The following is a 71,358-nucleotide window of genomic DNA, read 5'->3' on the forward strand; positions in this document are numbered from 1 at the left end:
TTGTTGCAGCCGGGACGGCTGCGGGTTACACGGGAGGGGGTGATGTAGGGGTGCTATGGGGAATAAACACATGACACGGGAAGGTGTGGTTCACCCACACCTTGGTGGCTACAACAACGTCCGCTAAGGCTCCAGTGGGTATAAAGTGCGGGGAGCCAGGGAGCTCGGGGCAGAGTGTGGGGCCCGAGAGTGAAGCAACCAGTGAAGAAAGAAGGCCAGCTAGGTGAGACCCTGGAACTCCTGTGACCGCTGCCCTTTTCAGGGCCGGCACAGCAAGCCAGTGGTGCGGCCCCAGAGCCCCAGAGTCAGAGTCCTTCTAAGGGCCGGTCTGGTCGGCGGGGTGCCGAGATCTGTGCCTAACCAGGGCCGGATCTGATAGCCTCCCTTAGAGCCCTACCAGGAGGAACTGGGAGCCTAGAGCTTAGGCTAGAGAGCCTGGGGTGTGTTCCTGAGTTATACGGGTGGAGGGGCCGCTACCCCTTCTAGTGTAACCCTTGTTAAGGTTTAAATAAATAGTGCTGCTTCTATTCTGCCGTCTCCGTGTCCTGGAACCCACTACATCTGTGGGAGTTGTTACGTCGTGTTGGACGCCGCGACGGGTGACCCTGTCTAGACGAGATGGCCACCCAACACGTGGACACGACTGTGAGTTGGGTGTACAGACGCTGTCTCCACCCTTGCAGTATTGGGAGTTTGTTCGGGGCGCTGTTTTGTTTCCGGTTCCGTCTGTAACACGGTGGTGGTTGTTGTTGTTGGTTTTTTCCTCTAATTTATCTTCACTTCGTTATTGTTCCCTGTGCTCACGTTGTCGTTTTTGTTATTTTGGAGATTCCCCCCAGCCCCAGGTAACTCTCGCAAATGAGACTCCTGCTCTGGACTCTCGAGTTCTACTCCCGGTTACAGACGATACACTTGAACTCACTCACTCAATCATTTACAAACTCACCTACCCTCTCGCTCACTAACTTAACCACTGACCCACTCAGCCAATCACTCACCCACCATATCACTCACCCATGCACTCAATAGTTCACTCACTCATCTACTCACTCACGCACTCAATAATTGACCCACTCACTTACCCTCTTACCCTCTCACGAACTCAAACACTCCATCGATCCACTCACCCATGCACTCACTCACTCATCCACCAAGCATCTCCCCCGTCTACTCACCCACTCAATCACCCACCATCTCACCCAATCAACCATGCACTCACTCAATCATTCAATCACCCACCATCACTTATCTACTTGCTCACTCACCTAAGCACTCACTCCCCATTCCACTCACTCTTACAAATGAGACTCCTATACTGGTGTCTTGAGTTCTCGCCCAGGTTAAACACAATCAACAAATATAACAGCCCGAACTACAAAGACGTTACCATGGTGATGGTGGTAGTGTTGGTAATGGTGGTGATGATGGTGGTGTTGTTGATCCTGGTAATAATGATGGTAGTGATGGTGATGATGGTGGTGATGGTTGTGATGATTATATTAAGAATGGTGATGGTGATAATCGTGGTGGTGATGTAGGCGGTGATGATGCTGCTGCTGATGATGGTGGTGATCATGGTGGTGGTGATGATGACAGTGGTGGTGGTAATGATGGTGATGAGGGCGATGGTGCTAATGGTCGTAGTGAGGGTAATGGTGGGAATGATGGTGATGGTGGTTTTCACGGTGAGGATAGTGATGATGATGGTTGTGATGATGGTCGTGAAGGTGGATGTGATAATGGTGATGAGTATGGCAGTTTTTTGTGGTGTTTGATGTTCATGATGGTGATAATGGTGATGATTGTGACGGTGATGGTATGAATGGTGATGTGGGTGCTGATAGTGATGATGATAATGATGGTGGTGACCATGGTGGTGATAATGATGATGGTAGTGATGATAGTAGTGGTGTTAGTCGTGATATTGATGGTGATGAGCTTGATGGTGGTGGTGATGATTCTGATGGTAGTTTTGACGGTGGTGATGATGTTGATGGTGTTGATGATGGTTCTGGTGATGATGGTCATAATGATGTTGATGATAGTGGTGATGTTAAGTAATGATTATGATGATGGAGATGGACGTGACAATGGTGATGATTATTGTGGCGTTGATAGTGATGATGATGGTAATGATGGTGGTGATCGTGGTGATAATAGTTACGATGATGTTGGTGATGGTGATCATGATGGTGATGATGATGTTGGTGGTGCTGTTGGTAATCATGATGATGGCGATGATGGTGGTAGTGATGACTGGTGATTATGATAGTGGTGGTGTTGATGGTGGTGATAATGACAGTGGTGATGATGATGATGGAGTGATGGTGACAGTGATGATGATGGGGTAATGATGTTGGTGATGGTCATGATGGTGATGATGGTGAATCGCAGGGATGAGGAGGCGTGGTACACGCGAGCGCGCACTGCAGGTGAAGGAGCGGCCACACGAACCTGCGAATTGTACAGCACCGGCGACATCGTTCACGCAGGCCAACCTGAACCTCACCCTCCCCCCTCACCCTACCCCTCCACGCTCACCTCACCTCACCCTTTCCTCAATTTTCACCTCACCCTCCCAACACCTCACCCTCTCCTCACCCTCTCCTCACCCTCCACGCTCACCCGTAACCTTCCCCTCCATTCTGCCCTCATTCTCACCTTACCTCAGCCTCTGTTCCAACTACCCATCACCCTCACTTCACCATTTCCTCAATATCCACCCTCACCTCCGTTTATTGGGTTTCTGTCTTGGTTTCTTGAGTTTCTATCTCTCCTCATCCTCAGAATGCACGACTCAGATCCACGATCTTCAATCGATCATTACAATACAACACCCACATCCCAGGGTAGAGAGGCTGCGAGAATCTCTGCCGAACCTCGTGGATCACCTCCATGGAGTCGGCGCGGTAAAACGCCAGGAGCCCCCCCTCCCAGTGCAGGTGAAGCCCGATTCTGCGTGAGGAGGGGGCCCCCCTCACCGACAGTGCAGTCTTCACTCCACCATGAAACACTGAGAAGTTGTCACATTTCTCTAAACACCAGGACGCATCGTTCCCTCCCAGCAGCCGTGCAGCACCACGCCCTTTCCATGGGATCGTCCCGTACGAAACTCCAACCCGACACCACCGCGCGTCCCCCACATCAACCTCCCAGTAGTGGTGGCCCGACGAGAAGCTCTCACAGCACAGGGCTTGTGACCAGTAATCAAACCGGTGTGGGTGATCGGGGCGACCCTGGGAGGCAGGGACTGCTGTCATCGTCCTGAGATCCGAGGAGATCTGGAGTTGGTTATGAGCAGTGGTTGTGTCCAGAGTTGGTGAGCATCCGTCTGTGACAACAGCGATCGCAACATCACTACAGAACAACATCATCACCATTATCCACCATCATCAACATTACCATCACCAGTCATCATTTCACCATCGACAATAACATCACAAACATCATCACCAACCATTCTTGCCATCATTATCATCGATGACAACAACATAAATATCACCATCACCACCATCATCAACACTATGAACATCAACAACATGACTATCCCCATCACCACCATCTCTAATATCTTCATCACTATCACCAACATCACCAACACGATCAGCATCATAACTATCACAACGACCATCAAAACCATGATCACCACCATCACTACAATTATCACTGTAACCAATATCATCATCACTACTACCATGAGCGCCATCAGCAAAACCATCACAACCATCACCACCTATATTATCACCAATGTCACCATCATTACCATCACCACGACCGTAACTGCCATCACCACGACAAACACCATCATCAATGCCATCACCATAACCATCACTCACATTATCACAAACATCAGCATCATTACCACCATCCTCAGTAGGGTCCTGGAATGGGATGTGAACAAAGACAGAGATCTCCTGGGTATCCTTCGCAGACTATTGGGACAAGTGCTGTCCATGAGAGTCTATGAAGGCTGGCATGGCACACAAGGTGGGTGGCCAGCACCATGCCCGGCCACCTTTGTCTCCCTAGTGACGATTCTGTTTACCCAACGCATCAGGTTCCAGGATGTAAACAAAAAAATACCCCCCGTGTAGCCTTTACAGACTGTTGGGGCAAATCAGCACCGTTGAAGGCTGGCACGACACATGAGGGGGTGGGTGGCCAGCACTATCCCTGGCCGCCTTTGTCTCCCTAATGGTGATGTTTGTTAAACTCCAGGTAATTATTTGAGGGTGAGTCGATCTCGTGCACACACGGGGTTCATCTGTTGTCAAGATGGCCTCATCACTCATGATTCACACTGAATAACTCACACATGAACTTGACAGTAGTTGTCTCCAGGACTTTAAGTGAGGCAATCTCCTCTTGGCTGGGAGCTGAGGGTTGAGCCGTTCTAACCCTCCCTGTCCTGTGAAAACAGAGCAGATACGGCCACTTTCTCACAAAGATTAAACTGTGCAACACATTTGTATTTGTTTTTGTCCCTGGGTAGTAAGTGTTATTTCTTAATTGCTTATGCCTCAAAAGTACAGAAAATGGCTATTCCCACAAAGTTTGCTTTTGTGACCAGGATATTGTTATTTTGAAATTGACCTATTTTCCAAAACATTCCAGGTAGATTCAATGCAGGGTAAACTTGGAGTAACTTTTAGAACATTCTGGAACTTTACAGTAATATAAATAGTAGTATAAATACAGGGGCCTTATGCCCACCAGTTCAGTTTAGTTCCAGCTACCTAAGTAGATACATATCTGCATTTTTCTGAGATGACATCAAGAGGCTGCAAGCATCCGGTAGACGCATTTTTCTATGTCTGTGGCCAATTTATCAAGACAAGAACGAAAAAGTACTCTGTGGAAGCATCTGCTAAGATGTGTGAGGCCTGCAAGGCATATTTTAGCATGCCTGTCGGGGATCAAGACAAACCCTGGGCACCTCATTTCACCTGCGAACAATGCAAAAAAGTCTCTGGAAGGAAAGATGGACAATTGTTGCTCGGAAATTAATGTAATAAAATTTGTTAAGATTTTTTTTATTGTTAAAGTTTATTATTATTTTTACAATTTTCAATGTTATTGAAATTTTTTTTTTTTTAAAATATTGCGAGAATCTCTTACACATTAGTCATGGGTGAAATAAATGTATTTTGGCGGGAACCCACTGACCACTCAAGCAACTGTTACTTCTGCATGGTGGGTCCTTGCAAACGTCGGACTTGCAAGAATGTACCTGCTATCACGTATCCGAACCTTCCTTCATCCATCGCCCCGGTGCCACACTGCCATGAGCTCCCTGTACCTACTCCCCTGTAAAAAGAGCAGCCGTCTTTCGAAGAGAGTAGCAAGTCAGAGAGCGAGGAAGACGTTGTAGAACCAGATGACAATTTCAAAGGTGGAGCTGAGGAGAGAAACCCATACGACTCCAACTAAAAAGACCTCAACGACTTGATAAGAGATCTTGGTCTCACCAGGTCCAATGCCGAGCTTTTGACGTCTAGGCTCAAGCAGTGGAACTGCTTGGATGAAAGTGTGCAAGTCACAGTTCAGAGGAAGTGTCACCAACCTATTTGCAGCTTCTTCACCCGTCATGATGGGCTCTGCTTCTGCCACAATGTGACTAGTCTGTTCGAGGCAATCGGAATCGTCTGTAACCAGAATGAGTGGCGCCGCTTCATTGACATCTCATCCAGGAGCCTCAAAGCCGTGCTGCTCCATAATGGGAACAAGTACCCGTCTCTTCCCCTGGCTCATTCGGTGCACCTCAAAGAGGATTACAACAGCATCAATACCTTGCTCGACACCTTTAAGTATGATGAGTACGGCTGGAAGTTTATCGGAGACTTTAAAATGGTCGTATTCCTGATGGGTCTCCAAGGCGGTTTTACCAAGTTTTCCTGCTATCTTTGCCTTTGGGACAGCAGGGACACCAAGGCGCACTACCACAGGCGGGACTGGCCACAACGGACCGAGATTTCTGTGGGGAGGAACAACGTCAAGTGGGAGCCACTGATAGACCCCGGAAGATGCTGATGTCACCACTGCACATCAAATTGGGCCTTATGAAACAATTTGTCAGAGCTGTAGATAAGGAGTCGGCAGCCTTCAAGTACCTTCAAGAATTCTTCCATAAGCTGTCTGAGGCAAAGGTCAAAGCCGGTGTCTTCATCAGACCACAGATAAAGAAGATCCTACAGTGCAATTAATTCCCAAAGAAGCTCACTAGTAAGGTGAAAGCGGCTTGGAACAGCTTTGTCTCAGTGGTTCGGGGCTTCTGGGGCAATCACAAGATCGAAAACTACGTGGAGCTGGTTGAGACTGGTGAAGAACTACGGCACAATGGGCTATAGGATGTCCCTCAAAGTCCATAACCTTTATGCTCATCTTAATAAATTCAAGAAGAACATGGGAGCATACTCGGAGTAGCAAGGCGAGCGCTTCCACCAGGATATACTTGACTTTGAACGCCGCTACCAAGGACAGTATAACGAGAACATGATGGGAGACTACATTTGGGGGGTGATTCGTCAAAGTGATTTACAGTATAATCGTAAATCTCGAAAAAATGCTCACTTCTAAATCTTTTGTAGTATTTTTTTATTACTTTAGGATAAATATGTGTAAATTTTGATTCATATGTTTTTTTTTCTGAATTTATGTGAACGAAAAGACACAAATATGCCCGTTTTCTCTTTGAAAATATGCCAATTTCTAAATATCACTGCCCTGGTCACAAAAGCAAAGTTTGTGGGGAATAAAAGCCTTTTTCTACACTTTTTAGGCATTAGCAATTACTAAATAACACTTACTACTCAGGGACAAAAATTGTGTTACACAGGATCATCACAGCTCCATCACTTACAAACTCATCACACAAAGCATGAACACTCACATTTCACATCATCACCACATAGCATCATTATAATCAGTACCACCACTTACAGCTTCACCACAGACAGCATCATCACACACACACAGCATCCCCACAAACAGCCAGTGTCCCACTGCCTGCGCCTCGCACAAAGTCCCATGTTGTCCTGTGTCGAGTCGTGAGTGATCGTCGTCTGTACCTGCGCGCCTCCTCCAGGTGCCCCTGTGGGAGAGAGAGAGAGAGAGATGCGTTACTGTGACTGCCTCCATTCCCATGGGATCAGTGGATTTCCCACTGCAACACTGCGGGTATAATATAAACCACAAAGTCTTGGCTTACGACCTCATGAGCACCAACACTGACTTGCATTGCAAACATCGTCGTGATTGGGAACGACTGCACGCAAGGACCGGGCAGAAGGCCGTGCGTGACAAAGCGCAGTCGATGTGAAAACCTCATTCAGGAGCCTCAACTCTGACGCTGCCGAGGGCTCTGTGCCAATAGCGACACCGGAGACTCATCGCTCACCTGCAGGAACGCGAGCGAGTTCCTCTCCTGCGCTAGGCCCTCCAGACGAGTGGCTGCTGCCTGGAGATCGCCGATCTCGCGCTGGTAGTGAGCGATGTTCTTCTCGATCTGGGTCAGCAACTCGCGCTCCTTCTTGGACGCACGAGCCAGAGCCGCCTTGTCGTCCTCGTCCAGAGCTGCTCTCATGCGGGCGAACTCGCCATTGATTCGCTGCCTCACCTCGGTCATCGATTCCTGCCAGGGCGTGTGATTTGTTTTGATTAAATAATTAACGGAGGAGTTAATCTCGCAACGGTTGATCTATGTCTTATGGAGATGGAGTTTACACCTCTCTTTCCTCAATCATAAATGTATAAGTTACTGTGGCCATACAACACAAACTATGGGCAATAAAGTAAACTTGTAGAGACCCATAGATATACCTCGCGATCCATAGAGATACATAGAGACTCAGATATAGAGACCCAGAGAAACACAGAGACATGGAGACAAATAGAGACGCATTGAGATCCATTTGAGTCAATCTAGGACAGTGTGACTGTGGTCATATAACCCAAACTATGGACCATATTCTAAACACATGGAGACACTCAGAGATACATAGAGACCCATCGAGACCCATAGAGATGCATTAACGTCAATCCACAGTATTGCCACTGTGGCCATGCAACCCACACTATGGGAGACGTTTTGACCTGTAACCCAGGTGACCTGATGGAGGATGAACCCCTCCTGTGCATCACGGCCTCGGTAGCCAATAAACAATACAATTGTCACCTATCATAACCCTGAAAACTACACAGGACTCAATCCCAAATAGTAAATCACAAATCTGAGAAAAAGAAGCAATTTCAATTATAATTAAATATGAACGCCATCTATTCGTAGAGTTGCACAAGGTGTGTGTAATGCGAGCAGAGTGACAAATCAAAAGGTCATCATTGAAGGTGCCTGATCAGCAACGCTTCCAAGCTGTATTCCATCCACAAAACAAGCCCATCTGGAACTGGACACGAGAGCTGGGTTTCGTGACTGGGCAGTGATGAGATCGGTGCACCGATGAGAACTGGACATGCAACTTGGTGACCTTACCTCGAAGTGTCTCTGTGCTTTGTCGGATACTATTTTTAAATTCAAATGAACTTTAATGCTCACATTGCAAATTGCAATATACGGAATGGGAGTGTACTACGTGAATAGGTTATGTGAATATGCACATTATATGACGCACACTGCGTGCATTCAGTGTATTGCTTTGTGGTTTTACAGATATTACTCGCTACTGATGTTTGTCATCGCTGGGAGTTGATGTCAGGTGACTTGAGTTAATAGCACAATGTGATAGTTTTGTAAACATATTTATATAATGTGAACCCTGCCACCAATGTACTGGATAACAGGTATGTGCCACTTCTAGATTTAAAGCTTTCGTGACTGCAAGGATCCATACTCTTTGGTTCTATTCGGTAAAGTCACGTAGGTAAAAAATAAAATAACAAAAATCACGATGTTTCAGCCACAACACAAGCGGCCTTCATCAGGTGAAGGGATCAGGCTGTCTCGAGGACAGCGCTGGAGTGAAACACAACCACGCTCAGACCGCAGACCTTTAAGCTGTGTGTGAGCAAACAAGGTGCCTTGACAAAGGAATTAGCATAAAAATTAGCATTTGATTGGCTAACTTTAGAAAAGAGGTAGTGTACGTGCCGGTGGACTTGCCGTTTGTCGCGGGGGTGGGGGAGGGGGAGTTTACCTATTGATGGTGTGAAAAGGGAATTTATAAGAGCTGCGAAAGTTTGGGGTACCACTACTTGAAAAATATACTGTACCATTGAAATTAGTTTAATGTTTAGTTCGATTTAGGACATCTTTCCAATGGTTGCATCTTCTCGGTTGAAATTGTGTCTGTGTTTGTAGATCTGAATTGCCTCGTGAACAAATCTCTGATAAAAACCCGTGGGTTTGCAAAGAACCTTGGTATCGGAGAAAATTATATCGTGATCACCCACAGCGTTGTAACAGTGATCAGCCACGGCAGAAGAATTCGTTTTGCCGTGTTTCAAATCTGATTTGTGCTCGCGAATTCGGTCAGAGACATATCGCTTTGTCTCCCCGATATAGCAATCACCGCAGGTACAACACAATTTGTAAAACCCGGGGTACTGTAAGTCAGGAATGACATCCTTCACGGATGGGATCAGATCACAAATTTTGTGTACTGTATTGAACCGGACCTGTATCTTGTGTTTGTTTAGAATTTTGGAAATCTTTTTAGTAACGCCTGCTATATATGGTAGTGTGATGGTTTTGACCGGAGTATCAAGTGGTTGTTTCTGTATGGAGGGAGAAACAGCTTGGCGGATGGTACGGTCAGAGTATCCATTCCTTTTGAGGGCCAGGTGTACATGTTTTAATTCTCTGGTCAGGTGGTGTTGGTCCGAAATGCAATGAGCCCTATGGTATAAAGTTTTTGATGAGAGAATTCATTTGGGCGTGGTGGTGGTGGGAATCAGATTTCAAGAAGGTAATCTGTGTGGGTGGGTTTCCTGTAGACAGAATGCCCCAATGAGCTATCAGGTCTCCTTGCTCATTGGGGCATTCTGTCTACAGGAAACCCACCCACACAGATTCCTACTTGAAACCTGATTCCCACCACCACCCAGCCCAAAATAATTCTCTCATCAAAACTTTATACCATAGGGCTCATTGCATTTCGGACCAACACCACCTGACCAGTGAATTAAAACATGTACACCTGGCCCTCAAAAGGAATGTTTTATTTTTTACCTACGTGACTTTACCGAATAAAACCAAAGAGGATGTATGTGCCACCTCATCTGGCTAGAATAGACAGATATATAACAAGATGAAGTGGCAGTTCACATGGGGATATTGGTCCCCCATCCTAAGAATGTGGAATTTCCACCACTGATTCAGTTCCTCATTGGAGATGAGAACCACTTCTTTGCTTGTCCTGGGTATTAATGGGCATTGACCGTTGTGTCTTTAGTCCCACGATGTGTTCAAAGCCAATGGAAGTCCACGTGAATGAATGGAGTTGTCCTCCATCACAAACTCGACTCAGGGTGGAGTCACGGGGTCACAGGATCTGGCCCAGACGCGGTTACCTGCACGTCCCTGTGAGCGGCCTCCATCCGCTTTTTGGACTCCTCCGCCTTCCTCCTCTTCTTCTCCACTGCCCACGTCTCCTCTCCCACTTGTTTCTGTGAGAGACGTCACCAGGGGAGACTCCACTCACTCTCTGAGCGGCCCCTCTCACCCCCGCTGCACACGGACCCCTCCACAGTGGCGGTCCCTTCTCCAGGCTGCAGCAGCCCTTGTGCAGTGATGGAGGCTGGGGGAGCGAGCGCTGCAGGAAACCGCACCTCCGATAAGCACGGTTGGCTACATTTGGTGCGAAAGAAGTTCAGCATACAGAAAGCTGGGCTCACATAGCACGCGCAGGAGCCTTAGCCTGTGGACCCAAACACTCTCCACTGCTACCTGAGTCGAGGGCGGGGCTACCTGAGTAGTGAGTAGGGCTCTGAGTTGTGAGTGGAAAAGGCACCGCGATATGTTAATCTACGTTGCCTGGTAAACAGGAGGTCGTGGTTTCGATCCCACCCTGACACCTGAATATTCGGAGTTTTTTCTCCCCATGGTCGCATGGATTTTTGTCCGGGTCCTCCTGTTTTTCCCTCTACATTCAAAACGTGCGTTTAGAGTATTTGGCTTCTATGAATTTCGACTTCATAAGCCACTTCTTTGAGCTGTCATTTGTGGCCAGGTTTGCCTCTGAAAAAGAGCTACATAGCTCAGTGAGCTTCACTTAGTATAATAAAAAAAAGTTTTAGTTTAGTTTTAATCAACAGTGCTATGTCACTGTTGAGTGTCGGAGAAATTTAGTAGAGAGAATCTTGATGAAAATATAAGTAAGGTCACGAATTACTTCGTCTGTAGAGTGCGGCGCTAAACTGGGACAGAACGGCACGAGGCTAGCAAGCGGTGAGCACTGCGGCTCACGCAGTCCCAGTCGTTTTACATTGCGTTTACATTTTAGTGAATGCTCCTCTCTACCATCGACTGTTTTTGTATTCGAACCATGGTCTATGCACTCACGTCATTTTGAGAACACATTCTACGCATTAAAGTCCTTCAGTTTTATTAAAATATACGAAGAGCACATTAAATATTTGTCATATAACAGGATTGAAAATGTGGTTGTATTATTTCTGCACTATGATAACCTCAGCATACTTTATATTAAACCAACGTTGCTACATTTAAAAAAAAAACAATGGGCAGCTGAGAAAGGAATGATATAAATTTAGTTGGAAATTATTGTTCAGTTCATACTGGGATATTATTACTTCACGCAGGAGGGGCTCCCGCTCACACACGCAGACCATCTCACCTCCCGTGTCTTGTGCTCGTCCTCCAGCGTAGCCACATCGTGACCCTTGTGGTCTCCTACGATGATGCAGGTTGTGCAGACCAAGCTCTCGTCCTGTCGGCAGTAAAACTTGATCTTCTTTCTGTGCGTCTTGCACTTGTGGTCTTCAGGATTCGTGGCTAGAGCCACCAGAATGTGGTCCCTGAACTTCGGGTTCTCCTGATGAGGCTTTACATGAGTCACACAGTAGGACATATCACAACTGAGGCAGGTCTTCGAGGCAGCGGTCGTGCCATCGTTACAGAAGTCACACAAAACCACGGTGGCCATTTTCTCTGTAGCACTGCGCTGCTCCACCAGGTTGGCGAGCGTGAAGTTCTTGCTCAGCTTGGGCCTCTGAGGGAAGGTCACTCGGCACTGTGGGCAGGAGAAGGACTCTGCCGCATCCCAGGCGCCCTCCACGCACTTGAGGCAGAACGAGTGGCCGCAGCTGAGCGTACAGGGGCAGCAGAACTCGTCCAGACAGATGGGGCAGGTCAACTCCCCTGTAGCCTCGCAACCAGTGGGAGCCGCACTCGCCATGGTCCTGTGGCTCCACTCAGACGGGCGCTGGCTGAAGCTCAGGTAGTGTCTGGATGTTGCTCAGGCAGTTTTCTTGCTGTAGCACAGTCTCTGGATATAGCTCAGATAGTCACTGGCTGTAGCACAGAGTGTATCTGGCTGTAGCACAGTCACTGGCTGTATCTCAGGCAGTAGCTGGCTGTAGCTCAGGCAGTCTCTCGCTGTAGCTCAGACAGTCTCTGTCTGTATCTCAGGCAGTCTCTATCTGTATCGCTGGCAGTTTCTGGTTGTAGCTCAGACAGTCTCTGTATCTCAGGCAGTCTCTGGCTGCGTCTCAGACGCTAAACAAGGAACAAGCCACGTTAATAGGTGACAAGTAGGAAGTCTTTCAGTTTGATTTGCATGTCACGAGGCGTGCCCCAGAATGTGTTGACGTGTGAGCGAGTACAGACGTCTCCAATCCAGGGGTGGCTTAATAAGACTCGGATCGCCTCGTCTCAAATCATCATCCTCACACACCTTATCGTAACTCAACTCCCCTCACCTCAACTCACGTCACCTCACCTCAACTCACCTCAAATCACCTCATTGCAACTCACCTCATCTCACCTCAACTTATCTCAACTCACCTCACCGTTGAGAGTTGCTCATGTTTAACTCAGTCACGGGGCTGTGGCTCAAAGTCCGAGCTAGGCACTTTGCTGAACCCGGCACCATTACCTGCTCATGTGAGCAGGGGGCAGGCGCCCCAGCGGGACCGGCATCAGAGCATACCTTGAATCACTATCGCAGGCATGCAAATTATGAGGGTTGCTCATTTTTTGTTAATATGGGAGATAGAGGAGTTCGGATCCATTTTCTTTGTCGTGCAATTCCCTCAATTTTCGTTATCGGGCAGCAGCGCAGTTTTACAACGTTGATTTGACAGCGAAAGAAAGAAGGACAATAACTCTATCCAGAATATAGAAAAAGTTAAGACCATTTGGATTTAACCACGCCTAGACTCGTCATGCAATATTGAAACACGATGCTCAAGGACGCGAACATACTGTGGCGGATAATACTTTCTTGACAACCAAGTGCAACCAACTCTTCAAAAGTCTCGGCAACAGTGACAGCGCACATTTGCATGACCCCGTAAGTCCACCGGCTTAACACGGCGACCCCACAGCGCGTCGACGATCGCAGAACTCCGCGGCGACCGTTTGCACCACAACCCTGACGCACGCTCCGCTCCCGGGTGACGAGGCAACGCGGCAGAAGCCCACCAACTTGGTGCGCAACATTCACTCTCGAAGTCGCGTGCAGCCTCGGGGATCCCCCCCCCCCCCCAGGACCCAACGGTAGTGCAGCACTCCCAGGATTCAACGCAGCATCAACCTCAACCTTGGCTCGCACTCACAACGGCGCCCTTTAATGGATCCATGCAGCCGCAGTCTCGGGACTTGGTTGGTTGCCCTCAACAGCGCTCTGAGCACCTCCACCCAGCTGCCGTCTCTGTCACTGCCACGCCCGCACGGCAGCACCGCACGCAGCTGCTCCACGCACCAGCGGCAACGGGCCCCGGCTCGCCCGTTACAACGGCAGCAGCAGCAGCAGCAGCGCCAGCAACGACCCATCGCGACAACGGTCCCAGCCACCGACTCGCCCACGCCACAGCAGCCGCTCCCCTGCAGGAGCCCACCACCCCCCCCCTGCCGCCCGGCCAGGGTGAACGACGACCAACCCAGCCCCTCGTGTAGTAGAACCCCTCCTCTTAACGACGTTAATTGGTTCCATGATACCAGTCGTTAAGTGATTTGGTCGTTAAGTGAGTATATAAAATGCAAGTTAATGGTTTAGTGTAGTGTATAGTAGTGTCATATAGTGTATAATAGTTTAGTGTGTGTATAGTGTAGTGTATAGTAGTGCATAGTGGTGTCGTGTATAATATTGTATAGTAGTGTAGTGTATAGGAATGTAGTATATAGTAGTGAAGTGTATAGTAGTGTCTAGTGTAGTGTATAGTAGTGTAGTTTATAGCATAGTGTATAGTGTAGTGTATAGTGTAGTTCATGGTGTACTGTATGGTGTAGTGTATAGTAGTGCAGGGTCGTCGTATGTAGAACCCCTCTTAACGACGGTATTTGGAACCATGAAACCGGTCGTTAAGTTATTTGGTCGTTAAGCGAGTAAAGGAAATTCACGTTAAAGGCTAAACTCGTTCCAATAGCATCGGAAGTTACCATTTTTCACCCAAAAAGTACTTTATAGCAGGGGTCCCCAACCCCCCGGGCCGCGGACACCACTTATACACGACTGGTCCGTGGCCTGTTAGGAACCAGGCCGCACAGCAGGAGGTGAGAGCGGTGAGTCCGCTCGTGGCCCGCCCATTTTATTATTTACCACCTCTGTCCGCGCCCCTTTCCCACACTGCGCACTTGTCTCAGTCAGAGTTTTGGTAAGCCCACAAGCTGACCCCCAGTAGCCACAATGAGTTAGACAAAACGTCGCTGGAGAGCTTCTTTGAAAAGGGGGAAAGACCCAATGATGACCCCCCCCCTCCCCCCGGTCCGTGAAAAAATTGTCTTCCATAAAACCGGTCTCTGGTGCCAAAAAGGTTGGGGGCCGCTGCTTTATAGTAATTAAACAATGAATATTAATTCATGAAGATACTAACAACATTATAAACAAATACCCACAATAACCCGTCTTCAACAGGGGGGAATGGTCGATAAACGAACACATTGGGCTCTATGGAGACCCGTCGTTAAGCGATTAGTCATTAACAGAGATGATGGTTAAAGTGTTTTTTACACTACACTACTAAACAATACACTACAAAACACACTACTATACACTACCTATACACTACACTACCATAAACTACTATACACTACACTATTATACAATATACACTAGACTACTATACACTACTATACAATACACGATACACCACTTATACACTACACTACCATACACTACACTACCATACACTACACTACCATACACTACACTACCATACACTACTATATAATACACTATCTATACACTAGACTATTATACGCTACACGTTACACCACTTATACACGACACTACGATACACTACACTACTATACACGGGTATCGCTCACTTAAATATGCAAATTTGGTCCTGCTTGGCTCATACAGCGCCCCCCAATGGGACTCCCGGAACATCATCATAGGAGGCACTGACTTTTTGTTGACCTCACTCTCCACCAATCACGCACATCCCCGTCTACTCACCCTCTCACTCTCCACCAATCACGCACAGCCCCGTCTACGAACCCTCTCACCCCACACCAACCAGCTTGCCCTGAATGGCGAACTCGTGCCCTGCCCACGGTTAAGGCCAGACTGCGTGGTGCTGCCTTGGCTTCCGGAGATGGGGGGTTGGTGGATTTTACCCCCCCCCCTCTTAACCACTCACCCCCCCCCCCTTATCTCATGTAACCTCGGCCACCACACTGGCTCATCCCAGAGTGACAGCATTCGTCCACCCGTTACACTATACACTGTACTATTATACACTACGCTATATACTTAACAATACACTGCACTATTAACACTACGCTATACACTACACCACTGTACACTATTATACACTACACTATATTACACTACTATACACTATGCTATACGCTACACCACTATACCAATATCTGCCATTCACCAATAAGTGACGGTGACATCACCATGGCACCTGTGCCAGGCTGTGTGCATTTTGAGAGGACGTGAAGTTTCGAAGGTTAACTTACAGGAGGTCACAGGACAGACCCATGTAGCATGGGGTGGCTGACTGAAATGACTGGCAGATGCATAGCTGTAGACCGTACTGTGCAAACTTACTGGATTTTAGCGACTGGACGCTCCGCTCATTGTTGTAAGCGTCTCTTCTGTGCCATCAGTTGTTGTTGGAACGTGACCTCCAACTTCCCAGTAGTAGCGTCCTTCTTGAGCCTCCTCCATGGAGGTCGATCTTGATACTGCTGGTAACAGTCTTCAGTAAGTCCAATCAACTCCACATCCTCTTGTACCACATCCGTCCATCTCTTCTCCAGCCCATGTCGTGGCCGTTTAACCACCTATATGAGGCCAAACAGAAGCTGCTTGGCCATGCTGTGGCTACATGACCCATCCAACACATCCTTGCTTGCTGGAGGAGCTCACTGATGGGAATGTGTCCAGATCTTTGAAGGATTTGTGAGCTCCTCACACAATCCAGCCTGGTTAAACCCAGGAGGGAACATAGGCAGGCCAACCTGAATGTTTATAACAGGCACAGATGTTCCATTATTGGTGTCCACGTTTCACAAGCATAGAGAAGGGAGGGTATGACTGTGGCCAAGAAGACCTGCAGCTTTGCATGGAGCGGCAGACCAGGTAGCTTCCACACAGCATTACGCAGCTGATGAAAGAGTTAATGCCGCCTGACTGATTCGGAATGACACCTTTGCTGTCAAACTGGAGCTGGCCATAAGCACACTGCCCAGGTATGGGAAACTCTCCACTCTCTCCACAACTGCTCTATCACCAATGGGGAGCTGAGGAATGGAGTGTTTGATGGGACAAAAAACCCACGCAGGTGCTCAGTTTTTGTGGGGCTGATGGTAAGACCCCACCTCTTAGTGGCACACTCCAGATTCATCAGACGCACCTCTAACTCTTCCTCTGAGAGAGCAGCAAGCGCCAGATCAGCAGCAAATGTAACAATATTGACCAATAGGGTGCCACCCCTCAACCACGCCGGGGCATCGATCAGCTTCTCATTGTATCTGTACCAGATGGAAATTCCTCCATTACCGCCATGGAAAGCGTCAAGAAATGTGGTCAATGATGATTTTGAATAATGTCGGATCCAAAGGACATCCCTCTCGCACCCCAAGATGAACAGGGAATAACTCTGACTTCTGCCCACCATCAAGAAGGCCCTTAATGATTCTGAGCAGAGAATCAGGGACTCTGAAAGTGGTATCATAGGCCGTGACAAACTCAATAAAGCTGAGATGTTTATCTTGTGGGAATTCTCTAGACCTTTACTTTAGGACATGGACAGAGAATATAATCCATGCAGGATCACCGTCGTCTGAAACCACATTGGGGCTCCGCAAGCCTCGTTCCAGTGTGTCTGGTACGGCGGTTTGAATAATTCTTGTCAGGAACTTTCCCGGCACACTGAGAAGAGATATGGCACTGTAGTTGTTACAATCTCTGCGGACCCCCTTCTTGAAGAGGGGGGCCACCAGGGCATCCTTCCAATCCTGCAGTACCCATCCTGTGCTCCAGACAGTTGTGATGGTGTCATGTTGGGCAGTCTGCACACAGATGCCACCCTTCCTGAGCATTTCATTTGGGAGATCTTATCTGCCCGGCACTTTTCCTGGTTTCAGACTCCGGGTCTCCCCTCACACTTCCTCTATAGATGGCACCTCAGTCAACCACTCAGAAGGGGTGGCTTCTTCTGCAAATATTTGAGGCACTGCAGCCCTAGCAGGGTTATCCCTAACTTGCGCCATGATGTTGTCTGGGCTGAGAGAATTCCCCTCCTCCAAGACCTCACAGAAATGATCTGCAACCCCGCAGACCTATTCCTGAAGAGCTGAGATGAGATTACTGTTCTTTCCCCTATGGATGGTGGTAGGTGAGGCACTGCAAGTTACTTTTTTGATGGAGTTAAATAGTGATTTGTGTTTTGATTTAAAGCTTTCGTGACTGCAGGGATTCATATTCTTGGTTCTTTCGGTAAAGTCACGTAGAAGGGAAACAATAAAAAAATAAAAAAGATTATTTTATTGTTTCCCTTCTACGTGACTTTACCGAAAGAACCAAGAATATAGTGATTTGGAATCGCGGGCCATTGAGGCAGACTCCATCTCCTCAGCAACTTGCGACCACCTATCCTTGCAGCACCTCACAGCTCTTTGAACCTTCGAGCGAAGGCTGCGGTAAGCCTCCTCATGCTCTGACGTGGGATGCTGTAGACGATGAGAGTGGGCTGGTCGCTTTTTCTCAGCCATCCCGAACACCTCCTCTGTCACCCTCACTTCACCCTCTCCTCACCATCCCCCCTTTCATCAGTTTCTTGGGTTTCTATTTTTCCTCATCCTCAGGATGCACGACTCAGGTCCACGATCTTCAATGGTTCATTACAACACCCAACCCACATCCCAGGGTAGAGAGGCTGCAAGAATCTCTGCCGAACCTCGTGGATCACCTCCATGGAGTCGGCGCGGTAAAATTCCAGGAACCCCCCCTCCCAGTGCAGGTGAAGCCCGATTCTGCGTGGGGAGGGAGCCCCCATCACCGACAGTGCAGTCTCCACTCCACCATGAACCACTGAGAAGTTGTCGTCACGTTTCTCTAAACACCAGGACGCATCGTTACGTCCCAGCTGCAATGCAGCACCACTCCCTTTCCGTGGGATCGTCCCGTACGCGACTCCAACCCGACACCACCGCGCGTCCCCCACATCCACCTCCCAGTAGTGGTGGCCAGACGAGAAGCTCTCACAGCACAGGGCTTGTGACCAGCCATCAAACCGGTGTGGGTGATCGGGGCGACCCTGGGAAACACCGGTCCACTTTATTGTCCTGAGTTCCGAGGAGATCTGGAGTTGGTTATGAGCTGAGTTTTTGTCCAGAGTCGGTGAGCATCCGTCTGTGACAACAGCGATCACAACATAACTACAGGACACCATCACCATTATCATCCACAATCACCACATCAACACCACCATCATCAACCATCATCTTCACCATCAACAATCACAGCACAAAATTCACCAAAATCACCATCACCACCAACATCATCAATACGATTAACATCACCAACATCACTATGGCCATCAGCAACATCACAAACATAATCATCACCACTAGCACCATCACAAATAATCACCACCACCATCACTACTATTGCCTCGACCAACAACACCAACACGACCAGCATCATCACCATCACAACGACCATCAAAACCTTCAATACTACCATCACTACCATTATCACCATCAGCAAAACCATCACAACCATCACCAACTATATTATCACCAATGTCACCATTATTATCACCACGACCATCACTGCCATCACCACGACCAACACCATCACCAATGCTATCACCATTCCCATCACTCAAATTATCAGTAATATCAGCACCATTACCACCATCCTCATCACAACCACCATCACCATCATTATGACCATTACCAACTGCCTAGCAGAGGCCCAGGAATGGATCAGATATCACCTGCCACTGATGTTAGCAATGGCAGGTAATCAAACCCAGTAAACTGGGTTCGTAGTCCAGTGTGCTAACCACTATGCCATCGCTCACCCCACCTACAGATGCACAGAAACATTCACACGCACACACCGTATCTCAATATCGCAACTACCCATGACTGGTAATGCTTATTATTTACCAAAAAACACCACACTGGGTCTCATGGCTCTGATCACTAGGGTCCTGGATTAGGATATATACAAAGCCTAAAATCCCCTGTGTAGCCTTAACACACTGTCAGGGCAAGTCAGCACCGTTGATAGCTGGCACGGCCGACGAGGGGGTGGGTGGCCAGCACTAAGCCTGGCCACCTTTGTCTCCCTAGTGGTGATGTTCACACAAAACCCCAGGTACTCATTTGAGGCTGAGTCGACCTAGTGCACACACGGGGATAATTTTTTGTCAAGACCACCCAATCACCCATGATTCACACTGAAGAACTCACACAGGAGTTTGACTGCACTTGTCTCCAGGACTTTAAGCGAGGCAATGTCCTGTTGGCTGCGAGCTGAGGGTGGAGCTGAAGTCACCCTGCCTGCCCTGTGAACGCAGAGCAGACACGGCTACTGTCTCATGCAGAGCATCGCCACTCACAGGATCATCACAGCTCCATCACATAGACAATCATCACAGCATCATCACACGTGGAAGCATCAAAGCTCCATCTCATCTGCAATCATCACGCAAAGCATAACTCCTCACAACTACTTACAGCATCACCACACAGCATAACTACACGTAACGTCACCACACAGCATCATCACACAGCATCATCACGCAAAATATCTTCACACACAGCATCTTCACATGCAACAGCACTCCACACAGCATCATCACACACAGCATCACCACACGCAGTTTCACCACACAGCATCCCCACACAGACAATGTCTCACTGCCCACGCCCCACACTCAGTCCCATGTTTTCGTGTGTGTAGCCGTGAGTGAAAGTCGTCTTTTACCTGCGTGTCTCCTGCAGGTGCCCCTGTGGGAGAGAGAGATGGGTTACTGTGACTCTATCTCGATTCCCTTGCATTCAATGGAGTTCCCACTGCAACACTGTGGGTGGAATATGAACCCCAAAGTCTTGGCTCATGACCCCATGATCACCAACACTGACTTACGGTGCAAATATTTCAGAGTGAGACTGGTTGATATTGATCTGTGTTGAGTAATTTGGGACTTGAAATTTCTGGCGTTACCAATGCACATGGTGCAGGTCTTGTAGAAGTGATGTTCAAGACACAATATCATTAATAAGTGTATGAGACCTCGTATTTAGTTTAGCATCCATAATACGAACAAGAGGAGGTCCACAAAGTAAGAAGCAGAGATGAAATCAGCTCGTGAGCAGGCGCTGGTGGATTGTTACATCGCGGCATCATGAGATGTGGCAATGACTTGGGGAGGCCTTCATCCATCAGTGGATAGGTCATGGCTGATGATAATCATGAATACCGTGCACATTGTTGTTGTATGGTTTATTTAAAAAGTGCAATTCCAATACTATTAGATGATATTCACAATGAAACAAACTTAATGGAAATCTTCTCCTTTGGTTCTTTCGGTAAAGTCACGTAGAATGAGAATAAAATAACAAAATAAAATGAGACGATAAAATTCTTACGACGTTTCGGCCACAACACAAGTAGCCTTCTTCAGGTGAAAGAACAGAACTGTCGGACGACAGAGCTTGAATGTCGTCCGACAGTTCTGTTCTTTCACCTGAAGAAGGCTACTTGTGTTGTGGCCGAAACGTCGTGAGAATTTGATTGTCTTATTTTATTTTATTTTATTATTTTATTCTCATTCTACGTGACTTTACCGAAAGAACCAAAGAAGATGAATTCTTGCAGTCACGAAAGCTTTTAATCGAAATTTAATGTGAATCTGTTAAAGGACGAGAGAAATAATTAATTTAACTGAGAAAATATGAGATGGCCTTCCAAATGGCAGCAACTGGAGCTGCGATGCGAGTCCATGAGTGGAGCTGTGTTTTCAAGCCCAGTGGAACGAACTCTCATTCAGGAGCCTCCCTCTGCTGCTGCTGGTGAGAGGGCTCTGTGCCAATAGAGACACTGGAGACTCATCGCTCACCTGCAGGAACGCGAGCGAGTCCCTCTCCTGCGCTAGGGCCTGTAGGCGAGTGGCTACTGCCTGGAGCTCACTGATCTCGCGCTGGTAGTGAGCGATCTTCTTCTTGATCTGATTCAGCAGCTCGCGCCCTTTCTGCTCCGCTTGCTCTAAAGCCGCCTTCTCCTCCGCATCCAACGCTGCTCTCGCGCGGGCGAATCTGACCGAGATTGAGGCCTTTTCATCTGTCATGGATCCCTGCAAAGAGAAATAAATGCTACCTCTGTTCATTAAATGTCTGGTCCATTGTGAAATGGCATTCAGGTCGGTGTGACACGAGTGCAAATGTGAACGTGTGCAGACAGTGATACGAGTCTGCAGCACTGAGGCCTCCTTCTTCCTCTGATAACGCCGCTGTGCATTTTCAGTACAACACGATTCGGGGGCTGTGAGGCATTGACATCATCAAATCCCATCAGGAGTACATTCATGGTCCGTGCCATTCTCATTGCGTAAGATTCGCAGGACGATGCTTTGTTTACCTTCACATGAAGCGAAGGGAAATCTGTAATTTGCCGTCAACAAGTAGAGTCTTAATGAAATGGGAAATTAGGCCAATTCCTCTTTAAATGAATGTTTTTAATGTGAGAAAAAAACATATGTATGGATTAAGAGAGGGGATCATGAACCCACTTGCTATACTGCTACCAGGCCACCCTAAAGCTTGAGTGATTTCAGTAAGATGGTGTACAACAGTCTGTGTATGATCCACCAACTCTGCCACAAGAGTATTGGATAAGAGGTACGTACCACCTCATCTGACCAATAGATAACAGACCTTGAAGTGGTAAGTTGTTGGGAGATATGGGAATGTTGAATTTCCATCACTGATTGAGTTTCTCAGTGGAGATGAGATCCACCTTGTTGCTCGTCCTGATTATTGAGGTGCATTAACCGTTGTGTCTTTCGTCCAACAATGTGTTTAGAGCCAATGGAAGTCCACGTGAATGGATGGAGTTGTTCTACATTACAAACCCTACTCAGGGTGGAGTCACAGGGTCACAGAGTCACGATACCTGCCCGTCCCTGTGAGCGGCCTCCATCCGCCTCACGGACTCCTCCGCCTCCCTCCTCTTCTCCTCGACCACCCGCATCTCCTCTTCCACTTGTTTCTGTGAAAGACGTCACCAGGGGAGACTCCACTCACTCTCTGAGCGTCCCCTCCCAACCCCGCTCCGCACGAACCCCTCCACAGTGACGGGGGCAGTAGCCCCGGTGCAGCGATGGAGGCTGGGGGAGCAAGCGCTGCAGGGAACTGATTTCACGAGGAGCTCAAACGTGTGCAGGGCTGCTGGAGTAGTGGGTGGGGCTACCTGAGCAGTGGGTTGGACTACCTGCTTAATGCGTGTGGCTGCCTGAGTAGTGGGTGGTGCTGAGTAGTCCATGTCGTGGGAGGTGGTAACAGGTAAAGTACAGGATTGCCAGACAGGGCGAAGTATGGTGGGTGGTTCGACCACCTGGGCCGCTTCGGTAACCAAGAAAGTCTGTCTGGACTCACCTGGAAACGCGCTGGCTAACGGGCTCTGGTTAGCCACTTAGGCTAAGGGAGTAAACCCTAATAAAATCCCGAGTGGATACCAAGTGGCCAACGCCCCACCTTGGTGGGGCGGAAATAGCTACGGTCCAGATGGCCAACGGCATATGGCGGAGGAGCCACTGGATGTCTGGTGCTTCAGGACACTCCTTCTAATCGTCTTGGTTTTCTGCCTCGCCATTGGACCCAGGCTTGGTTCCTGGTTAATCCCCGTGCGGTAGCCTGGTGTGCAACAGATACCGCACATAAATGAATTCATGCACTGGCACCCTCCAGGGAAGATGTGCCATCGCACCACCACACGACACACCCAAAGCCTTGGGCGATTGGCAAGTGGCGAGCGGGGCAGGCCTATGCAGCTAGAAGCTCCTAGTCACAACCCAGCACCAAAGCGGCAGCTATTATAAGGTCGTCATACACTCGGATTAGGCAGAAGTGCATCCCGGCAGCTATAGCTGTGACTGAGAAGCCCACGAGGATCCACTCTGCTCACCCCAAATGGTGAGGGGGCTAGAAAACGTGCCCTAAACATAGCTGCCTAGCAACATCCTGTCTGGCTTACCACGACCAAAGCATCAATAATTGCAGTCGAAACAAAAATAAATATAACCTAAACATTTGATCCTGGAATGTCAGGACCCTTAAAAAAACCCAAACTCGCAACTTCCAGAGCGCCGAACAACTCTTGTGGCACGTGAGCTGAGACAATTTGATATCCACATTGCCACCCTCAGCGAAATAGGAGAAAACCCCTATTATGATATTTTAGTACTGGCAAAGGAGGTCTAATGATGTAGTTGCTCACCCCGAGCCCTCATTACTTTGACAATGCATTGTCTTTGAGCTGTACGCCTTTTGGTGTCCTCTGATCGAGCACCAATTGGGTCGAGGCTCAAAAGAAAGCCGTCCCTTGGTGTGGACCAATCAGTTTCAAGGACAATGCACATATTATCATAGTATCTTTTTGTTTGCTTTTTTACTGCAAGTATTGTGGTTAATGCAGACATGAATCCTTGTAATAAGGTTTCAGTTTTGTTGCCAGGAAAAAAGGGGAAAAACCCTATTATTATATTTTGGTACTGGCAAAGGAGGTCTAATGATGAAGTTTTCGTTTCGTTTTACATGGTACAAGGAGGCGCTGCCATGTCACTGTTGAGTGTCCGAGAAATTTGGTAGAGAGCATCGTGATGAAAATATAAATATGGTCACGAAATACTTGGTCTGTCAAAATCAAGCGACATTTCTGGAACGCCAAGTCCAGTAACCCGGGAGCTGTTGTAGAGTGCGGGGCTAAAGTGGCACAGACCGGCACGAGGCTACCTACCAAGAGGTGAGCACTGCGGCTCATGCAGTCCGAGACGTTTTACATTTCATTTACATTTTAGGAAATGCTCCCCTCTACCACAAACCACTTTTTCCATACGAACCACAATCTTGTCATTTTGAGAACACAGTGTATGCATTAAAGATATTCAATTGTATTAAATATACTAAGAGCACATTTATCAATTTGTCATATACCAGGATTGATAATAACATGTTGTTGTATTATTTTTGCACTTTGACAACCTCAGCATACTTTATATTAAATTTTGGTTGTTAAAATTGGAAGAAATAATAGGAAGCTGAGAGAGGAATGATATATTTATTTGGATATTATTGTTCAGCTTGTACTTGACTTCACGCAGGAGAGGCTCCCGCTCACACACGCAGACCGTCTCACCTCCCGTGTCTTGTGCTCATCCTCCAGCGTAGCCACATCGTGACCCTTGTGGTCTCCTGCGATGGTGCAGGTTGTGCAGACGAAGCTTTTGTCCTGTCGGCAGTAAAATTTGATCTTCTTTCTGTGCATCTTGCACTTGCGTACTTCAGGATTCGTGCCTGGATCCACCAGAACGTGGTCCCTGAACTTCGGGTTCTCCTGATGAGGCTTTACATGAGTCACACAGTAGGAGGTTTCACACCTGAGGCAGGTCTTCGAGGCAGCGGTCGTGCCATCGTTGCAGAAGTCACACAAGGCCACGGTGGCCATTTTCTCTGCGGCACTGCGCTGCTCCACCAGGTTGGCGAGCGTCACACTCTTGTTCAGCTGGGGCCTCCGAGGGAAGGTCACTCGGCACTGTGGGCAGGAGAAGGACTCGGCCACATCCCAGGTGCCCTACACGCACTCGAGGCAGAACGAGTGGCCGCAGCTGAGTGTGCAGGGGCAGTGGAAGGCGTCCAGGCAGATGGGACAGGTCAACTCCCCTGGGGCCTCGCTACCACTGGGAGCCGCACTCGCCATGGCCCTGTGGATCCACTCAGAGACGGGCGCTGGATGTAGCTCAGGCAGTCTCTGTAGCTCAGACAGTCTCTGTATGTAGCTCAGGCAGCCTCTGGCTGTAGCTCAGACAGTCTCTGGCTGTACCTCAGGCAGTCTCTATCCGTAGTTCAGGCAGTCTCTGTCTGTAGCTCAGGCAGTCTCTGTCTGTAGCTCAGGCAGTCGCTGGCTGTAGCTCAGGCAGTCTCTGTCTGTAGCTCAGGCATTCTCTGTCTGTAGCTCAGGCAGTCTCTGTCTGTAGCTCAGGCAGTCTCTGTAGCTCAGGCAGTCTCTGTCTGCAGCTCAGGCAGTCTCTGTAGCTCAGGAAGTCGCTGGCTGTAGCTCAGAAAGTCGCAGGCTGTAGCTCAGGCAGTCTCTGGCTGTAGCTCAGTCAGTCGCTGGATGTAGCTCAGTCAGTCGCTGGATGTAGCTCAGTCAGTCACTGGATGTAGCTCAGGCAGTCTCTGTCTGTAGCTCAGGCAGTCGCTGGCTGGAGCTCAGTCAGCCTCTGGCTGTAACTTCAGACAGTTGCTGGCTGTAGCTCAGGCAGTCTCTGTCTGTTTCTCAGGCAATCGCTGGCTGCGTCTGAGACGCTAAACAAGGAACAAGCCACGTAAATCGGTGACAAGGAAGCAGGAAGTCTTTCAGTTTGATTTGCGTGTCACGAGGCGTGCCCTGGAATGTGTTGACGTGTGAGCGAGTACAGACGTCTCCACTCCAGGGGTGGCTCACAAATGAAGACTCAGATCACCTCGTCTCAAATACTCATCCTCACTCACTTCATCGCAACTCACTTCAGGGGCCGTCCATAAATGACGTCACGCGATTTTGGACGATTTTTTACCCCCCTCTCCTCGTCATACGGCGTCACAAAAAGTCAGACCCCCCCCTTCAAATATGACGTCACAAAGCTCTGCCCCCCACCCCCCAAAACCATATTTCCATTTTGAAAATAAAACATGCTTCAAATCGCTTTAAACTATTGTCATTGTAGTGCGTATTTAATGTTGCGTTGCACTGATGTTGTAGGAGAAAACACGGATTAAAAAGGAGGCGTTGGAAGCTTTGATTGAGCATAACATTCACTTGAAAATATTCAACGTCTAACTAAAACTGCAGATGTTCAGAATATTATATTGAAATTATCATTTAATTATAAAATATATAAAAGTAATTATAACGATTAAAAAAATATTTGAAACTTCGTAGTAAAACGAAGTAAAATGGAGAGTACAATAAGAACAATCATATTTTCAATTCACAGAATGAAAAGCCCTGGTAGAATCATGAGAATCTAAATGTTTAATAATCATAATATATATTTTTTAATGTTTGATTCTCCATTTTCCCATGGAGAAGCAAAATGCTCCTTCATGGAATAAATAAAAGGTGACCTTATTAAATTTAAATAATCAAATAGTTAATAATAAAAATTAATCAAAATTGGTGGTGTTATAACAATTCTATATTTCTTTAAAGTTGCGCATTTTGATGTGACGTCACATTTCTCAAACCCCCCCTGCTGCCAACACACACAGAAATCACACTACACCGATATTCTGAACTATAGTTTATTAATGGTAACAATACGCATGACCCGGAGGAGGAATATTTTGCGAGGAGAGCCTAGCGTAACTCTGCCTATCAGCCCAGTTACACAAATGTTCTACCATGTACCTTGTAGCTGTACTCATGGCGTCGCATGGACACAGTGAGAGTCAGAGGGAGAAGGACGAGCGAAAACCTCGCCTATCACTGCCTCGTAGCAGCACTCGCTGGCATCACACAAATGCTGCGAGCGGCTCGAGGAGGCAGGATGGCAGGGAGTGGGTCTGGATCGCCCGGAGGTTGAAGACAACTGAACTCACCGTCCCAGGGCACCTGTCTTTATTCTCTAAACTTCAAAGGCCCAGGGTGATGTCATACCACGCAGCCAATCGGGCGCTTACCTGTGCTTCCTGTCATCGTCCGCCTACACCGTATCTACCGTGGCCCAATCCCCTCACTTCAAAGGCCCAGGGTGGCAATGTACCGTGCAGCCAATCGCGCGCTTACCTGCGCTGTCTACATGGAAGGTCACGGGGTCTGCTGCTGCTGCAGCCCCTCACCCATTGTCCTCCCGTGCTCATTAATTCTAACCCACTGGTCTGCCCTTCTGGCCGAATATTCCACCCTCCGCCTCTCCCAATGTCGTGAGTAACTCATTGCGGATGGCCCAGTGAACCTTTTCGTTCGGCACCCATACAAATCTTAAGCCAATTTAGGGGCATCGCAATGTAACCTGCCCTGTGAGGGTCGGTCAATCTCCTGGCACCGGGAAACCATGGGACTCTCCCTCTAGGGGCCCTTCGGATTGAAAACCGATGTGCAAGGCAACCACCCGTCAGGACACTACGTGGGTGCGCTGTGTGTGGGTCGTGTGTTTAGTGTGGTGGCCGGGAGGGGATTGCGGCATTTGCGGAGTTGCTCCATGGTCGTGGCACCACAGGAATGCTGCGAGTAAACTCGTTGCTTTCTGCCTCTCTACTCCATGAGATTGTTGTTATCTTCGTCTTTCAGATTTCTTTCAGCTTCTCTTTTTAATTTTAGTTTAACACTCTGAACTACTTCGTGAAAATAATTTGTTCCGGTCTCAAAGTCGCGTTCCAGTTGTCGAGCTGTGAGACACCGGTGGGAGTTGCCGTGTTTAACTCGGTCACATGGCTGGGGCTCAGGGTCCAGCTGGTGGAGCTGTGATACACCGGTGGGAGTTGTCGTGTTTAACTCGGTCACGTGGCTGTGGCTCAGGGTCCAGCTGGTGGAGCTGTGAGACACCGGTGGGAGTTGCCGTGTTTAACTCGGTCACGTGGCTGTGGCTCAGGGTCCAGTTTGCGGAGCCACAAACCACCTAGCGAGGCCCTTTGCTGAACCCGGCACAGTTTCCCGCTAATGTGGGCAGGCGGCAGGCGCCCCAGGGGGGTCCGGCCGTAACACATCAACATCAGCGCGTAAAAACTAAATAGTACCTTTTTTGCCGGTATCAAACTTTGAGATAATAATGATAGGTTTTACCATTTCTGGCAATAAAACAGCAGTTGTGTTAAGATGTTCAAACACCAAAAAGAAACCTTTGCAAGGAATAATGTCTGCATTAACCACACACAGTTCTTGTGGTGACTATACAAACAAACATACTCTGATAATTACATAGGCATTGTATTTGAAACTGATTGGCCTACACCAGAGACGGCAGTCTTCTTAATGCCTAGTCTCACCACCACTGTAGTAGACCAGAGAACAACATCAAAAAACGAATAGTACAAAGACAATGCACGGATCAGAGTATTAAGTAGTGAGATGCCCCTGTAGTTGTTACAGTCTGTGCGATCTTTTTTCTTAAAGATGGGGACCACCAGGGCATCCTTCCAGTCCTGCGGAACCCGTCCAGCGGTCCAGAGGTGTTATGATGTCATGTAGGGCAGTCTGTGCACAAACGCCACCCTCCCTCATCATTTTGCTTGGGAAATCATATTTGCCCAGTGCCTTTCCTTGTCTCAGACTCTGGATCGCCTTCAGTTCTTCCTCAACAGATGGCACTTCCGACAGCCACTCACAGGGGGTGACTTCCTCTTCCAATATTTGAGGCAACACAGCCTCAGCAGGGTCATCCCCACTTTGCCCCACGATGTTTTCCATGTGGAGGAATTTCCCCTCTCCCAGGAAATCACAGAAATGCTCAGAAAATATGCAAACCTGTTCCAGGGGGTCGGAAATTGGATCACCGTTTTTTCCCCCCGAATTATGGTAATAGGTGTGGCGCTGTAGGTTACTTTTTTATGGAATTAAATAGGGATTTGTGTTCGCGGGCCATTGAGGCAGACTTCATCTCCTCAGCAACCCGCGACCACCACCAATGCTTGCAGCGCCTCACGACATTGTCCGAACCTCCGAGCGAAGGCTCCGGTACGCCTCCTCATTCTCCGACGTGGGATGCTGTAGCCGATGAGAGTGGGCCTGTCGCTTTTTTCTCAGCCAGCTTGGACACCTCCTCTGTCAGCCAGGGTCTCTGTGGAGGTCTAGACCACGTACCCAAAGCAGACATTGCAGCTGCCTGAGTCACAGTCATTAACCTCACCCATTTACCCTCGACATCTGGAGGAGTGGGGGACGATGCCAACCCCAGCCACAAGCGATGATGAAATTCTCGCTCCCAACTTTCATCAGCTAGCTGAGACCATGCCGCCTTATGTTTGAATGGGGTCCTGGGTGTACACCCACCACCCAAGTGGAAGAATGGCAGGTGCATTTAACAGATGACTAGTTGATGGTCAGAGGGTAGATCTGCTCCACGGTAGGTCCTGTTGTCAAGGACATGGACCCGCATCCACTGTTGCGTCACTACGTAGTCCAGCAGATGTTCATGCTTGGACCCGGCATGCATCCATGATGTTGTATGGATGTGCCGATGCCGGAACAGCGTGTTGGTAATTACAAGCCCATGGCCTGCACAACAATCTAGCAGCCTCCTACCGTTGTTAATGAGCTGATCTGGCCCATGCTCTCCAATCCCTCCAGACTAGGTGCCAGCATCATGACCAACTCAGGCACTAAAGTCACCCATAAAGATGACTCTATCCCGAGGGGCCACTTTAGCTAGCGCCTGTGACAGGAGGTCACATAAGGCATCTGGCTCATCAGCCTTCCCTTCATCCCTCCACGGATGTTCGTCTTCGGTGGGGGCATAAGTAACCACGACCACCACTCCTCGCCTCCAGTTGATGTGAAGGCGAGCCCAAAGTAGCCTTGGGCTTACAGCTTTCCACACCTCACCGCCACGCTCCCACGCCCCCTTCATTCATTTGTTCAAAAGAAGAGCCACTCCCTGTTGTTTGGCAGTCTCCTGCCCCGAGTATAGGACTGTCTACCCCTCGTAGTCTCAGAAACCAGAGCCAGTCCACCGGACCTCCTGAATACTACAGATATACAGGCGGTACCGGTCCAGCTCCCGACAGAGAAATGGCAGCATCTCCTCCACAGTGAGCGTTCGAACATTCCACGTGGCCATCCGTAGTGGCTTTTTGATATTTCTGGAGGAGCTCCGAGGGTAAATATTCAATCTCCTGGCTCCGCCAAATGGGGTTTGACCAGGAGACGTCATAGACGCCTGTCCCCCCGGGGGCCTCCGGCACAAGCTTGTTAATTACATTTTTCAGTCGTAGTTTAGTTGTAGTTAATTGAAGGTGGAGGGGTTACCAGCCCCTCGCACCCCATTTAGCCGCTGTGGTCACAGATGCCATGGGGGGAAAGGCCAATCTGAATTGGCCCTGCCCCCCACAGCACTGTCCATGACAGCGTTGCCTGTCCGGCACCATAAGGAGGAAGGGGGTTGTTTTACCGTGTACACACACACATCGACACACACACAGATCCGTGTACACAGACACGTGTATGCAGACGTGTACATACACACTTGACACAAAGACACACACAGACACGTGTACACACACAGACACCTCTACACACAGACACGTGTACACACACAGACAGGTGTACACACACATACACGTGTACAAACAAGTATACACACAGACACGTGTACACACACAGACACGTGTACACCACCACCATTAACACTCCCTCTGGCCCTGCTCCAATTCCTCCGCTGTGCTCCACAGCACCAGCAACGCGTGCAGGGAAGCCGTCTCCAGCCCTGACCCACGGTGATCCCCGTGGAACGACATCAAAAATAACATTAACAACTACAGCAACAACATCAACAACATCAACAACTACAGCAGCAGTGGCGGCAGAACCGACTATGGTTCTCTGTGTGAGTGTATAGGTCTCTTTGAGTCTATGGGTCTCTGTAAGTCTATGGGTCTCTGTGCGAGGCTATGGGTCTCTGTCATTAGTCTATGGGTCTCTGTGTGAGTGTATAGGTCTCTTTGAGTCTATGGGTCTCTGTAAGTCTATGGGTCTCTGTGCGAGGCTATGGGTCTCTGTCATTAGTCTATGGGTCTCTGTGTGGTGAGTATATGGGTCTCAGTGTGACAGAGTCTGTGTCCCTCTGACTGAGTCTGTGTCTCTGAGTGAGTCTATGAGTCTGTGTGAGTGACTCTGTGTGTCTGTATGGTGAGTCTATGGGTCTGAGTGAATCTATCAAACTGCTAATGCATTAACTCTTTCAAGTTCACAGTGCAGCAGACTTGGCACATTTTGTTGATAGACAGAACGAGCACTTGTGGGGGCTACCGTCCCCCGCCATCACTGAATTGTCGGGGCCGTTGCCCACCGACTCCCCCGTTCCACTCATACCGCTACCCCCCGGCTGCTCTGTCAGGTCCAGACTACCGACCCCTAACGTCTCGCCCCCCTGTACCTCTGCCTGGGATGTCGACCGCGTTTGCATAGTTTAATTAGCGGCTCGTACGCTTTGCGCTTGCGATGCGCTACACTGTGCAACGGCGGGGTGGGGCTGTAAGCGCGCTCGCCAGTAAATCTCCGTACCGCCCGTAAACAAACAGGCGCGGCGCGTGTTTCCCTCCCACTTGCACTCCATGTGTGCCGACAATAACAAACACGCCCCTAGTCTCTGCCCGTAAACAAACCAATCGCACGCGAGGGGGTTGGAGCCGGGGGACAGACGGGCGGGCGGGGTTTCTGCCGTGCGTGCGCCGCTGATTGGGGACGCTCGCTTGGCTCTGAGTTAAAGGTCCCGCTCAAACAGTCGCGCGAATACGCGCGTGCTCGGCGCTTTAACTAGCTACCTCACGATTAGAAACTTGTGCGGGTGATTGACCGCGACACAGCCGCCCAGGTACGCGATCGCTAAGCACTATGGTGGGCAATCGTGCGGGCACTTAAACACCCCACGCTTCGTCTCGAGGTGCACAGCCGCGCATACACGTAGACACCCAGCGCACACTGCCCTCCACTTCACACTCCCAAAAGACCACGCAACACAGTTTGATCCCCCCACTAGCGAATTTTATTTACCTGTGATGGTATGGTCAGTGGACGCTAACCTATCCCTCGGAGGTCTACGAGTCGATTTCCCCTACCGCTCGCCCCGCTCTCTATCCTGGATGTAAAACGGCTGAACTTACGCCTCTCTCACTCGTACTTACTTCTCCCCGATGTACTGACCGCTGTAAGTGGAGGAGGCGGCGAGCCTGTCGATGCTGGAGTACGTCTCACGGACGTCTCGGATGGCTGACTCTCCTGCTCCCGGGACCGCGATGATCTTGAACCAGAAGAACCCCCTTGCTACCCCAATCCCCCTCCTTTTATCCTACCTACAACAAAGGAATTTTGCTCTTTCAGACCCTTGACCTCCCGTCCAATCAGGGGCTCGGATTCTCCCGCCCTATCGATGCCCGGATCCCAGCTCGGGTGACGTCGCCGCAGTGATCTCACCGACGTCCGCTCTCTGTTCTCCCGCTACCAGTCCACTGACCCGTGCGTGTGTGTGTGAGGCTCCACTCGCGGTGGTTCGATGGCCCTGGCCGTGACCATGCAACTTTAATATTAGGTCGCGGCGCCGCAGTGCATGTCAGCTACAGGGGGAAGATCGCCCAATTTCCCGGCCGCAGGAAACCATGAAGTTCGATCCCATTAGGGACTTCTGGACAAAAACCTATCAGCCGGGTGACCTCCCCTCCCGGCTCTATGTGGGGCGTTTGTACGTTCGTGTGGGGGGGAGGGGGGGGGTGGTGAGGGTGCACCGCGTCGGCGTCGACATCCCCCGGGTGGCGGCTTTGCGGCGGTGGGCACGACCTCGGCAGACCGGCCCTGCTGCAGCGGCCTCACGACTGTGCAGTGGCCAAAACGCGGACGTCTGAGAAGGCACCGGCTCCGGGAGAGTGGCGGGAAATCCGCGGCATCGGTGACGGCGACGCGGTGGTGGGCGCGGTTCCGCTGGAGCGGCTCCGCTGCGGCGGCACCACACACTACAAGAGGATTTGTATTGAATCAGATACAGCGAGTACTGGTCTGGTCACACGCAAACTCACGTCAAAGTAGTCCGAGTCGCTGTACGTGTATTGCTTTCTATAGTCTGTAGGTTAAAGTCACTTTGTATAAACAGAAATACTCAAGACAATAACACGTGCTGTGTGTTTTTTTTTTACCTTCGAATTTTTTATTGAAGTTTTTTATTTTCTAATCAAACACGAGCAACCCCGCACGGCCTTTGAACCTGAATGTCCGTCCCTCCGTCTCTCCCTCCAGCCAGCAAAATAAATTTTCCTAATGTAGTTTTCTAGTATGGTGATTTAAGTATGATATGATAGCGTGATGAAGCATTCCACTCATTGGCGGTGAATGCACGCCCTGGAGTGAATGGTGGATTGGGATGGAGTTTTATGACGTTAGCACCATGCAGGAACCCGCCTCAACGCTGTGGGGTGTGGTGGTGACGTGATCCCGCAGATGCGCGCCGTGACGTCACCACCGAATACGCCCACTTGCCCGCCCGCCAAGAAGCCAGGCAGGCAGAAATCCAGTCAGCAAACTTATGAACATATACGTACAGTAATGGTTATAATCACATTGCAAGATCGAAAAATATAGGGTTATCGTGTTGTGTGGCGCTGTTAGAGGTGCTACTTCTGTGGCCGTCTGGAATGCTTCTCCTTACGTTATTAGGAAGGCACTGGAGCTCTTCATCTTGGATAACTTTGACATTGCTACTTATACCCTCTCACCTACCCCCTCGCTCACTAACTTAACCACTGACCCACTCAGAAACTCACTCATCCACCATCTCACTCACCCATGCACTCATTCACTCACCCACCATCTCACCCAATAAACCATGCGCTTCCTCAATGACTCAATCACCCACCATCTCTGTCACTTATCTACTTACTCATCTACTCACTCACCCAAGCACTCACTCCACATTCCACTCTTACAAATGAGACTCTTATATTGTTGTCTTGATTTCTCATCACGGTTAAAAATAATCAACAAAAATAACAGCCCCAACTACAAAGACGGTACCATGATGATGGTGGTAGTGGTGGTAATAATGGTAAAATGGTGATGATGGTAGTGGTGTTGATCATGGTAGTAATGATGGTAGCGATGGTGATGATGATCGTGGTGATGGTTGTGATGATTATAGTAAGAATGGTGATGGTGATAATCGTGGTGGTGATGTGGGCGGTGATGATGCTGCTGCTGATGATGATGGTAATGATGGTGATGATGACAGTGGTGGTGGTAATGATGGTGATGAGGGAGATGGTGGTAATGATCGTGATGAGGGATGATGGTGGGAATGATGGTGATGGTGGGTTTAATCCGTGAGGATGATAGTGATGATGATGGTCGTGATGGTGGATGTGATAATGCTGATGATTATGGCAGTTTTTGTGGTGTTGATGTTAATGATCGTAATGCTGGTGATGATTGTGATGGTGGTGGTAAGAATGGTGATGGTGATGTGGGTGCTGATAGTGATGATAATGATGGTGGCGATGATGGTGGTGATGATAGAAGTGGCATTAGTCGTGGTATTGATGGTGATGAGCTCGATGGTGGTGGTGATGATGCTGATGGTAGTTTTGATGGTGGTGATGACAGTGATAGTGATGATGGTGGTTATGATGTTGATGGTGGTGATGATGGTTATGGTAATGATGGTCATAATGATGGTGATGATAGTGGTGATGTTAAGTAATGATTATGATGATGGTGATGGACGTGATAATGGTGATAATTATTGTGGTGTTGATAGTGATAATGATGATGGTGATGGTGATTATGATGGTTTTGGTGGTGTTTAATGTAATGATGTTAGTGATGGTGGTTGATAGTGATGGTGGTGGTGATGGTAATCATGATGGTGATATTATGTTGGTGATGCTGTTGGCAATGATGATGATGGCGATGATGGTGGAAGTGATGACTATGGTGACTATGATGGTGGTGGTGTTGCTGGCGGTGATGATGACAGTGGTGATGATGACAGTTGGGGTGGTGACGGGGTGAAGATGGTGGTAATGGTGTTGATGGTAGTGATGATGATGGGGTGATGATGACAGTGATGATGATGGGGTGATGATGTTGGTGATGGTCATGATGATGATGGTGAATCACAGGGATGAGGAGGCGTGGTGACGCAAGCGCGCACTGCAGGCGAAGGAGCGGCCACACGAACCTGCAATTTGTACTGCACCGGCGACATCGCTCACGCACGCCAACCTGAACCTCACCCTCCCCCCTCACCCTACCCCTCCATGCTCACCTGTCACCTTCCCCTCCATTCTGCCCTCACCATCACCTTACCTCACCCTCTGTTGCACTTTCCCCTCACCCTCACTTCACCCTCTTCTCTGTTTCTTGGGTTCTGTCGCAGTTTCTTAGGTTTCTATCTCTCCTCATCCTCAGGATGCACGACTCAGATCCACGATCTTCAATGGTTTATTACAATACCCCACCCACATCCCAGGGTAGAGAGGCTGCGAGAATCTCTGCCGGACCTCGTGGATCACCTCCATGGTGTCGGCGTGGTAAAACGCCAGGAGCCCCCCTTCCCAGTGCAGGTGAAGCCCGATTCTGCGGGGGGAGGGGGCCCCCCTCACCGACAGTGCAGTCTTCACTCCACCATGAAACACTGAGAAGTTGTCGTAACATTTCTCTAAACACCAGGACGCGTCGTTCCCTCCCGTACGTGACTCCAACCCGACACCACCGTGCACCCCCCACGTCCACCTCCCAGTAGTGGTGGCCCGACGAGAAGCTCTCACAGCACAGGGCTTGTGCACAGCCATCAAACCGGTGTGGGTGATCGGGGCGACCCTGGGAGGCAGGGACTGCTGTCATCGTCCTGAGATCCGAGGAGATCTGGAGTTGGTTATGAGCAGAGGTTGTGTCCAGAGTTGGTGAGCGTCCGTCTGTGACAACAACGATGACAACATCACTACAGAACAACATCATCACCATTATCCACTATCACCACAATCAACATTACCACCACCAACCATCATCTTCACCATCAACAATAACATCACAAACATCACCATCAACAACCATCCTCACCATGAATATCATCAATTACAACTACATATACATCACCACCATCATAAACACTGTGAAAATCAACAACATCACTATCGCCATCAATACAGTGCCATTCGCCATTAAGTGGTGGTGACGTCACCACGGCGCTTGTGCCAGGCTATGTGCACGTTGAGGCCACGTTAAGTGTCGAACGCCCGCTGGCAGGAGGTCATGGGGCAAACCAAGGTGCTATGGGTCGACTGAGATGACTGGCCGATGCACTATCATTACCACCATGCTCATCGCGACCACTATCACCATCATTATGACCATTACCAGCATCAGGAACTCATTTGAGGTTGAAACTGCCTCGTAGAGGCCAAGGACTGGATAAGATATCACCTGCCACTGATGTTAGCCATGGCGGGTAATCAAAGCTAGGTAACTGGGTTCGCAGTGCAGTGTGCTAACCACTATGCCACCACTCCCCCCATGCACAAATGCACAGACACATTCAGAGGAACAAATTGCATCTCAACATCACAATTACCCCCGACTCGTAAAGCTGATTATTTGCACAAGATCGTCATACTTAGCCTCATGGCTCTGTTCAGTCAGGTCCTGGATTGGGATGTGAACAAAGACTAAGATCCCCTGCGTAGCCTAAACAGACCATTGGGGCAAGTGCTGTTAGCGAGCATCTATGATGACCAGCATGGCACACGAGGAGGTGGGTGGCCAGCACCACGCCCGACCACCTTTTTCTCCCTAGTGGCGATTTTGTTTAAATACAGGATCAGGCTCCAGAATGTAAACAAAGAAAAATATTCCCCGTGTTGCCTTAACAGACTGTCGAGGTAAATCAGCACCTTTGAAAGCTGGAACAGCACATGAGGGGCTTGGTGGTCCGCACTACGCCTGGCCACCTTTGTCTCCCTCGTGGTGATGTTTACACACAAAACTAGGTAAGCATTTGAAGCTGAGTCGACCTCGTGCACACACACACGGTGATCATGTATTGTGAAGATGGCCCCATCACCCATATTTCACACTGAAGAACTCACACAGGAATTTGGCCACAGTTCCCTCGGTGCCTTTAAGCGAGGCAATGTCCTCTTGGCTAGGACATGAGGGTGGATCTGCTGTAAACCTCCCTGTCCTGTGAAAGCAGAACAGACATGGCGACTGTCTCACGCAGAGCATCGTCACTCACAGGATCATCACAGCTCCATCACGTAGACACACATCACCCAAAGCATCATCACTCATCTCACAATTACAGCATCACTACACAGAATTACTATTACCACACACAGCATCACCACATGCGGTATCAAAACACAGCATCACCACACACAATAAACGCACACAGCATCATCACACACATCATCAACACACACCATCATTACACACAGCATCACCACACACACTATAACCACACAAACCATCATCACACACAGCATCCCCACACACAGCCAGTATCTCACTGCCCACACCCCACACTCAGTTCCATGTTGTCGTGTGTCGGGTAATGAATGAAAGTCGTCTTTTACCTGCACATCTCCTCCAGGTGCCCCTATGGAAGACAGAGAGATACAGTACTGTGACTCTACCTCCAATCCCTTATGATCAGTGGAGTTCCCACTGCAACACCGTGGGTGGAATATAAACCCCAAAGTCTTGGCTTATGACCCTATGATCACCAACACTGACTTACGGGGCAAATATTTCAGAGTAAGACCGATTGATAGTAAACGATAAAATACTATTTTATTTTTCAGGTAAGGCCCACGCAGCTACGTAGCTCTTTTTCAGAAGGGACCTGGCCACAATTGATAGCTCAACGAAGTGGTTCATCTCGTGGAAATTTATAGCAGCCCAATACTCTAAACGCAGGTTTCCAAATGTGGAGGGAAAAACTGGAGGACCCGGAGAAAAATCCATACCACCATGGAGGGAAAAATGTAAACTCCAAATGTATATGGATGTCAGGGTTGGGATTAAATCCCAGACTTTCAGTATACCAGGCGAGGTAGTTAACATCTCGCCACCCCCATGAGGACCAACATGAATTTGCAGGGCAAATATTTCAGAGTGAGACCGGTTGATGTTGATCTGTGTTGAGAGGAACGTAGGACTAGTAGTTTCTGGAGTTACCAATGCACATGGTGCAGATCTTGTAGAAGTGATGTTCAAGACACAATGATATCATTAATAAGTGTATGAGACCGTATTTATTTGAGCATTCCTAATATGAACAATGGAGGTCGCGCATCCAAGTGGAGGTACACAAAGTAAGAAGCAGAGATGAAATCAGCTTGTGAGCAGGCGCTGGTGGATTGTTGCATCGCGGCATCACGAGATGTGGCAATGGGTTGGGGAGGCCTTCATCAATGACTGGATAGATTATCGCTGATGGCAATCATGAATACCGTGTACATTGTTGTTGTATGGTTGATTTAAAAGGTGCAATTCCAATAACATTTATTTATATTCACAATGAAACAAACTTAATGGGAATGTGGTAAAGGACGGGAGAGAGAATTAATTTAACTGAGAAAATATGAGCTGGGCTTCCAAATGGCAGCCACTGGAGCTGCGATGCGAGTCCATGAGTGGAGCTGTGTTCTCAAGCCCAGTGGATGCGAGCTCTCATTCAGGAGCCTCCCTCTGCTGCTGCTGGTGAGAGGGCTCTGTGCCAATAGCGACACTGGAGACTCATCGCTCACCTGCAGGAACGTGAGCGAGTCCCTCTCCTGCGCTAGGGCCTGCAGGCGAGTGGCTGCTGCCTGGAGCTCGCTGATCTCGTGCTGGTCGTGAGCGATCTTCTTCTCGATCTGGGACAGGAGCTTGCGTCCTTTCTGCTCCGCTTGCTCTAAAGCCGTCTTCTCCTCTGCATCCAACGCTGCCCTCGCACTGGCGAATTTGACCGAGATTGAGGCCTTTTCATCTGTCATGGATCCCTGCAAAGAGAGAGAAATGCCACCTTTGTTCTTTAAATGTCTGGTCCATTGTGAAATGACATTCAGGTCGGTGTGACCCGAGTGCAACTCTGAAGGTGTCCAGACAGTGATACGAGTCTGAGGTAGTGAGGCCTCCTTCTTCCTTTGCCTCTGATAACGCCACTGTGCATTTTCACTACCACACAATTCGCCATAGTGGGTGGGGGCTGTGAGGTAATGAAATAAAATACCATCATGAGTACATTTAGCATCTGTGCCATTCTCATTGAGCATATCAGGACGATGCTTTGTTTACCTTAACATGAAGCGAAGTGAAATCTGTAAAGGGCATTCATGAAATGGAAGTTAGGCCAATTCCTCTTGAAATCAATGTTTTGAATGTGAGAGAAAACCACATGTATGGATGAAGAGAAGGGATCATGAAACTACTTGCTATACTGCCACCTGGCCACCCTAAAGCCTGATTGGTTTCAGTAAGATGGTGTACAACAGTATATGCGTGATCCACTTACTCTGCCACCAGAGTATTGGATAATAGGTACTTAGCACCTCATCTGATCAATATAGATAACAGGCGTTTAAGTGGTAAGTTGTATGGAGATATGGGAATGTGGAATTTCCACCACTGATTCAGTTTCTCAGTGGAGATGAGAACCACATTTTTGCACGTCCTGATTATTGAGGCGAATTAACCGCTGTGTCTTTAGTCCCACGATGTGTTTTGGAGCCAAGTCCACGTGAATGAATGGAGTTATCCTCCATCACAAACCCTACTCAGAGTGGAGTCATGGGGTCACCGATTCCGGCCCAGACGCGGTACCTGCACGTCCCTGCGAGCGGCCTCCATCCGCCTTATGGACTCCTCCGCCTCCCTCCTCTTCTCCTCCACCGCCCGCGTCTCCTCTCCCACTTGTTTCTGTGAGAGAAGACACCAGGGGAGACTCCACTCACTCTCTGAGCATCCCCTCCCAACCCCGCTCCACGTGAACCACTTCACAGTGACAGGGGAAGTAGCCCCGGTGCAGCGATGGAGGCTGAGGGAGCAAAGGCTGCAGGGAACTGATTTCACGAGGAGCTCAAACGTGCGCAGGGCTGCCAAAGTGGTGGGTGGGGCTACCTGAGTAGTGGGTGGGGCTGCTGGAGTAGTGGGTGGGGCTACCTGAGTAGTGGGCGGGGCTGAGTAGTGGGTGGACAGGGCACCAGAGTGGTGAGATGTTTTCTGCCTTGCCTGCTATTCAGGAGGTCGTGGGTTCGAAACTGCACCTGATGCCTGTTTATGCAGTTTGCATGTCTCTCTCCATGGTCGCATGGATTTTTCTCTGGGTCCTCCGGTTTTTCTGCCCACGTTTAGGAAGGTGCGTTTAGATTATTTGGCTGCCATACATTTAGACCTGATAAACCACTTTGTTGAGCTGTAATTTGTGACCAGGTTGCCAGCTACATAGCTCTGTAAGTTTCACTTGGTAAAATAAAAATTGGTTAAGTTTAGTTTTGTATGGCACAAGGAGGGGCTGCCATGTCTCTGTTGAGTGTTGGAGAAATTCGGTAACGAGCATCTTGATGAAAATATAAAAACGATCACGAAATACTTGGTCTGTCAAAATCACGCGACTTTTCTGGAATTCCAAGTCCAGTGACCCGGCAGCTGCTGTAGAGTACGGCGGTAAACTGGCACAGACCGGCACGAGGCTACCAAGCGGTGAGCACTGCGGCTCACGCAGTCCCAGTCGTTTTACATTTCGTTTCAATTTTAGGGGATGCTCCTCTCTACCACAACCCACTTTTTGTATGCGAACCACAGTCGATGCATTCACGTAATTTTAAGAACACGTTGTATGCATTAAAGTTCTTCGGTTTTATCAAATATACTAAGGGCACATTTATAAATTTGGCATACAACAGGATTGAAAAAAACTTGTGGTTGTATTATGTTTGCACTATGACAACCTCAGCATGCTTTATATTAAAACAACGTTGTTAAAATGTGAACGAAAAATCGGCAGCTGAGAGAGGAATGATATTTAGTTGGATATCATTGTTCAGTTCATACTTGGAAATGATGATTTCGTGCACGACAGGCTCCCTCTCACACACAGGCAGACCGTCTCACCTCCTGTGTCTTGTGCTCATCCTCCAACGTAGCCACATCGTGACCCTTGTGGTCTCCTGCAATGGTGCAGGTTGTGCAGACCAAGCTCTTGTCCTGTCGGCAGTAAAACTCGAGCTCCTTTCTGTGTTTCTTGCATTTGCGGTCTTCAGGATTCGTGTCTGGATCCACCAGAATGTGGCCCCTGAACTTCGGGTTCTCCTGATGAGGCTTTACATGAGTCACACAGTAGGACATATCACACCTGAGGCAGGTCTTCGAGGCAGCGGTCGTGCCATCGTTGCAGAAGTCACACAAGACCACGGTGGCCATTTCATCTGCAGCACTGCGCTGCTCCACCAGGTTGGCGAGCGTCACGCTCTTGTTCAGCTGGGGCCTCTGAGGGAAGGTCACTCGGCACTGTGGGCAGGAGAAGGACTCAGCCGCATCCCAGGCGCCCTCCACGCACTCGAGGCAGAACGAGTGGCCGCAGCTGAGCGTACAGGGGCAGCGGAAGGCGTCCAGGCAGATGGGGCAGGTCAACTCCCTTCGAGCCTCGTCACCACTGAGAGCCGCACTCGCCATGGCCCTGTGCCTCCACTCAGAGACGGGCGCTGGATGTAGCTCAGGCAGTCTCTGTAGCTCAGACAGTCTTTGTATGTAGCTCAGGCAGCCTCTGGCTGTAGCTCAGACAGTCTCTGGCTGTACCTCAGGCAGTCTCTATCTGTAGTTCAGGCAGTCTCTGTCTGTAGCTCAGGCAGTCTCTGTCTGTAGCTCAGGCAGTCGCTGGCTGTAGCTCAGGCATTCTCTGTCTGTAGCTCAGGCAGTCTCTGTCTGTAGCTCCGGCAGTCTCTGTATCTCAGGTAGTCTCTGTCTGTAGCTCAGGCAGTCTCTGTAGCTCAGGCAGTCGCTGGCTGTAGCTCAGAAAGTCGCGGGCTGGAGCTCAGGCAGCCTCTGGCTGTAACTTCAGACAGTTGCTGACTAGCTCAGGCAGTATCCGGATGTAGCTCAGGCAGTCCCTGGCTGTAGCTCAGGCAGTCTCTGTCTGTTTCTCAGGCAGTCTCTGTCTGTAGCTCAGGCAGTCGCTGGCTGTAGCTCAGGCATTCTCTGTCTGTAGCTCAGGCAGTCTCTGTCTGTAGCTCCGGCAGTCTCTGTAGCTCAGGTAGTCTCTGTCTGTAGCTCAGGCAGTCTCTGTAGCTCAGGCAGTCGCTGGCTGTAGCTCAGAAAGTCGCGGGCTGGAGCTCAGGCAGCCTCTGGCTGTAACTTCAGACAGTTGCTGACTAGCTCAGGCAGTATCCGGATGTAGCTCAGGCAGTCCCTGGCTGTAGCTCAGGCAGTCTCTGTCTGTTTCTCAGGCAATCGCTGACTGCGTCTGAGACGCTAAACAAGGAACAAGCCACGTAAATAGGTGACAAGGAAGCAGGATGTCTTTCAGTTTGATTTGCGTGTCACGAGGCGTGCCCTGGAATGTGTTGACGTGTCAGCGAGTACAGACGTCTCCACTCCAGGGGTGGCTTAAAAAAGAAGACTCCGATCACCTCGTTTCAAATACTCATCCTCACTCACCTCATCGCAACTCACTTCAGAGGCCGTCCATAAATGACGTCACGCGATTTTGGACGATTTTTTACCCCCCCCCTCATCGTACGGCGTCACAAAAAGTCAGGCCCCCCCTTCAAATATGACGTCACAAAGCTCTGCCCCCCACCCCCCAAAACCATATTTCCATTTTGAAAATAAAACATGCTTCAAATCGCTTTAAACTATTGTCATTGTAGTGCGTATTTAATGTGGCGTTGCACTCTGATGTTGCAGGAGAAAACATTTAAAAGGAGGCGTTGGAAAACTGAAATTTAGCATATATTATATTGAAATTATCTTATAATTATAAAAAATAAAAGTAATTATAACGATTAAAAAAATACTTGAAACTTCGTAGTAAAACAAAGTAAAATGGAGAGTACAATTATAACAATCACAGATTCATTTCACAGAATGAAAAACCCTGGTAGAATAATTAGAATCAAAATGTTTAATAACAATCATTAACATTTTTTTCAAAATGTATGCTTCTCCATTCTCCCATGGAGAAGCAAAATGCTCCTTCATGGAATAAACTAAAGTGACCTTAGTAAATTTAAATAATCAAATGGTTAATAATGGAAATTTATTAAAATTAGTGTTGTTTTAACAATTCTATATTTATTTAAAGTTGCGCATTTTAACGTGACGTCACATCTCTCAACCCCCCCCCTCGTCACACATCGTCATAAATGTCTGACCCCCCCCCTCCTAGGTGCATGACGTCATTTATTGACGGGCCCTCACCTCATCTCACATCACCTCAACTCAACTCAGCTCACCTCATCTCAACTCACCTCATCAACTCAACTCACGTCAACTCACCTAAATTCACTTCAACTCACCTCATCTCAACTCACCTCACGTCAACTCATCTCACCTCATCTCAACTCACCTCATCAACTCACCTCACCTCAACTCGTCTCAACTGAACTGGCAGGGGGATGTGGGGGCTGACGTCCACCTCCCCGCTCCCCGTGAGCGGGCGGGGCGTGACGTCCACCCCCTCCACTTACCCCTCCTCCTCTCGGCCGCCTTTCGCCGCGCCCCCGCCGATCACGTGATCGGCCCCCCCGCGCCTGCGTCCCCCCCCCTGAGGGACATCGCTACTCGGCTGGCTCACCACCGCCCGGGGTTATCTCGCACACGCCCACGTACACCACCACCACTGATGCGGAGGTGGCTCCGTGCACGCGCGCGCCCCTGCCGGCGCTTGTTTCACACAAAGGCTAGCGCTAAAAATAGCCTCATTAATATGCACGCGCCCCTCCCCGTGGCTAAGCCCTAATCCGCTGTGTAACAATGCTACGCGAAAAAGGGGATGGCTGCGGCAGGACCCTGGGTGCACGCCTCGCCTTTGAGGCTATTTTTACAATGTCCACGCGCCTTGTAAAGGCGTGCGAACGCCAGCGAGCGGGTGGATCGACCCCGCCTTAATCACTCACGCGGCGCTGCAGACGTGCGTCTTACACACATGCGAAGCCCCGCGTAACCTGTGGCGGTCGTATAGATGGTAATAGATGCGCACCTCACACACCAACCCCGCGCCGCCACTCTGCAGCCCCGCGCTCGCTCTCACGCCGGGCACACCGTCTCTACACGCAGACGCGCCACACAGATCACAGACGCTACGCCGAGGCTCTACCAACACACACAGAAATCACACCACACCGATATTCTGAACTATAGTTTATTAATGGTGCCAATACGCATGACCCGGAGGAGGAATATTTTGCGAGGAGAGCCTAGCGTAGCTCTGTCTATGAGCCCAGTTACACAAATGTTCTACCATGTACCTTGGAGCTGTACTCACGGCGTCGCATGGACACAGTGAGAGTCAGAGGGAGAAGGACGAGCGAAAACCTCGCCTATCACTGCCTCGTAGCAGCACTCGCTGGCATCACACGAATGCTGCGAGCGGCTCGAGGAGGCAGGATGGCAGGGAGTGGGTCTGGATCGCCCGGAGGTTGAATACAACTGAACTCACCGTCCCAGGGCACCTGTCTTTATTCTCTAAACTTCAAAGGCCCAGGGTTATGTCATACCACGCAGCCAATCGGGCGCTTACCCATGCTTCCTGTCGTCGTCCCTCTCCACCGTCTCTACCGTGGCCCAATCCCCTCGCTTCAAAGGCCCAGGGTGGCATTGTACCGTGCAGCCAATCGCACGCTCACCTGTGCCGTCTACATGGAGGGCCACGGGGTCTGCTGCTGCTGCAGCCCCTCATCCATCGTCCTCCCGTGCTCATTAATTCTAACCCACTGGTCTGCTCTTCTGGCCGAATATTCCACCCTCCGCCTCTCCCAGTGTCGTGAGTAACTCATTGCGGATGGCCCAGTGAACCTTTTCGTTCAGCGCCCATACAAATCTTAAGCCAATTTAGGGGCACCGCAATGTAACCTGCCCTGTGAGGGTCGGCCAATCTCCTGGCACCGGGAAACTGTGAGACTCTCCCTCTAGGGGCCCATTCGGATTGAAACCCGATGTGCCAGGCAACCCCCCATCAGGACACTACGTGGGTGCGCTGCGTGTGGCTAATTGTTTAGTTTGGCGGCCGGGAGGGGATTGCGGCGTTTGCGGAGTTGCTCCGTGGTCGTGGCACCACAGGAACGCTGCTCGTAAACTCGTTGCTTTCTGCCTCTCTACTCCATGAGATTGTTGTTATCTTCGTCTTTCATATTTCTTTCAGCTTCTCCATTTATTTTAAGTTTAACACTTTAAACTACTTCGTGAAAATAATGTGTTCCTGTCTCAAAGTCACGTTCCAGTTGTCGAGCTGTGAGACACCGGTGGGAGTTGCCGTGTTTAACTCGGTCACGTGGCTGTGACTCAGGGTCCAGCTGGTGGAGTCACAAACCACCGGGCGAGGCCCTTTGCTGAATCCGGCACCATTACCGCTCATGTGGGCGGGGGGCAGGCGCCCCAGGGGTAGTCCGGTTGTATCAAATCAACATCAGCGCGCCTTTTTTGCCGGTATCAAAGTGTGAGAAAATAATAATAATAATAATAGGTTTTACCCTTTCTGGCAATAAAACAGTTGTGTTAAGATGTTCAAACACCAATCAAAATTTTTTGCAAGGAATAATGTCTGCATTGACTACACACAGTATTTGTGTAGTGCCTTGGATTCACTCGGACGACAATCGCCTTTCTTCCACCGTCACTTTTATTTCCATCGTTCCCCACACACACACACACTATATATAATTACACACACACTATATATATAATTTCACACACACACACACTATATATAATTTCTCCTCTCCGCGCTCCGCCAACTCGTACACTCGAATTCCCCTCAGCACCGTCCGCTCATACTCCTTGCCTCCGCACACAGTCTCTTCTTCTCTCACCGCACACATAGTGGTTCTATCTCTATCTCCTCACACACAGTGACTCGTCTATCTGTTCACACACAGTGGCTCTGTCTATCTCTTCACACACAGTGACCTGTCTATCTCTTCACACGCAGTGACTCTGTCTATCTCTTCACACACAGTGACCTGTCTATCTCCTCACACACAGTGACTTGTCTATCGATAACTCTCCCTGTACCTACCTATACCGTAATCTCCACTCCGCTAACTCTCGCTATCACTATTTATTGTCCTCTGGGTTCGGTTCTCAATCTATTTCCCACTAACACTTGCCGGGCTTCCACTCTTCGCATCTCTCTCTACCCGCTGCTGTCTCCACTTCTCGCCAACTCCCCCGTCGTCCAAATCACCTAGCGTCTTTATCCCCTTTCCAATCAGCCTTAATAAATTGCCACGTGCCTCGCTGGCATTTTCCCGCCAGCTCCGCACCTGTCCAATGGCCCAGACTCTACTCCACTACATCACCCCCCCCCCCCCCTCCCATGATGAGAGAACCTAGCCGTCCCCGGCTACTCTATACTCGAATTGGAGTAGTGGAGTGAAGCGGACGCAACGATGAAAACATATATACAGAACGCACTCGCAACACATAACTATTTTGTACAACCACCCGACACGCACCACACAACGACACTCACACAACACCTTTATACAGAATCCCCAAACTCCCGAAAGTCAACGTAGTGTACTTCTCCTGGAACGGGTTCTCGCTGCCGGCCCATCTCCCCTGCACGGGACACCCTGCGGTAAGGGAGGGCCTTGCTCGTCTCGCCAACGAGGGGCGCTCCTGGGCTCCACCCTGCGCCCATCCCTGTCCCAGTGACACTCTGCTGGCGGGACTGTCCGTCGTTCTCGGTCAGGACGGACATTGGTCCGGATCTGTGGCCGTTCAGTCGGCGTCCGGTCAGAAACTGCCCAAAAGGGGCGATCCTGCAGGCACACGGGGGGCAGATCTCTGGGACACGCGCACTTGTGACCTCCCCACAGGTTCGTCGGACACATCCAATACAGGCCGCTCTCTGATGGGGGATGACGCGTCATATGGTAACACAAATTTCTTCAGGCGCGACGGGTGAACAAACCATGTCCGACGACTGAATTTTATTCGCACACTCTGATCCCGTAAAACCTCCACAATATCAACGGGCCCCTGCCAGGGTCGGTGAAACTTTGGGGACGTTCCCACCGGCACCATGGGGCAGTGCAACCAGGCTTTATCTCCAACACTCCACGGCTCTCGTGGCCGCTGCCCGCTGTACAATCTTCGTTAGCGGCTTGTCGTCGTGCCGTATTTTTCAATGCAGCCTCCCGGGCTTCCCTCAGACGGTCTAAAGCCACCTGCACCGTCGTAGATTTCTCTCGCTTTCGAATTTCCAATTCAACAATAGCCGGCGCTTCTGGTTCCCGTCCATACATTAGAAAAAATGGTGAGTACCCCGTTGAGGCATGTGGGGCCAATCTATACGCGGCCAGCGTCGCTGCAACATGCAGGTCCCAATAATCTTGAGAGGTGTTTACTTGGTGACAAAGCATGGATGTCAGCGTCCTATGCAGCCGCTCGACCATCCCATCAGTCTGCGGGTGGTACGGGGACGTCCAGATCTTTTTGGTCCCCAGCGAGTCACACACGTCTTTAATCAATTTCAATGAAAAACTTCTGCCTTGTTCAGCAAGCAATTGTTCCAGGGCCCCCTTATCTAAGACGTACCCTTTTAAGAAAGCCTCAGCGATTGACGTCGCTGACTGGTCTACCAGTCGCCATGCCATCGGCCAACGAGTTAAGTATTCCAACCTGACGAGCAAATATTTGTGCCCTCGGGGGGTGACGGGGAATGGACCCAAAATATCTAGCGCCACAATTTCGTTCACTCTCGAAACTTGAATCGATTGCAATGGGACACGATATGGCCGTGCCGGCGCTTTCCTCCGTGCACATTCCTGGCATGCTTTTACATGCTGTTTCACATCATTAAACATTCCCGGCCAGTAAAATTAATTCCCCACTGTCAATCCAGTCTTCTTCTCCCCCAAATGCATCAATTTCTCATGTATCTCGTTAAAGACTTTCCCCCGAAACACCCTTGGGACAACAATACAACATTTTTGTGCTTCCACATCCCAGCGAACAAACAACCCCTCCGTCAACATCAAAAATGGGCGATCCTCCGATCCCCTTGAATGAGAGGCATGCAGCCTCATCCTGGTCAGCGAGGAATCCTCTACCTGCAGTTTCTTCCACTGTTTCAATGACAACCCCAACAATCCAATTTCTGCTCCAGGGATTATCCCTGGCACTCCCAAACCCGCTGCAGCGACCATTTGCGGAACCTCCTGCAGCGGCGGGCCGCAACGCAGCGAGCCCTCTTTGCACCGACACGTCTCAGCCGGTCGCGGCAACCTCGACAAAGCATCCGCGTTTACATGGCGCGTTCCTTTCCTATGTTGGATTGTGAAAGAGTACTCCTGGAGGGTCTCAAGCCAGCGAGCCATCTGCCCCGACGGCTGATCCACGCGCAGCGAGTACTGTAGTGCCGCGTGATCAGTGCGGATCAAAAATTCCCTGCCGTACAGATACGGTCGGTACTGCCGAACAAAATGGACAATCGCCAACAATTCTCTACGCGTCACACAGTATTTTTGCTCAGCCGGCGATAACACCCGGCTGCCATATGCCACCACTCTCTCGACGCCCTCAACCATCTGTGACAAAACCGCGCCTATGCCCGTATCACTGGCATCCGTGTCAAGTATAAATCGCTTCGTAAAATCCGGGTATCCCAACGGCGGTGCGTCCGCCAGTGCGGCCCGCAACGCTTTGAATGATTTTTGTTCTGCAATTCCCCATTGAAACTTCACACCTTTCCCGGTCAGCGTATGCAATGGTCGAGCAATCGTGGCAAAATCCTTAACGAACCGCCGATAATATGACGCAAAGCCCATAAAGCTACCCACTTCCCCTGCTGTTCTCAGCACTGGCCATGTTCGCACACAACTCGTCTTTTCCGGATCAGTGGCCACTCCTGACGCGCTAACAACGTGCCCCAAATACTTCACCGATGTTCTTAACAATTGGCACTTCTGTGGTTTAAATTTGAATCCAGCACGCCGCACTCTGCCAAAAACGGCGCGCAGTCGTTACAAATGTTCATCGAAATTCCTACTGAAAACAATCACATCATCTAGATATATCAAGCATGACTCCCACTGCAGGCCCGACAACACGAGTTCCATTAATCGCTGGAAGGTCGCCGGCGTGGAGTGGAGTCCCATCGGGAGCACGTTAAATTGATACAATCCTTGTGGTGTCCGAAATGCCGTTTTAGGTCTTGACTCCTCATCCAGGGGCAATTGCCAAAAGCCCGACAACAGATCGAGGGTCGAAAAGATTCTGGCGCCGGACAGGGCGTCCAGTGAATCATCAATTCGTGGAAGTGGGTAGGCTTCCGCCACCGAAACGTTATTCAATTTCCGATAGTCAACACAAAATCGCATGGTTCCATCACGTTTTTTAACGAGGACAATAGGGGCTCCCCCACGGACTGTACGATGGGGCAATAATATCTTGCTCTAGTATTTCATCAACAGATCGCCGAATACATTCTTTCTCAAGCGGACTTACACGATGCGAATTTAACCTGATTGGGGGTGCGTTTCCTGTGTCAATACGATGCCGCAACAATGTCGTTCGACCCACGTCGTATTTCCCTGAACTGAACACATTTTAAATTCCACTAGCAACGCATGCAAACTCGACCGTTGCACAGGTGATAACTCTGGGTTTTGTTTGTAAAGATCCCTTAACCATTCCGGATCGTCTTCCTCCCTTGACAACATTTCATCCTGCCCCGTAGCAAAACATGTTTTTGTTTCTGGACCCGGCGCACCCGTTGCGTGCACCAATGTAGTGCCCCCTTGAATAACAACCTCTTCGTGCACCGCGTTTACAATTTGAATGAAGGGATCACAATAAGTTGGTATTATGGTCAAATCTCCTACCACGGTGGGCATTCTCGACACAGCATTTGAGGGTGTCAACAGCACTCCCTCTTGTAGCTCATCCCAAGGCAATTCCTTCTTTAACCATAGTGGTACCAATATTTGCGATGCAGGCGGGACGCGCACGGTGCAGCTCACCACGGCCTGCACCACAGCGTTCGCCACCGCAAATTTCGAAGGCGTCCCCAAAAATTTTATACATTTCCCCGACGGTAATTCCAAACAACCTTTTTCCACTGAAATCTTAATTGGCAACTTTTGCAAAAAATCCGTGCCCAACAAACACGGTCCCGCCAAGGCCGTTGAAACCAAAACACTTCCTGTCACAATAACCTCCCCAATTTGAATTGTCGTAACCACGCAGCCCATAATGCCAAAACTACCCTCGTTTGCCGCTACACATGGCCCTTCCACTGGCGCTAACAATCCAGGCAACGTCGGCAGCGACCGAAAAGTTTGCAACGAAATGAGAGTTGCCGACGCCCCGGTATCCACAATAACCCATACCATAACACCTTGAATACATGCCATCACATCCGACGATCCCGGCGCGGCCCCCAACACACGATGTCCCAACGCGCCCCACATATCCCGGCCATGCGTACTATCCGAACCCGATGAATACGGTTGAGATGACGCGGATGAGTGATGTGGATTGGGCGGCCGTGTATTGAATTCATCTCGACTCACCCGGGATCCTTGGTCTTGGGGGAACCGCCCGGCGTAGTTGTTCGGCGCCCACGGAGGACCACCTCTTCGTCTCCAGCAGTCGCGGGCGAGATGACCCCTCCGCCCGCACTCGTAGCATGTCCGATGCACGCCGTCTCCATGTGCCCCGGGACGACGCCGTCGGTCTCTGGTCGACACTCCGGCCGCCGCTGCCATCGGCGGCGCCTCGTCCACCACCACCGCCACCGTGCTCGCAGCCCCGGCAGGGGTCGTCAGCGACGGCTGCGCTACCGCCGCCGCTGGTTCGTCTCATATATCAAGGTTGACTTGTATGTTCCTGGCGATCAGCAACGATAACACGTCGTCGTCATCATCCTTGTCCGGGAGAGACAAGACGACTTTCAGTTACTTCGCCAGCTGTAACATCTTCTCTTGCAGCAGGGAGTCCCAGCCCTCCTCGTCCATCGCCGGGTACGCAACCTGGGCGAGGGCCAGCAAGGCGCTGCGAAATGCCAGGGGGGACTCCGTGGCCTCCCATTTCCTCTGTTGAAATCGACGTTTGGCGACCGACCGCGGCTCGTAGACCTTCCTCATTGCCGCAATAGCACCGTCCAATGTTTTTCTGACAGCGGCAGGGAGTCCGCTAAAAGTCGTCAAGGAGTCATCATCCAATGCCGTCGGCAGTGCTCGTAACGCGGCACCCTCCGTCCACTTCAGGGACTCGTAAGCCGCACGGAATCTTCGTATGAATGCCGTCCAATCTCCCACTTTGGCCTCAAATCGTTGTACGTGTAGCCGTCGTGGCGGTCCCTCCGACTGGTCGTCTTCGTCGTCAGAATCTTCCAACCGCTCCGGCTGAGCGGCAACCTCCGGCGATGGACCCGGTACTGCTTGTTGAATGCGGTTCTCCGTCAAGAAGTTCTGGAATTCCTCTGACAACTTCTCCATTCTGGCCTCTCACTGGGTCATGAGGACTCGCCAATTCTCTGGCGATCCCGGGCCTTCAGCACCACCCGAACCGCTGTCACCGTCCGGAGTACTGCCGGCCATCTGGCCGGGCTGCAAATCGTCGTTGTCGCTGTCGCCGCCCGAGTCCACTGGCACATTTCTTTTCTTTGCTGCTTTCCTTGACATCGTGGCGTGTTCCGTACTTTTTCTGACACCAAATGCAGTGCTGTGAATTCACTCGGACGACAACCGTCTCTTTTTCCGCCGTCACTTTTATTCCATCGTTCCGTACACACAGTAATTCTCTCCGTGCTCCGCCAACTCGGACACTCCGATTTACTTCAGCATCGTCCGTGCATCCCCTTCCACACACAGTGTTTCTTCGCCTATCTCTTCACACACAGTGGTTTCCCTTCCACACACAGTGGTTTGTCTTCTATCTCCTCACACACAGTATCGCTGCTATCTCTTCACACGCAGTGACTTCCCTTCCACACACAGTGGTTCGTCTTCTATCTCCTTACACACAGTATCGCCGCTATCTCTTCACATGCAGTGACTTCCATCTATTCACACACAGTGACTCTATCTATCTCCGCTAACGCTGACTCTCCCTATCGCTATTTACTGTCTTTGGGGTCCGGCTCTCTATCTATTCTTCCCTAACATTTCCAGCTGTCTTCTTCGTATCTCTTCACCTCTCGCCAACAACTGCCCAGCAACAACTCTCCAGCAACAACTCTCCAGCAACAACTCCCCAGCAGCGACTCCTCTCCGTTCAAACCACCTCACGTTTTATCCCCTCTCGCATTAGTCTTAATTAATTGTCATGTGGCTCGCTGGCCATCTCCCGCCAGCCCGCACCTGTCCCCTTCATCAGACATCCAGACGCCACCACTTAACGCTAACAGCCTCTCGACCAATCACAGCCCTCGTGCCACGACTCCCTTAATTACTTCGGGTTGTTTACGCCACCCGCGACTCGACCACCTGTTCGACCCCATGTGACCCGTTCTCCTTGTCTGTCTGTATGTACTGTATATGGCCAATTCCTATGCTTATTATTTACTCCACTACAGTAGTATAAACCGACTCTATAGTAGTAACTACTAACTACAGTAGTATTTAATGACTATAGTTGTATCTACTGAACATATAGTAGTATCTATTGACTCTATAGTAGTATCCACTGACTATTGTAGTAACTGCTCACTCTATGGCAGTATCTGTTGACTCTATAGCAGTATCTACTGACTCTATAGTCGTATCTACTGACTCTTAGGTAGTATCTACCAACTCTATAGTAGTAACTACTGACTTTAAAGAAGTATCTACCGACTCTACAGCAGTCACTATTGACTCTACAATAGTATATTGTGACTCTATGGTAGTATCTACTGAGTCTACAGTGGTATCTACCGACTCTTCAGTAGTATTTGCTGACTCAATAGTAGTATCTATTGACTCTTCAGTAGTAGCTACTGAGATTATAGGAATAACTACTGATTGCAGTAGTTATTACTGAGGTGATTGTATATCCAACCTCCTGGCGTTTAGACAAACGAGCATTCAGGGCTACATTGAAGGGAATGCTGCAGGCATTACTTAGTGTTTGGACCCTGAGTGAATCTTAATCCATTGGGAATTTGCAGAAGGAGTTGCTGTAAAGTGATGACGTGGGTGGAACTTTATAGCAAAACAATCCCCATGATGGATACAGAGTGGATATGCTCTATCCAGCAGTGGATTGACATGAATGCTGGATTTTCATTTACTTTCAAGAAGAAATATATTTAAATCACATACGATTTTAAAAATAAAAATCCTAACTAAGAATATGCACATTTTATCAGCAAGTCTACCATGTCAAATTAAGGGGGGAACAATACCAAAAATATGGTAATGAATCTCCAATGGTAGTGAATGTACGTGAAGTGAACCTCTGCAGTGTAGAGTGAGCGGGTCCTGGACTCAGGCTCGGTGATTTCTGAGCCCAGCTCCAGGAGGCATTTGAGCTCCTCGTGAAATCAGTTCCGTAGAGCGCTCGCTCCCTCGGCCTCTATGACTGCACGGGGCCGCTTGCTGTCTGGAGCTGGGACCGGCACTGTGGAGGGGTCCAAGTGGAGTGGGGGTGAGAGGGGGCCCTTAGAGAGTGAGTGGAGTCTCCCCTGTTGACGTCTCTCACAGAAACAAGTGGGAGAGCAGACGCGGGCAGTGGAGGAGAAGAGGATGGAGGCGGAGGAGTCCGTGAGGCGGATGAAGGCCGCTCGCAAGGATGTGCAGGTACCGTGTCTGGGCCGGACCCTGTCACTCCATCCTCAATACGGTTTGTGATGGAGGAAAACTCCATTAATTAACGTGGACTTCCATTGACTTTGAACACACCGTGGGACTAAAGACACAACCGTCAATGCGCCTCAATGCTCAGATGAGCAAAGTGGTGGTTCTCATCTCCAATAAGGAACTGATTCAGTGGAAATTCCAAATTCCCATATCTCCTTGCAACTTGGGTTGGGCAGATGGCAGTATACCAAGTGGATTCATGATCCCCTCTTTTCATTTATACATCTGTGGTGGGTTTTTTTCTCACATTAAAAACGCTCATTTAGAGAGGAATTGGCCTATCGTCCCAATTAAATATTTTATTGAAAAGAGACTCATTGAGGATTTACTTGATGAAGGCAAATTCGAATTTTCCCTTTGCTTCATGCGAAGATAAACAAAGCGTCATCCTTGACTTGGCCATGAGAATGGCACAGACGCTAAATGTACTCATTGCCTCACAGCCCCCACCCATTATGGCGAATCGTGTTGTAGTGAAAATGCACAGCGGCGTTACCAGAGGCAGAGGAAGAAGGAGGCCTCAGTGCTGCAGACTCGTATCACTGTCTGGACACCTTCAGAGTTGCACTCGGGTCACACCGACTTGAATGTCATTTCACAAAGGACCAGACATTTATTGAACAGAGGTGGCATTTATTTCTCTTTGCAGGGATCCATGACAGATGAAAAGGCCTCAATCTCGGTCAGCTTCGCCGGCGCGACAGCAGCGTTGGATGCGGAGGAGAAGGCGGCTTTAGAGCAAGCGGAGCAGAAAGGGCACGAGCTGCTCTCCCAGATCGAGAAGAAGATCGCTCACTACCAGCACGAGATCAGCGAGCTCCAGGCAGCAGTCACTCGCCTGCAGGCCCTAGCGCAGGAGAGGGACTCGCTCGCGTTCCTGCAGGTGAGCGATGAGTCTCCACTGTCGCTATTGGCACAGAGCCCTCTCACCAGCAGCAGCAGCAGAGGGATGCTCCTGAATGAGAGCTCGCATCCACTGGGCTTGAGAACACAGCTCCACTCATGGACTCGCATCGCAGCTCCAGTGGCTGCCATTTGGAAGCCCAGCTCACATTTTCTCAGTTAAATTAATTCTCTCTCCCGTTCCTTAGCAGATTCCCATTAGGTTTGTTTCATTGTGAATATAAACTAAATGTTATCGGAATTGCACTTTTTAAATCAACCCTACAACAATAATGTACACGGTATTCATGATTATCATCAGCCATAATCTATCCACTGATGAATGAAGGACTCCCCAAGCCATTACCACATCTCATGATGCCGCGATGCAACAATCCACCAGCTCCTGCTCACGAGCCGATGTCATCGCTGATTCTTACTTCGTGTACCTCCTCTTGGATGCGCGAGCTTCAGTATTCATATTCGTGAAGCTAAAATAAATACGAGGTCTCATACACTTATTAATGATATCATTGTGCCTTGAACATCACTTCCACAAGACCTGCACCATGTGCATTGGTAACTCCAGAAACTTCTAGTCCTAAGTTACTCTCAACACAGATCAATATCAACCGGTCTCACTCTAAAATTGTTGCCCTGCAAATCAGTGTTGGTCCTCATGGGGGTGGCGAGATGTTAACCACTTCGCCTGGTATACCGGAGGTTGTGGATTTGATCCCAAACCTGACATCCTTATATATTTGGAGTTTTCATGTCTCCCTCCATGGTCGCATGGATTTTCTCCGCGTCCTCCAGTTTTTCCATCCATATTTGAATTGGGCTGCTATACATTTCCACGTGATGAACCACTTCGTTGAGCTATCATTTGTGGCCAGGTCGCTTCTGAAAAAGAGCTACATAGCTCCGTCAGCCTGCTCTGGAAAAATAAACATTGTAGTTTATCGTTGACTATCAACCGGTCTCAATCTGAAATATTTGTCCCATAAGTCAGTGTTGGTGATCATGGAGTCATAAGCCAAGACTTTGGGGTTTATATTCCAACCACGGTGTTGCAGTGCGAGCTCCACTTATCGCAAGGGAATGGAGTCACACTAACACATATCTCTCTCCCATAGGGGCACCTGGAGGAGACGCGCAGGTAAAAGACGACTATCACTCACGACTCGACACACAACAACATGGGACTGAGTATGAGGTGTGAGCAGTGAGACATTGGTTGTGTGTGGTGATGCTGTGTCTTGATGATGTGTGATGATGCTGTGTGCGTTTATGCTGTTTGTTGATACTGTGTGGGGTAATGCTGTGTGTGGTAATAGTAATTGTGAGATGAGTGATGATGCTTTGTTTGATGAGTGCCTGTGTGATAGAGCTGTGATGATCCTGTGAGTGACGATGCTCTGCGTGAGACAGTAGCCATGTCTGCTCTGCTTTCACAGGACAGGGAGGGTTACAGCAGCTCCACCCTCAACTACCAGCCAAGAGGACATTGCCTCGCTTAAAGTCCTGGAGACAACTGCGGTCAAACTCCTGTGTGAGTTCTTCAGTGTGAATCATGGGTGATGGGGCCATCTTGACAATAAATGATCCCCGTGTGTGTGTGTGCACGTGATCGACTCAGCCTCAAATAATTACTTGGTGTTTTATAAACATTACCACTAGGGAGACAAAGGCGGCCAGGCGTAGTGCTGACCACCCATCCCGTCGTGTGTCGTGCCAGCCTTCAATGGTGCTGATTTGCCCCAATAGTCTATAAAGGCTACACAGGGGATATTTCTATGTTTACATCTTGGAACCTGATGCAGTGTGTCAACAAAATCGCCACTAGGGAGACAAAGGTGGTCGGGCGTGGTACTGGCCACCCACCTCGTGTGCCATGCCAGCCTTCATAGATTCTCACGGACAGCACTTGTCCCAATAATCTGTGAAGGCTACACAGGGGATATTAGTCTTTGTTCACATCCCAATGCAGGACCCTACTGAACAGAGCCATGAGACTCAGTGTGGCGTTCTTGTGTAAATAATCAGCATGAGGTCAGGGGTAATTGTGATATTGAGATGCAGTTTGCCTGTGAATGTGTCTGTGCATTTGTGATTTGTGCGTGGGGGGAGTGGTGTCATAGTGGTTAGCACACTGCACTACGAACCCAGTTTCCTAGCTTTTGATTACCAGCCATGGCTAACATCAGTGGCAAGTGATATCTTATCCAGTCCTGGGCCTCTACGAGGCAGTTTCAACCTCAAATGAGTTCCTGATGCTGGTAATGGTCATGATGGTGATAGTGGTCGTGATGAGCATGGTGGTAATGATAGTGGTGCATCAGCCAGTCATCTCAGTCGACCCATAGCACCTGGGTCTGCCCCATGACCTCCTGCCAGTGGGCGTTCTACACTTCACGTGGCCTCAACGTGCACATAGCCTGCCACAAGCGCCGTGGTGACATCACCGCCACTTAGTGGCGAATGGCTGTTGTTGTTGATAATTATCCTGATGTGAGTGATGGGAATGGTGATGGCATTTGTGAGTGATGGTGTTGGTCGTGGTGATGGCAGTGATGGTCGTGGTGATGGTAATGATGGTGACATTCGTGATAATATAGGTGGTGATGGTTGTGATGGTTTTGCTGATGGCGCTGCTGGAAGTAGTGATGATATTGGTTATGGTGATAATGGTAGCGATGGTGGTGATGATGGTTTTGATGGTCGTTATGATGGTTATAATGATACTGGTCGCGTTGGTGATGGTGATGAAGACGTTAGAGCCGGTGTTGATGGGGATAGTGGTGATCGAGGTGATGGTAGTGATGGTGGTGTTATGTGTGATGGTGCTAGTGGTGGTGATAATGATGGTTGTGATGTTGCTGATGGCGATAGTGATGTTGTTGATGTTCAGTGTTGATGATGGTAGTGATGGTGATGTGTATGTTGTTCTCATCGATATTGATGGTGAAGATGGTTCGTGATGGTAATGTTGATGATGGTGATTGTGGATAATGGTGATGATGATGTTGTTCTGTAGTGATGTTGTCATCGCTGTTGTCACAGACGGACGCTCACCAACTCTGGACACAAACTCTGCTTATAACCAACTCCAGATCTCCTCGGATCTCAGGACGATGACAGCAGTCCTTGCCTCCCAGGGTCGCCCCGATCACCCACACCGGTTTGATGGCTGTGCACAAGCCCTGTGCCGTGAGAGATTCTCGTCGGGCTACCACTACTGGGAGGTGGACGTGGGGGACACGCGGTGGTGTCGGGTTGGAGTTGCGTACGGGACGATCCCACGGAAAGGGCGTGTTGCTGCACAGCGGCTGGGAGGGAGCGACGCGTCCTGGTGTTTAGAGAAATGTGACGACATTTTCTCAGTGGTTCATGGTGGAGTGAAGACTGCACTGTCGGTGAGGGGGGCCCCCTCCCACCGCAGAATCGGGCTTCACCTGCACTGGGAGGGGGGGCTCCTGGCGTTTTACCTCGCCGACTCCATGGAGGTGATCCACAAGTTTCGGCAGAGATTCTTGCAGCCTCTCTACCCTGGGATGTGGGTGGGGTATTTGAATGAACCGATGAAGATTGTGGATCTGAGTCGTGCATCCTGAGGTTGAGGAGAGATAGAAACCCAAGAAACCGAAGGTGGAACGGAGGGAGGTAAGGTGAGGGTGAGTGGAGAATGGAGGGGAAGGTGATGGGTGAGCATGGAGGGTGAGAAGAGGGTCAGGAGAGGAGATGGAAAGGAGAGGGTAGAGAGAGGGTGAGGTGATTGGAGGGTTAGTTGAGTATGGAGGGGGAGGGTGAGGTTCAGGTTGGTGTGCGTGAGCGATGTCGCCGGTGCAATACAAATCGCCGGTGTGGAAGTTTGAGGGATTTTAATTAAATCTGAGTGGGGAATCAGCGCAGACCCAGAGTCCGTGTGGCCGCTCCTTCACCTGCAGTGCGCGCTCGCGTCACCACGCCTCCTCATCCCTGCGATTCACCATCAACACCATCATCACCATCACCCCATCATCATCACTGTCATCACCATCATTACCACCATCATGATCATCATCTTCATCATTATCATCACTATCATCACCAACATCATTAACATCATTAGCCTCATCACCACGATCACCATCATCACCACCATCAACCACCATCATCACTATCAACACCCATAAAAACACCATAATCACATCCATCATCATAATCATCATCACTATCATCACCACCACCATCATCACCATAACCATCATGACCATAACCATCATCACCACGATCACCATCAACACCACCACCAAGAATGCCACGATCATCACCACCATCATCACCATCATCATCGCTATCATCACCGTGAAAACCACCATCATCCTCATCACCATTTCACCATTATTACCACCACTACCACCTTCATCACAATCATCACCATCATCATCACCATTACTATCATCATCAAACCCCCCCTTCGCAGATCCCTTATCTCCACATGAAACACTAAAGACATAATACACACCACGTAACGTTTTACTCATCCCATCAGTCGCAGGCAAGGCCTCCTTGGGAGTGCCTAATTGAAGCGGAATTTGGTTCAACGCAAGCAACACTCTGGGCCGGTTTCAACATTCAGTGTCTCATCAGCAGCAGTCAGGCTCGCGTAAAGCAATGTATGAATGTTGAACTTATTTTGCACCGTACATAGCCAATGTACGTAGCCAACTGTGCTAATCGGAGGTGCAATTCTGGCAAACTGCCCAGATGTTCATAGGCAAGGACCGGTTCAGACGTCCAGTGTCTCATCAGCAGCAGGGCCAGGCATTGCTTAAACCAAAGCTCACGAAGTTTTGCTGACTGGATTCTTGGCTGCCTGCCTGGCATCTTGGCGAGCGGGCGAGCAAGTGGTGATGTCACGGCACGCATCTGCGGGATGACGTCACCACCGCACCCCACAGCGTTGAGCCGGGTTCCTGCGTGGTGCTGACATCACCCCCCCCCTCCGTCCTAATCCACCATTCACCCCAGGGTGTGCATTCCACACAAATTAGTGGGATGCATAATGACGCTATCGTGTCATACTCAGATCATCATACTAGCAAACTACATTAGGAAAATACATTTTGCTGGCTGGATTGCTGGAGGGAGAGACGGAGGGACGGACAGTGAGGTACAAAGGCCGTGCGGGCTGCTCGTTTTTGATTAGAAAATAAAAATGTTAAATAAAAAATTGAGGATAAAAAAATCACACAGCACGTGTTATTGTCTTGAGAATTACTGTTTATTTAAAGTGGGTCTATAGAAAGCAATACACGCACAGCGACTCGGACGAATTTGACGTGAGTTTGTGTGTGACCAGACCAGTACTCGCTGTATCTGATTCAATACAAATCCTATTGTAGTGCTCGTTCTGTCTATCAACAAAATGTGCCAAGTCTGCTGCACTGTGAACTTGAAAGAGTTAATGCATTAGCACTTTGATAGATTCACTCAGACCCAGACTCACCACACAGAGACACAGACTCACTCACACAAGCCCATAGACTCACTCAGAGACACAGACTCATGAACAGGGACCCATAGACTCACACCCATACACACACACCAACCCAGACTCACACAGACACCCACAGACTCGCTCACAGGGACACACAGACTCCGTCACACTGAGACCCATAGACTCACCACACAGAGACCCATAGACTCATGACGCAGAGACCCATAGCCTCACATAGAGAACCATAGACTTACAGAGACCTATACACTCACACAGAGACCCATAGTCGGTTCTGCCACCACTGCTGCTGTAGTTGTTGATGTTGTTGTTGCTGTAGTTAATGTTATTTTTATGTCGTTCCACGGGGATCACCGTGGGTCAGGGCTGGAGACGGCTTCCCTGCACGCGTTGCTGGTGCTGTGGAACACAGCGGAGGCATTGGAGCAGGGCCAGAGGGAATGTCAATGGTGGTGTACATGTGTCTGTGTGTGTACACGTGTCTGTGTGTGGACACGTGTTTGTGTGTGCGTGCACGTGTCTATGTGTGCGTACATGTGTCTGTGTGTGCGTACACATGTCTGTGTGTGTACACATGTCTGTGTGTGTACACGTGTCTATGTGTGTGTACACGTGTGTGTGTGTACACGTGTCTATGTGTGTGTACACGTGTGTGTGTACACGTGTCTATGTGTGTGTACACGTGTCTGTATGTACACGTGTCTATGTGTGTGTGTACACGTGTCTATGTGTGTGTACACGTGTCTGTGTGTACACGTGTCTATGTGTGTGTACACGTGTGTCCATGTGTGTGTGTACACAGAGTGGGGAGCAGTATTGTAGTGGTTAGCGCGCTGCACTAAGAACTCGGTGAACCGAGTTCGATTCCAGCTCAAGGCCAACACTGGTGACGATTATCTGAACCGGTCCTGAGCCTCACCTAGGTCGACTCGGCCTCAAATGAGTACCTGGTGCAGTGGTGTGTAGTGAACATCGCTACCGGGGAGACAAAGGCGGCCGGGCGTGGTACTGGCCACCCACTCTCTCGTGTGCCACAGTGCCGGCCTTGATAGGTGCTACGAAATGCGAACAGCACTTGCCTCTAGAGTCTATTGGAGACTACACGGGGGAGCTTTGTCCGTCTCTACAATGTGACAAAGCTCCCCCGTGTAGCCCACCCAGGCTGGAGGGGCAAGAGCTGTTAGTTGCGAGGAGCAGCAGCGCCTGTGAAGGCTGCCACTGTGGTACACGAGGCGGGTGGGTGGCCAGCACCACGCCCGGCCGCCTTTGTCTCCCCAGCGCTGATGTTTACTACACACCGCACCAGGTTCTGATTTGAGTCCGAGTCGACCTAGGGGAGGCACAGGACCCGGTTCTGATTTCGCTCGCCACTGATGTTGGCCGTGAGCCGCGACGCAGCGCACGCGCAAACCGCTCCCCACACTTAACACTTACAAACTACAACCATTAACCACCAATCACAGTCACAGTGTGGGTCTCTGTGGGTTACTATGGGACTCTGTAGGTCTCTATGGTTCTCTAGGTCTCTGTGAGTCTGTATGGGTATCTGTGGGTCTCTGTGAGTCTGTATGGGTATCTGTGGGTCTCTGTGGTTCTGTATGGGTCTCTGTGGATCTCTGTGGGTCTGTATAGGTCTCTGTATGGGGCTTTGTGTTAGGGTATCCGAGTATGGGTCTCTGTGGGTCTCTGTGGGTCTGTATGGGTCCTTATGGGTCTCTGTGGGTTACTATGGGACTCTGTGGGTCTCTATGGTTCTCTAGGTCTCTGTGAGTCTGTATGGGTCTCTGTGAGTCTGTATGGGTCTCTGTGAGTCTGTATGGGTCTCTGTGAGTCTGTATGGGTCTCTGCGAGTCTGTATGGGTCTCTGTGGGTCTCTGTGGGTCTGTATGGGTCTCTGTGGGTCTGTATGGGTCTCTGTGGGTCTGTATGGGTCTCTGTGGGTCTCTATGGGTCTCTGTGGGTCTCTGTTGGTCTCTGTGGGTCTGTATGGGTCTCTGTGGGTCTCTATGGGTCTCTGTGAGTCTCTGTGGGTCTGTATGGGTCTCTGTGGGTCTCTGTGGGTCTCTGTATGGGTCTGTATGGGTCTCTGTGAGTCTGTATGGGTCTCTATGGATCTCTGTGGGTCTCTGTGAGTCTGTATGGATCTCTGTGGGTCTCTGTGGGTCTGTATGGGTCTCTGTGGGTCTCTGTGGGTCTGTATGGGTCTGTATGGGTCTGTATGGGTCTCTGTGGGTTACTATGGGACTCTGTAGGTCTCTATGGTTCTCTAGGTCTCTGTGAGTCTGTATGGGTCTCTGTGAGTTTGTATGGGTCTCTGTGGGTCTGTGTGGGTCTCTGTATGGGGCTTTGTGTTAAGGTATCCGAGTATGGGTCTCTGTGGGTCTCTGTGAGTCTGTATGGGTCTCTGTGGGTCTGTATGGGTCTCTGTGGGTCTGTATGGGTCTCTGTGGGTCTCTGTGGGTCTCTGTGGGTCTCTTTGGGTCTGTATGGGTCTCTGTGGGTCTCTGTGGGTCTCTGTGAGTCTGTATGGGTCTCTGTGGGTCTCTGTCGGTCTGTATGGGTCTCTGTGGATCTCTGTGGGTCTGTATGGGTATCTGTGGGTCTGTATGGGTCTGTATGGGTCTGTATGGGTCTCTGTGGGTCTCTGTGAGTCTCTGTGGGTCTGTATGGGTCTCTGTGGGTCTCTGTGAGTCTGTATGGGTCTCTATGGGTCTCTGTGGGTCTCTGTGAGTCTGTATGGGTCTCTGTGAGTCTCTGTGGGTCTCTGTGAGTCTGTATAGGTCTCTGTGAGTCTCTATGGGTCTCTGTGGGTCTCTGAGTACCAGAATCTGTATTTAGACTCCACGAGGAATGCGAAAAGCTCTGAAGCTTTTTCGTCACAGATGTCCGTTCTGGGGGAGGGGCCACGGGGGTGGGGGGAGGTCAGAACGTTACAACAAACACACAACGCGCGTACAAGACACGAGGGGAGGGGTCAGCGTACAGGAGAGGTCAACAAATCACTTCACAGATCGTCTACAAACGCAGCAGCGAGCTGTGTTTGTAGAGAGAGCGTCAGTGCACGTGTGTACATCACTCGCACACGGCGTTAAGTCGCCAGCCGCTTAACCCCCCACCCCACACCACCACCACCACCGACTCAACGTCGCGACGTAAAGACACAAATATAAATAGTAGTAGATATTAAATAAAACGTTATTAAAGTTAAAAAAAAAATTCCCAAACCCACCGCCGCCGACGGCCCGTGACTGGCATCGGCCTAGGTCGGCCTACCGAGCACCTCGCGCCTCGGCCGGTACGGATTCTATCCGAGGCGCGGTGTCTCTCTCGAGGCCTCGCCTCAGGGGGTGGTTTAAACGCCTCTCGGCCTTTTGGCGAGGACAAGGGGGGGGGGGCTTCTTTGTCTGTCGCTCTCTCTCGGGGGGGGGGGGGGTGAGGAAGACAAAGACGGCTGGGAGGGGGGGGAGGGGTGACTCACGGCGACGAAGATTCGCAGAAAGCGAAGCGGCTTCGTCAACAATGGGGAGCGGGGAACTCAAACCGAATCGATTAGTGCGCGTGGGGGCCCTGAAAGCATCGATTCCGATTCCTCTAGAGACGTCGATGAGTTGGGAGAGGGTGGACGATGTCGATTTTTAGATCGATTAGGAAATTGCGATTCGATTTAACGTTAAGTTGAATACGATGCTGGCACGATCCATGTCGTGGTTCGATTTTCGTGGATCCATCCAGAAATTAGAATCAGAATTTTGATTTAGACTGCAGGAGGAGTCCAGTTGGGGTCACGGGGTCAGCGAGTTACTGCGTCACTGTAGTGTAGTGTATAGTGTAGTGTATAGTGTAGTGTATAGTAGTGTATAATGTAGTGTATAGTGTAGTGTGTAGTAGTGTATAGTGTAGTGTATAGTGTAGTGTATAGTGTAGTGTGTAGTAGTGTATAGTGTAGTGTATATTGTAGTGTATAGTGTATAGTAGTGTATAGTGTAGTGTATAGTAGTGTAGTGTATAGTGTAGTGTATAGTAGTGTATAGTGTAGTGTATAGTGTAGTGTATAGTGTAGAGTATAGTGTAGTGTATAGTGTAGTGTATAGTAGTGTAGTGTATACTGTAGTGTATAGTGTAGTGTATAGTGTATAGGAGTGTATAGTGTAGTGTATAGTGTAGTGTATAGTGTAGTGTATAGTAGTGTATAGTGTATAGTAGTGTATAGTGTAGTGTATAGTGTATAGTAGTGTGTAGTGTATAGTGTAGTGTATAGTGTAGTGTATAGTGTAGTAGTATTTAGTGTAGTGTATAGTGTAGTGTATAGTGTAGTGTAAAGTGTATAGTACTGTATAGTGTAGTGTATAGTGTAGTGTATAATGTAGTGTATAGTGTAGTGTATATTGTAGTGTATAGTAGTGTATAGTGTAGTGTATAGTGTAGTGTATAGTGTAGTGTATAGTGTAGTGTAGTAGTGTATAGTGTAGTAGTGTAGTGTATAGTGTAGTGTATAGTGTAGTGTAGTAGTGTATAGTGTAGTAGTGTAGTGTATAGTGTAGTGTATAGTAGTTATTGTAAAGTAGTGTAGTGTATAGTAGTGCAGTGTATAGTAGTGTATAGTGTAGTGTATAGTACTGTATAGTGTAGTGTATAGTGTAGTGTATAGTGTAGTGTATAGTAGTGTAGTGTATTGTGTAGTGTATAGTGTAATGTATAGTAGTGTATAGTGTAGTGTATAGTGTGGTGTATAGTGTAGTGTATAGTAGTGTATAGTAGTGTAGTGTATAGTGTAGTGTATAGTGTAGTGTATAGTAGTGTATAGTGTAGTGTATAGTAGTGTATAGTGTAGTGTATAGTAGTGTATAGTGTAGTGTATAGTGTAGTGTATAGTGTAGTAGTGTTTAGTGTAGTGTATAGTGTAGTGTATAGTAGTGTAGTGTATAGTAGTATAGTGTATAGTGTAGTGTATAGTGTAGTGTATAGTGTAGTAGTGTATAGTGTAGTGTATAGTAGTGTATAGTGTAGTGTATAGTAGTGTAGTGTATAGTGTAGTGTATAGTAGTGTATAGTGTAGTGTATAGTAGTGTAGTGTATAGTGTAGTGTACAGTAGTGTATAGTAGTGTTGAGTGTAGAGTATAGTGTGGTGTATAGTAGTGGAGTGTATAGTGTAGTTTATAGTAGTGTAGTGTATATTGTAATGTATAGTGTAGTATATAGTAGTATATAGTGTAGTGTATAGTAGTGTATAGTGTAGTGTATTGTAGCGTAGTGCATAGTGTAGTGTATAGTAGTGTATAGTGGAGTGTATAGTGTAGTAGTGTATAGTGTAGTGTATAGTAGTGTATAGTGTAATGTATAGTGTATAGTGTAGTGTATAGTAGTGTATAGTGTAGTATATAGTAGTGTATAGTGAAGTGTATAGTAGTGTAGTGAATAGTGTAGTATATAGTAGTGTATAGTGTAGTGTATAGTAGTGTTTAGTGTATAGTAGTGTAGTGTATAGTAGTGTAGTGTATAGTAGTGTATAGTAGTGTACAGTAGTGTATAGTGTAGTGTATAGTGGAGTAGTATATAGTGTAGTGTATAGTGTAGTGTTTAGTGGTGTAGTGTATAGTGTAGTAGTGTATAGTGCAGTAGTGTATAGTGCAGTAGTGTATAGTAGTGTATAGTGTAGTGTATAGTAGTGTATAGTGTAGTGTATAGTAGTGTATAATGTAGTGTATAGTGTAGTGTATAGTGTAGTAGTGTATATTGTAGTGTATAGTCTATAGTGTAGTGTATAGTGTAGTAGTGTATAGTGTAGTGTATAGTGGTGTAGTGTATACTAGTGTATAGTGTAGTATATAGCGGTGTATAGTGTAGTGATATAGTGTAGTGTATAGTGTAGTAATGTACAGTGTAGTGTACGGTGTAGTGTATAGTGTAGTGTATAGTGTAATGTCTAGTGTAGTAGTGTATAGTGTAGTGTATAGTTTTGTATAGTGTATAGTATTTTATAGTGTAGTGTATAGTTAGTGTATAGTAGCGTAGTGTATATTGTAGTGTATAGTAGTATAGTGTAGTGTATAGTGTAGTGTATAGTGTAGTGTATAGTGTATTGTAGTGTAAAGTGTAGTGTATAGTAGTGTACAGTAGTGTATTGTGTAGTGTATAGTGCAGTGTATAGTGTAGTGTAAAGTGAAGTGTATATTGTAGTCTATAGTAGTGTAGTGTAATGTGTAGTAGTGTATTGTGTAGTGTATAGTGTAGTGTATAGTGTAGTGTATAGTGTAGTGTATAGTGTAGTAGTGTATAGTAGTGTAGTGTATAGTAGCGTAGTGTATAGTAGTGTAGTGTATAGTGTAGTGTATAGTGTAGTGTATAGTACTGTAGTGTTAGATTTGAAGCTTTCGTGACTGCAAGGATTCATACTCTTTGGTTTTATTCGGTAAAGTAACGTAGATTAAATAACACAAAATAAAAGAAAACAATTAAATCACGACGTTTCGGAGGCAACACAAGCTTCCGTCTTCAGGTGGAATAGTCACAGAAGAATATCTGTGTCAAGTACACAGCTCTGAGGCGATCGGGTTTATATCTGGGTTGGGGGGGGGAACCAGAAAGGAAAGTGGGTGGGTGGGAGGGCTGAGTTCAGCCGTTTTGTGAAAACGATGATGGCGATGATGGTGGAAGTGATGACTATGGTGACTATGATGGTGGTGGTGTTGCTGGTCGTGATGATGACAGTGGTCATGATGATGGGGTGATGATGACAGTGATGATGTTGGTGATGATGGTGATGATGGTGGATCACAGGGATGAGGAGGCGTGGTGACGCAAGCGCGCACTGCAGGCGAAGGAGCGGCCACACGAACCTGCGATTTGTACTGCACCGGCGATATCGCTCACGCACGCCAACCTGAACCTCCCCCTCCCCCCTCACCCTACCCCTCCATGCTCACCCGTCACCTTCTCCTCCATTCTGCTCTCACCATCACCTTACCTCACACTCTGTTCCACCTTCCCATCACCTTCACTTCACCCTCTCCTCACCATCCACCCTCTGCTCCGTTTATTGGGTTTCTCTCTCGGTTTCTTGGGTTTCTATCTCTCCTCATCCTCAGGATGCACGACTCAGATCCACGATCATCAATCGATCATTCAAACACCACACCCACATCGCAGGGTAGAGAGGCTGCGAGAATCTCTGCCGAACCTCGTGGATCACCTCCATGGAGTCGGCGCGGTAAAACGCCAGGAGCCCCCCCTCCCAGTGCAGGTGAAGCCCGATTCTGCGGGGGCAGGGGGCCCCCCTCACCGACAGTGCAGTCTTCACTCCACCATGAAACACTAAGAAGTTGTCACATTTCTCTAAACACCAGGACGAGTCGCTCTCTCCCAGCAGCCGTGCAGCACCACGCCCTTTCCGTGGGATCGTCCCGTACGCAACTCCAACTCGCCACCACCGTGCACCCCCCACGTCCACCTCCCAGTAGTGGTGGCCAGACGAGAAGCTCTCACAGCACAGGGCTTGTGCACAGCCATCAAACCGGTGTGGGTGATCGGGGCGACCCTGGGAGGCACGGACCGTTGTCATCGTCCTGAGATCTGAGGAGATCTGGAGTTCGTTATGAGCTGAGTTTGTGTCCAGAGTTGGCGAGCGTCCGTCTGTGACAACAGCGATGACAACATCACTACAGAACACCGTCATCATCACCATCCACCATCACCACCATCACCACCATCATCTTCACCATCAACAATACAATCACAAACATCACCATCACCAACCATCCTCGCCATCTATATCATTAATGACAACAACATAAACATCACCATCACCATCACCACCATCATCAACACTGAATATCAACATCACTACCGCAATAAGCAACATCACAACCATCATAACCACCACTAGCACCATCCACCATCACTACCACCCCCCCCCCCCCCCCGACCATCACCACTATTTCCATCACCACTATCCCCATTACCACCATCATCATCATCACTATCACCAACATCACCAACACGATCAGCATCATAACCATCACAACGACCATCAACACCATCATCACCACCATCACTACCATGACCACCTTAACCAATATCATCATCACTACTACCATCAGCGCCATCAGCAAAACCATTACCAGCTATATTATCACCAATGTCACCATCACTGCCATCACCACGACCATCGCTGCCATCACCACAACCAACACCGTCACCACGACCAACACCATCACCAATCCCATCACCATTCCCATCACTCACATCACTAACATCAACATCATTACCACCATCCTCATCACGACCATTATCACCATCATTATGATCATTACCGCAACAGGAACTCATTTGAGGTTGAAACTACCTAGCAGAGGCCCAGGACTGGATCAGATATCACTTGCCACTTATGTTAGCCATGGCGGGTAATTATAATCAAACAAGGGTAACTGCGTTCGTAGTGCAGTGCGCTATAGACTATGCCACCTCTCCCCCCATGCACAAATGCACAGACATTCGCAGGCACACACTCCAGCTCAACATCACAATTACCTCTGACTCGTAATGATGATTATTTACACAAGAACACCGCACTGAGTCTCGTGGCTCTGTTCAGTAGGGTCCTGGAATGGGATGTGAACAAAACAATAGTCTGTGTAGATTTCACAGACTATTGGGACAAATGCTGTCCGTGAGAGTCTATGTAGGCTGGCATGGCACACGAGGTGGGTGGCCAGTACCACGCCCGACCACCTTTGTCTCCCTAGTGGTGATTTTGTTTACACACCACATCAGGTTTCAGGATGTAAACAAAGACATCCCCCGTGTTGCCTTTACAGACTGTTGGGGCAAATCAGTACTGTTGAAGGCTGGCACGGCAAACGAGGGGTTGGGTGGCCAGCACTACGCCTGGTCGCATTTGTCTCCCTAGTGATGATGTTTATAAAACACCAGGTACACACACGGGGATCATTTATTGTCAAGATAGTCCCATCACCCATGATTCACACTGAATAACTCACACAGGAGTTTGACTCCCCTTGTCTCCAGGACTTCAAGTGAAGCAATGTCCTCTTGGCTGGGAGATGAGGGTGGAGCTGCTGTAACCCTCCCTGCCCTGTGAAAGCAGAACATACACGGCTACTATCTCACGCAGAGCATCGTCACTCACAGGATCATCACAGCTCCATCACACAGGCACTCATCAAACAAAGCATCATCACTCATCTAACAATTACAGCATCACCCCGCAGAATTACTATTACCACACACAGCATAACCACACACAGTATCAACACAGCATCATCACACAGCATCATCACCACACAGCATCACCACACAAAGCATCACAACACACCATAACTACTCAACACACAGCATCATCACCACACAGCATCACCACACACACCATCACCACACACAGCATCACAACACACAGCATAACCACTCAACACACAGCATCATCACCACACAGCATTACTATCACCACACATAGCATCATCACGTACAGCACCATCACACATAGCACCCTAACACACAGCATCACCACACACATGTTCACCACACACAGCATCCTCACACAGCCAATGTCTCACTGCCCGCACCCGACACTCAGTCCCATGTTGTCGTGTGTCGAGTCGTGAGTGAAACTCGTCTTTTACCTGCGCGTCTCCTCCAGGTGCCCCTATGGGAGAGAGAGTGATACGTTACTTTGACTCTACCTCCAATCCCTTGTGATGAGTGGAGTTCCCACTGCAACACCGTGGGTGGAATATAAACCCCAAAGTCTCGGCTTATGACCCCATGATCACCAACACTGATTTACGAGGCAAATATTTCCGAGTGAGACAGGTTGATAGTCAACTATAAACTACTATTTGTGTTTTTCCACGTAAGTCCCACAAAGCGATGTAGCTCTTTTTCAGAAGCGACCTGGCCACAACTGATAGCTGAACGAAGTGGTTCATCACTTGGAAATTTATAGCAGCCCAATACTCTAGACGCACGTTTCCAAATGTGAAGGCAAATTTTTGAGGACTCGGAGAAAAATCCATGCGACCATGGAAAGAGACGCGAAAACTCCAAATGTATATGGACGTCAGGGTTGGGATCAAATCCCCGACCTTCGGTATACCAGGCGAGGTAGTTAACATCTCGCAGCCCCCATGAGGACCAACACTGATTTGCAGGGCAAATATTTCAGAGTGAGTCCGGTTGATATTAATCAGTGTTGAGATTAATTTCTGTCAATGCACACGTGGCAGGTCTTACAGAAGTGGTGGTGAATGCACAATGACATCATTAATACGCGTATGAGAAATCGTATTTATTTAAGTTTCTATAATATGAACAATGAAGGTAGCGCATCCAAGAGGAGGTACACAAAGTAGGAAGCACAGATGAAATCAGCTCGTGAGCAGGCGCTGGTGGATTGTTGCATCGCGGCATCAT

At 49.1% G+C, this 71,358-nt stretch overlaps 5 protein-coding genes across 5 annotated transcripts in view; all 5 read right to left on the minus strand.

Annotated features, from left to right (window-relative positions):
• Window positions 1-371: 371 nt before the first annotated feature.
• On the minus strand, window positions 372-18,095 carry LOC116957293 (E3 ubiquitin/ISG15 ligase TRIM25-like). Its single transcript, XM_032979363.2, has 7 exons — window positions 16,200-18,095; window positions 11,811-12,691; window positions 10,525-10,620; window positions 7,397-7,630; window positions 7,068-7,090; window positions 4,314-4,408; window positions 372-3,331 (listed from the first exon to the last, which is right to left on the minus strand). Exons 2-7 carry the CDS (start codon window positions 12,369-12,371, stop codon window positions 2,784-2,786), a joined length of 1,557 nt encoding a protein of 518 aa, XP_032835254.2. The 5' UTR covers window positions 12,372-12,691; window positions 16,200-18,095; the 3' UTR covers window positions 372-2,783.
• Window positions 18,096-18,150: 55 nt separating this feature from the next.
• LOC142906937 (tripartite motif-containing protein 16-like) lies at window positions 18,151-26,250 on the minus strand. The gene is made up of 6 exons (XM_076055727.1): window positions 25,023-26,250; window positions 22,782-22,877; window positions 21,730-21,963; window positions 20,595-20,617; window positions 20,078-20,172; window positions 18,151-19,007 (listed from the first exon to the last, which is right to left on the minus strand). Exons 1-6 carry the CDS (start codon window positions 25,329-25,331, stop codon window positions 18,457-18,459), a joined length of 1,308 nt encoding a protein of 435 aa, XP_075911842.1. The 5' UTR covers window positions 25,332-26,250; the 3' UTR covers window positions 18,151-18,456.
• A 7,073-nt stretch (window positions 26,251-33,323) lies between these two features.
• On the minus strand, window positions 33,324-41,103 carry LOC116957286 (E3 ubiquitin-protein ligase TRIM7-like). Its single transcript, XM_076055752.1, has 6 exons — window positions 41,098-41,103; window positions 40,368-40,463; window positions 39,314-39,547; window positions 38,138-38,160; window positions 37,649-37,743; window positions 33,324-36,478 (listed from the first exon to the last, which is right to left on the minus strand). Exons 1-6 carry the CDS (start codon window positions 41,101-41,103, stop codon window positions 36,009-36,011), a joined length of 924 nt encoding a protein of 307 aa, XP_075911867.1. The 3' UTR covers window positions 33,324-36,008.
• A 90-nt stretch (window positions 41,104-41,193) lies between these two features.
• LOC142906938 (E3 ubiquitin/ISG15 ligase TRIM25-like) lies at window positions 41,194-43,248 on the minus strand. The gene has a single exon (XM_076055728.1). The coding sequence runs from the start codon at window positions 42,216-42,218 to the stop codon at window positions 41,634-41,636; it is 585 nt and encodes a 194-aa protein (XP_075911843.1). The 5' UTR covers window positions 42,219-43,248; the 3' UTR covers window positions 41,194-41,633.
• Window positions 43,249-66,418: 23,170 nt separating this feature from the next.
• LOC116957300 (E3 ubiquitin/ISG15 ligase TRIM25-like) overlaps window positions 66,419-71,358 on the minus strand; it is a 13,548-nt gene continuing 8,608 nt past the window's right edge. The window contains exons 5-7 of the mRNA XM_076055753.1: window positions 70,569-70,591; window positions 69,930-70,024; window positions 66,419-68,562 (exon numbers count right to left, since the gene is read on the minus strand). Coding sequence (XP_075911868.1) covers window positions 68,015-68,562; window positions 69,930-70,024; window positions 70,569-70,591 — 666 coding nt within the window. The 3' untranslated portion in view covers window positions 66,419-68,014. The remainder of the gene's footprint in view (window positions 68,563-69,929; window positions 70,025-70,568; window positions 70,592-71,358) is intronic.

The sequence above is a fragment of the Petromyzon marinus genome, chromosome 72 (assembly GCF_048934315.1).
Source record: "Petromyzon marinus isolate PM22_M1 ecotype Great Lakes invasive population chromosome 72, UKy_Petmar_22M1.pri1.0, whole genome shotgun sequence".
Classification (NCBI taxonomy): Eukaryota; Metazoa; Chordata; class Hyperoartia; order Petromyzontiformes; family Petromyzontidae; genus Petromyzon; species Petromyzon marinus.

What these genes read in the sequence shown, in the direction of transcription:
- LOC116957293 (XM_032979363.2), bottom strand. Translation starts at nt 12,371, where the DNA reads ATGGCGAGTGCGGCTCCCACTGGTTGCGAGGCTACAGGGGAGTTGACC. An exon ending in ACGAGCACAAGACACGGGAG is followed by an intron (nt 10,621 to 11,810) that starts GTGAGATGGTCT and finishes CGTCTCTCACAG; the next exon opens with AAACAAGTGGGAGAGGAGAC. An exon ending in CACCTGGAGGAGGCGCGCAG is followed by an intron (nt 4,409 to 7,067) that starts GTACAGACGACG and finishes CTGTTTTCACAG; the next exon opens with GACAGGGAGGGTTAGAACGG.
- LOC142906937 (XM_076055727.1), bottom strand. Translation starts at nt 25,331, where the DNA reads ATGGCCACCGTGGCCTTGTGTGACTTCTGCAACGATGGCACGACCGCT. An exon ending in ATGAGCACAAGACACGGGAG is followed by an intron (nt 22,878 to 25,022) that starts GTGAGACGGTCT and finishes CGTCTTTCACAG; the next exon opens with AAACAAGTGGAAGAGGAGAT. An exon ending in AAGTGCAGTCAAACTCCTGT is followed by an intron (nt 19,008 to 20,077) that starts GTGAGTTCTTCA and finishes CTGTTGTCACAG; the next exon opens with ACGGATGCTCACCGACTCTG.
- LOC116957286 (XM_076055752.1), bottom strand. An exon ending in ACTCGCTCACGTTCCTGCAG is followed by an intron (nt 38,161 to 39,313) that starts GTGAGCGATGAG and finishes TGTCTTCCATAG; the next exon opens with GGGCACCTGGAGGAGATGTG. An exon ending in CACCTGGAGGAGATGTGCAG is followed by an intron (nt 37,744 to 38,137) that starts GTAAAAGACGAC and finishes CTGCTTTCACAG; the next exon opens with GACAGGGAGGTTTACAGCAG.
- LOC142906938 (XM_076055728.1), bottom strand. Translation starts at nt 42,218, where the DNA reads ATGGCGAGTGCGGCTCTCAGTGGTGACGAGGCTCGAAGGGAGTTGACC.